The sequence below is a fragment of the Triticum dicoccoides genome, chromosome 5A, assembly GCF_002162155.2.
Source record: "Triticum dicoccoides isolate Atlit2015 ecotype Zavitan chromosome 5A, WEW_v2.0, whole genome shotgun sequence".
NCBI lineage: Eukaryota > Viridiplantae > Streptophyta > Magnoliopsida > Poales > Poaceae > Triticum > Triticum dicoccoides.
Window position 1 is genome coordinate 634,780,215 of NC_041388.1, and position 72,089 is coordinate 634,852,303.

Below are 72,089 nucleotides of genomic sequence, written 5' to 3' on the forward strand. Positions count from 1 at the left end.
AGACCCTACGGGTTCGGGAGACAAGCAGACATGACCGAGACGACTCTCCGATCAATAACCAACAGCGGGATCTAGATACCCATGTTGGCTCCCACATGCTCCACGATGATCTCATCGGATGAACCACGATGTCGAGGATTCAATCAACCCCGTACGCAATTCCCTTTGTCTATCGATATGTTACTTGCCTGAGATTCGATCGTTGGTATCCCAATACCTCGTTCAATCTCGTTACCGGCAAGTCACTTTACTCGTACCGTAATGCATGATCCCGTGAACAGACACTTGGTCACTTTGAGCTCATTATGATGATGCATTACCGAGTGGGCCCAGTGATACCTCTCCGTCATACGGAGTGACAAATCCCAGTCTCGATTCGTGCCAACCCAACAGACACTCTCGGAGATACCTGTAATGTACCTTTATAGTCACCCAGTTACGTTGTGACGTTTGGCACACCCAAGGCACTCCTACGGTGTCCGGGAGTTGCACAATCTAATGGTCTAAGGAAATGATACTTGACATTCGGAAAAGCTACAGCAAACGAACTACACGATCTTTGAGCTATGCTTAGGATTGGGTCTTGTCCATCACATCATTCTCCTAATGATGTGATCCCGTTATCAATGACATCCAATGTCCATAGTCAGGAAACCATGACTATCTTTTGATCAACGAGCTAGTCAACTAGAGGCTTACTAGGGACATGTTGGTGTCTGTTATTCACACATGTATTACGATTTCCGGATAACACAATTATATCATGAATAAAGACAATTATCATGAACAAGGAAATATAATAATAATGCTTTTATTATTGCCTCTAGGGCATATTTCCGACAGTCTCCCACTTGCACTAGAGTCAATAATCTAGTTACATTGTGATGAATCGAACACCCATGGAATTCTGGTGTTGATCATGTTTTGCTCTAGGGAGAGGTTTAGTCAACGGATCCTCTATATTCAGGTCCGTGTGCACTTTACAAATCTCTATGTCTCCATCTTGAACATTTTCACGAATGGAGTTGAAGCGACGCTTGATGTGCCTTGTCTTCTTGTGAAACCTGGGCTCCTTGGCAAGAGCAATGGCTCCAGTGTTGTCACAGAAGAACTTGATCGGCCCCGATGCATTGGGTATGACTCCTAGGTCGGTGATGAACTCCTTCACCCATATTGCTTCATGTGCTGCCTCCGAGGCTGCCATGTACTCCGCTTCACATGTAGATCCCGCCACGACGCTCTGCTTGCAACTGCACCAGCTTACTGCCCCACCATTCAAAATATACACGTATCCGGTTTGTGACTTAGAGTCATCCAGATCTGTGTCGAAGCTAGCGTCGACGTAACCCTTTACGACGAGCTCTTCGTCACCTCCATAAACGAGAAACATTTCCTTAGTCCTTTTCAGGTACTTCAGGATATTCTTGACCGCTGTCCAGTGTTCCTTGCCGGGATTACTTTGGTACCTTCCTACCAAACTTACGACAAGGTTTACATCAGGTCTGGTACACAGCATGGCATACATAATAGAACCTATGGCTGAGGCATAGGGGATGACACTCATCTCTTCTATTTCTTCTGCCGTGGTCGGACATTGAGTTGAGCTCAATTTCATACCTTGCATCACAGGCAAGAACCCCTTCTTAGACTGATCCATACTGAACTTCTTCAATATCTTATCAAGGTATGTGCTTTGTGAAAGACCTATGAGGCGTCTCGATATATCTCTATAGATTTTGATGCCTAATATATAAGCAGCTTCTCCAAGGTCCTTCATTGAAAAACTTTTATTCAAGTAAGCCTTGATGCTGTCCAAGAGTTCTATATCATTTCCCATCAAAAGTATGTCATCTACATATAATATGAGAAATGCTACAGAGCTCCCACTCACTTTCTTGTAAACACAGGCTTCTCCATAAGTCTGCGTGAACCCAAACGCTTTGATCATCTCATCAAAGCGAATGTTCCAACTCCGAGATGCTTGCACCAGCCCATAAATCGAGCGTTGGAGCTTGCACACCTTGTCAGCATTCTCAGGATCGACAAAACCTTCCGGCTGCATCATATACAATTCTTCCTTAAGGAAACCATTAAGGAATGCCGTTTTGACGTCCATTTGCCATATCTCATAATCGTAGAATGCGGCAATTGCTAACATGATTCGGACGGACTTCAGCTTCGCTACTGGTGAGAAAGTCTCATCGTAGTCAACCCCTTGAACTTGTCGATAACCCTTAGCGACAAGCCGAGCTTTATAGATGGTCACATTACCATCCGCGTCTGTCTTCTTCTTAAAGATCCATTTATTTTCTATGGCTCGCCGTTCAACAGGCAAGTCAGTCAAAGTCCATACTTTGTTTTCATACATGGATCCTATCTCGGATTTCATGGCTTCTAGCCATTTGTCGGAATCCGGGCCCGCCATCGCTTCTTCATAGTTCGAAGGTTCACCGTTGTCCAACAACATGATTTCCAAGACAGGGTTGCCGTACCACTCTGGTGCGGAACGTGTCCTTGTGGACCTTCGAATTTCAGTAGGAGCTTGATCAGAAGTATCTTGATCATTATCATTAACTTCCTCTCTAGTCGGTGCAGGCACCTCAGGAACATTTTCTTGAGTTGCGCCAGTTTCCGGTTCAAGAGGTAATACTTCATCAAGCTCTACTTTCCTCCCACTTACTTCTTTTGAGAGAAACTCTTTCTCTAGAAAGGACCCATTCTTGGCAACAAAGATCTTGCCTTCGGATCTTAGGTAGAAGGTATACCCAATCGTTTCTTTAGGGTATCCTATGAAGACGCATTTTTCCGACTTGGGTTCGAGCTTCTCAGGTTGAAGTTTCTTGACATAAGCATCGCATCCCCAAACTTTTAGAAACGACAGCTTAGGTTTCTTCCCAAACCATAATTCATACGGTGTCATCTCAACGGATTTCGACGGAGCCCTATTTAAAGTGAATGCGGTAGTCTCTAAAGCATAGCCCCAAAAGGATAGCGGTAAATCGGTAAGAGACATCATAGATCGCACCATATCTAATAGAGTGCGATTACGACGTTCGGACACACCGTTACGCTGAGGTGTTCCAGGTGGCGTGAGTTGTGAAACTATTCCACATTTTCTTAAGTGCATGCCAAATTCATGACTCAAATATTCCCCTCCACGATCTGATCGTAGAAACTTGATTTTCCTGTCACGTTGATTTTCAACCTCACTCTGAAATTCCTTGAACTTTTCAAAGGTTTCAGACTTGTGTTTCATTAAGTAGATATACCCATACCTACTTAAATCATCAGTGAGGGTGAGAACATAACGATAGCCACCGTGAGCCTCAACACTCATTGGACTGCACACATCAGTATGTATGATTTCCAATAAGTCGGTTGCTCGCTCCATTGTTCCTGAGAACGGAGTCTTGGTCATTTTACCCATAAGGCATGGTTCGCACGTGTCAAATGATTCATAATCAAGAGACTCTAAAAGTCCATCAGCATGGAGTTTCTTCATGCGTTTGACACCTATGTGACCAAGGCGGCAGTGCCACAAGTATGTGGGACTATCATTATCAACCTTACTTCTTTTGGTACTCACATTATGAACATGTGTAGCATCACGTTCGAGATTCATAAAGAATAAACCATACACCATAGGAGCATGACCATAAAACATATCTCTCATAAAAATGGAACAACCATTATTCTCAGATTTAAAAGAGTAGCCATCTCGAATTAAACAAGATCCCGATACAATGTTCATGCTCAAAGCTGGCACTAAATAACAATTATTAAGGTTTAAAACTAATCCCGAAGGGAGATGCAGAGGCAGCGTGCCGAAGGCGATCACATTGACCTTGGAACCATTCCCGACGCGCATCGTCACCTCGTCCTTTGCCAGTTTCCGCTTATTCCGCAGCTCCTGCTTTGAGTTACAAATGTGAGCAACTGCACCGGTATCAAATACCCAGGAGCTACTACGGGCACTAGTAAGGTACACATCAATTACATGTATATCACATATACCTTTTGTTTTGCCGGCCTTCTTATCCGCTAAGTACTTAGGGCAGTTCCGCTTCCAGTGACCGCTTCCCTTGCAATAAAAGCACTCAGTCTCGGGCTTGGGTCCATTCTTTGGCTTCTTCCCGGCAGCTTGCTTGCCGGGCGCGACAACCTCCTTGCCGTCCTTCTTGAAGTTCTTTTTACCCTTGCCTTTCTTGAACTTAGTGGTTTTATTGACCATCAACACTTGATGCTCCTTCTTGACTTCTACCTCCGCTGATTTCAGCATTGAGAACAACTCAGGAATGGTCTTTTGCATTCCCTGCATGTTGAAGTTCATCACAAAGCTCTTGTAGCTTGGTGGAAGCGACTGGAGGATTCTGTCAATGACCGCATCATCCGGGAGATTAACTCCCAGCTGAGACAAGCGGTTATGCAACCCAGACATAGTGAGTATGTGCTCACTGACAGAACTATTTTCCTCCATCTTACAACTGAAGAACTTATCGGAGACTTCATATCTCTCGATCCGGGCATGAGCTTGAAAAACCATTTTCAGCTCTTCGAACATCTCGTATGCTCCATGTCTCTCAAAACGTTTTTGGAGCCCCGGCTCTAAGCTGTAAAGCATGCCGCACTGAACGAGGGAGTAGTCGTCAACACGTGTCTGCCAAGCGTTCATAACGTCTTGGTTCTGTGGGACGGGAGGATCACCTAGCGGTGCTTGTAGGACATAATCTTTCTTGGCAGCTATGAGGATGATCCTCAGGTTCCGGACCCAGTCCGTATAGTTGCTGCCATCGTCTTTCAGCTTGGTTTTCTCTAGGAACGCGTTGAAGTTGAGGACTACGTTGGCCATTTGATCTACAAGACATATTGCAAAGATTTTATACTAAGTTCGTGATAATTAATTTCATCTAATCAAATTATTAATGAACTCCCACTTAGATTAGACATCCCTCTAGTCATCTAAGTATTACATGATCCGAGTTAACTAGACCGTGTCCGATCATCACGTGAGACAGATTAGTCAACGTCGGTGAACATCTTCATGTTGATCGTATCTTCTATACGACTCATGCTCGACCTTTCGGTGTTCTGTGTTCCGAGGCCATGTCTGTACATGCTAGGCTCGTCAAGTCAACCTAAGTGTTTGCATGTGTAAATCTGTCTTACACCCGTTGTCTGTGAATGTCTAAATAAAACACCCGATCATCACGTGGTGTTTTGAAACAGCAAACCGTCGCAACGGTGCACAGTTAGGGGGAACACTTCTTGAAATTATTTATGAGGGGTCATCTTATTTACTACCGTTGTTCTAAGTAAACAAGATGCAAAACATGATAAACATCACATGCAATCAAATAATGAACGTGACATGATATGGCCAATATCACATAGCTCCTTTGGTCTCCATCTTGGGGCTCCATGATCATCTTGTCACCGGCTTGACACCATGATCTCCATCATCATGATCTCCATCATCGTGTCTCCATGAAGTTGCTCGCCAACTATTACTTCTACTACTATGGCTAACGCGTTTAGCAATAAAGTAAAGTAATTTACATGGCGTTCCTCGATGACACGCAGGTCATATAAAAGAATAAAGACAACTCCTATGGCTCCTGCCCGTTGTCATACTCATCGACATGCAAGTCGTGATTCCTATTACAATAGCATGAACATCTCATATATCACATATAGATCATTCATCATTCATCACAACTTTGGCCATATCATATCACAAACCACTTGCTACAAAAACAAGTTAGACGTCCTCTAATTGTTGTTGCATGTTTTACGTGTCTGAATTAGGGTTCTAGCAAGAACGTCTTCTTACCTACGTTAAAGCCACAACGTGATTTGTCAACTTCTATTTACCCTTCACAAGGACCCTGTTCATCGAATCCTCTCCAACTAAAGTGGGAGAGACAGACACCCGCCAGCCACCTTATGCAACTAGTGCATGTTAGTCGGTGGAACCGGTCTCACGTAAGCGTACGTGTAAGGTTGGTCCGGGCCGCTTCATCCCACAATACCGCTGAAGCAAGAAAAGACTAGTAACGGCAAGAAAGTTGACAAATCTATGCCCACAACATATTGTGTTCTACTCGCGCAAGAAGAACTACGCATAGACCTAGCTCATGATGCCACTGTTGGGGAACGTTGCAGAAAACAAAAATTTTCCTACTCGTTTCACCAAGATCATCTAGGAGTTCATCTAGCAACGAGTCATCTAATGCATCTACATACCTTTGTAGATTGCGCACGGAAGCGTTCAAAAGAACGGTGATGATGCAGTCGTACTCGACGTGATCCAAATCACCGATGACCAGCGCCGAATGGACGGCACCTCCGCGTTCAACACACGTACGGGACGGGAGACGTCTCCTCCTTCTTGATCCAGCAAGGGGGAAGGAGAGGTTGATGAAGATCCAGCAGCACGACGGCGTGGTGGTGGATGCAGGGCGTCACAGAAGCAGGGCTTCGCCAAGACTACGAGGGAGAGACGTAACGGGGAGAGAGGGAGGCGCCAGGGGCTGGTGTGAAATCCCTCCTCTCCCCCCCACTATATATAGGGGTGCCAGGGGGGGTTGGTGCGCAGCCTAGGAGATCTGATCTCCTAGGTGCGGCGACCAGGGGAGGGTTTCCCTCCCCCCCAAGGCACCTCGGGGTGCCTTCCACCACTTGGACTCCTCCTTGGTGGAAACCCTAGGCGCATGGGCCTAGTAGGGCTGGTGCCCTTGGCCCAAGACTCCGAACAACATTCGGGTTACTGCATATACATATCTTCACAACCCTAGCATCATCGAACCTTAAGTGTGTAGACCCTACGGGTTCGGGAGACAAGCAGACATGACCGAGACGACTCTCCGGTCAATAACCAACAGCAGGATCTGGATACCCATGTTGGCTCCCACATGCTCCACGATGATCTCATCGGATGAACCACGATGTCGAGGATTCAATTAACCCCGTACGCAATTCCCTTTGTCTATCGATATGTTACTTGCCCGAGATTCGATCGTTGGTATCCCAATACCTCGTTCAATCTCGTTACCGGCAAGCACTTTACTCGTACCGTAATGCATGATCCCGTGACCAGACACTTGGTCACTTTGAGCTCATTATGATGATGCATTACCGAGTGGGCCCAGTGATACCTCTCCGTCATACAGAGTGACAAATCCCAGTCTTGATCCATGTCACCCAACAGACACTTTCGGAGATACCCGTAGTCTACCTTTATGGTCACCCAGTTACGTTGTGACGTTTGGCATACCCAAAGCACTCCCACGGTATGCGGGAGTTACACGATCTCATGGTCTAAGGAAAAGATACTTTGACATTGGAAAACTCTAGCAAACGAACTATACGATCTTGTGCTATGTTTAGGATTGGGTCTTGTCCATCACATCATTCTCCTAATGATGTGATCTCGTTACCAATGACATCCAATGTCCATAGTCAGGAAACGATGACTATCTATTGATCAACGAGCTAGTCAACTAGAGGCTTACTAGGGACATGTTGGTGTCTGTTATTCACACATGTATTATGATTTCCGGATAACACAATTATAGCATGAATAAAGACAATTATCATGAACAAGGAAATATAATAATAATGCTTTTATTATTGCCTCTAGGGCATATTTCCAACACCGGACACGGGACGTAGTCTTCAATCTTGTATCTTCATAGTCCTGGAGTCTGGCTGAAGGTATAGTCCGGCTACCCGAACACCCCCTAATCCAGGACTCACTCAGGTGGCAATCGGGGTGGTTCTGGATCACCGAGCCACGCGACGCCGAATGGGTCATGCCCCCTGAGTTCCGGTCCGGACCCCCAACGCGGCTCACGTCCTGGAAAGAGACGGGCCTGTCGTGGGGTAGCAAAAAGGAGGTGACCGGACTACAAACATGCATCCAATCCCTAGTGAACAAGCAGCTCAGGCTTGTGAATGTAGTCCAGGTTATGCTCATCCGCTTGATCCTCCCATGCCAACAACGGGCTTTTAACCTGTGGGAGTTTGATCCAGCGCGGCACCAAACTCTGAGCAGGCTCTTCGACACGACGTATGAAGATGCCTGGAAGGTGCTCTTCAAAGGCGTCGAGGCTCCCGCATCTGCCGCCGAGGATCGCGGATACGGCGCGCAGCGTCATGCTAGCGCGGTAAGTTTTTTGTACCTTTTACAGGGCACTAGTTTTTCATAGGTCAACTCTGTGTGGGATCTAAGCTCCCTTACCTTTGACAGGATTGGCAGGCGAAGTCCGGGCAGATCAACTGTCCGGCTCCTTTGCCCGAAGGCCCAGCGGACGCCTAATTGGCGAAGCTGCTGGTTCCGGCACCCTATGTGGTGCCGGAGAAGAAGGCCGCGAAAAAGGCCGTGGGGACTCGAAAGAGTGCCCGGCGCCAGGAGGCGTCGGATCCATCATCCGACGGTTCCGAGGCGCACTCCTCCCACGAAGATGAGGAGGAGGAAGAAGAGACCCCTCCCCCTCCAGCTGGGGAAGGGAAGAAAAGGAAGGCCGCCCCAACTGGGGAGGCCGAAGGGTCCAAGAAGGGGAGAATCCCTCCTCCGGACTACTCCACCAACGCTGACGACGGTGAAGAGGAGTGGCCACCCAGGGCCAAGCCCCTGGCGAAATCATAAGTATCCGGATACCGGAGTGATTTCATAGTATTCGTTTATTGCACAGCTTTCCCTTATGTCGAATATGTTTATGCAGCCCACCCAAAGACCGGATCGACGCGTCGTCGTGTGGCTCACTGGACTCGTCGGACGTGAACTTGCTGCCGACGGCTTCCTCCCCCCGCCCTACGAACGACACCGAAGTGTTGTCCCAACAGGGTCCAATCCGGGAGGAGGTGGTCCTGGAGGCGCCGCAAGGTGACCACCCGTACCCCAGGAGTAAAGGGGACGAAATCCCCTAGGGCTCCAAGTCCGGCCCTAGGCCGGACACCGCTCCGGAACCTTCAAAGGTTCCAGAGTCCGGCGGGGAACCTCCTTCCAAGAGGAGCAAGCCCACCGCGGCGGCGACCTCTGTCCAACCGGAGGCGTCGGGCAATATGTTGGAGGCGCTCTAAGGCGCCTCCATCGACGAGGGGCACCGCACTATTATGAGTGCGGTGATCCAGAAGGTTGAGTCCGCCAAGAGCGGACTGACTGAAGCTTGTACAAGCCTTTTAACAGGCTTTGAGGTAAGTAAAGAATGTGTAAATAACATTACCGCATAGATAGTAGACCCTGATGCTCTGTTTGGCGTTCGGAAAGAAAAGCCGAATAGAGGATCAAATAAAAAATCGCAGGAGTCTAAAAAGAGTCAATATGCGTGTGCAGGCTTCCCTACCAGCGTCCGTCGCACTGACTGCAGAAGTGGACGTGCTAAAGCAGAACCTCGAGCGGTCCGAGCAAGAGCTCGGACGTGCCAAGAAGCAGCTCGAGGACAATGAAGGTAATAAATACCTTATTTAAATAAAATATATGTATATATAAAAAGGTGCAATTGCAAAAAATGACAGGATTATCGTGGCTATTGTAGGGGCCACGTCTGAGGTGGTGACCCTGAAGCAAGTGCTGCTCGAGGCCAAGAAGAGATCGGCCGCGGAGCACACTGAGTGAGAAAAGTATGAGGCCGAGGTTGGCAAGGTGCGGCAAGAGCTCCAACCTCTCATGGAAAAACATGAGAGTTTGGAGCGTGACTCAAGGGCGCGAGCGTCCGAGCTCGCGGCTGCTACTGAAAGTGCCAAGTCTGCCAAGGCCGAATCCCAGAAGACCCTCCAGGAGTTGGATGAGGTGAAGAAGATAGCGGCGGGTAAGGCATTCTTTATGCAAAGTAAACACATAAGCGTGAGTTACTTGTTACTTACCCGAATCCGGAGTTCTCTAAGCGCGTTCGCAGATCTTCCCCAGAGTGTATCTGATGCCGCCGCATTCTATCGAGCCGAGGAGGGCAGCTCGACGGAGAAGGTGTTCTGGTCTCAGTACACTGAGGCCGGACATCCCGTGCCCCTGAGCGACCAGTTGAAGCAACTGTTCGAGCTCCACAAGGCAGCCGAACAGGACATGAAGGGCCTCATAGTTCGGCTGTGCCTGGAGAGGCTCAGCTTGGGAGCTATTTCGGGCTGGTGCGGCGGCTGGTGGAGGCCTGTCCGAGGCTCGAAGTCATCAAGCGCTTCATCTGCATTGAAGGTGCCCGTAGGGCCCTTGCCCATGCGAAGGTGCACTGGGGCAAGCTGGATGCTGAGAAGCTTGTGAAGGACGGGCCACCGCCGGGGAAAGAGCATAGCAAGCCCAAAAATTATTATAAGGATGTTCTGAAGGGTGCCCGCCTTGTGGCGGAGGAATGTTCTATGGATGTAATTTTTGAGTAAAACTCGCTCGTTTTATCCTGTGCGCTGAAAACTTGTTCATATGCGCTTAAGCAATGCTATTAGAATTTAAAATATTACCTTCTGTGCGGCTGTTTATCAATTCTGAGAGATGGCGAGTCGTCGGCTTCTGCCCCCGTGCCGCTAGTGCTGGGGTGTTTGGGGATAAACCTGAGGGCTCTTTTTCCCATGTTTGGGTCCTTCGAGGGAGGCGCCCAGCCCAATGAACAAGGCAATCGGACTATAATGCGTGAACACTCTCACTTAGCCATAGAATTCTATAATTTTAAATTTCGGCGAAGCCCCTAGTATTCGGAAGACCGAGTTCGGGGCGCTATCCACGCCTTGGCTGGACAGAGTTGGCTCCTCGCCCTAAGCGGCATAAGTCTTTAAGGACTCGAAAAGACCTCTTGAACAGCGACCAGCTCTCGCCTCATCATGACGGTCAGTTTTAGCTTTCTCCACTGAGGTGCTCGACCCAGCTCAACCGGGGCACAATTGCAGTGGTTCTCCTAGTGCTACCTTAGCCGATATAGCAGAACGTAAGGCACCAAAACATAGGAGCCGGGGAAACCCAACTATTGACCCAAGACATGATTCAGAGCCGATGAATATAATGCTATAAGTTCGGGGTGCCGCACTTGTTGAAGTGTTCGGACTTCTCACACCATGTTGAGGGGTACTAAAGCCCCTGGCGTATTTTGGCCGTACCAAAGTGTACGGGTGCGACATGTCGTTAAGGAACATATATAAATATAAAAAAGGGTAATGCAAAAATAGACAAAAGCTATGCATTGTTTATTAAAAAGAGTTGTGATCAAAGCAGAACGATACAAATAATGCGATAAGCAAAAGGTTGGACTATGTAGCGTGTCCGCTCCAGGGGCAAGCTGCGGAATAATATGCGAAACAGGTATACTGCTCGTGATAGAGACCACCTGGGAGTTCCGTAATGCGGCACGGCTTGTCTGCTTCCCTGGTTCTTGCATCGTTTGTGCGGCAATTGAACTGCCGAACAGGCCTTCCTAAGAGTGGAGTCCTGAAAGTAAGAGAAAATTAAAAAATCGGCTGCCCCTGGTACGGTTGAAGCCATGTTTTGGGCGTGCCGTGATGGTGCCCCTCCCCCTGTGCCCATGGTATCTCTAGAGCGTAGTTATGTACGCGAAGTACTGGCGTCGCCTTTTTGTGAGGGTTGGGGTTGGGGCCGCATTGCTACGCCTGCTCGGATCGTGCCAGGCGGTCTTGTTGTAGGTTACTCCGGGCGCGCTTGATGGTGTCCGGTCGTTTGGTGGCCGGACTGGGGAACTGCCTAAAGAGGCTGCTTTGAACTTCCACCGCAAGGGCCGCCGTGTGCTCCTCCGTTCGGAGGGAGCGTTCGGTGTTTCCATTGACCATAATTACTCCTCGAGGGCCTGGCATCTTGAGCTTAAGGTATGCATAATGCGGTACCGCATTGAACTTAGTGAATGCGGTTCGCCCGAGCAGTGCGTGGTAACCACTGCGAAACGGGACTATGTCAAAGATTAACTCCTCACTTCGGAAATTATCCGGAGATCCGAAGACCACTTCAAGTGTGATTGAGCCTGTACAGTTGGCCTCTACACCTGGTATTACGCCTTTAAAGGTCGTTTTGGTGGGCTTAATCCTCGAGGGATCTATGCCAATTTTCTGCACTGTATCCTGGTAAAGCAGGTTCAGGCTGCTGCCGCTGTCCATAAGGACTCTAGTGAGATGAAATCCGTCAATAATTGGGTCTAGAACCAATGCGGCGAAGCCGCCATGACGGGTGCTAGTGGGGTGGTCCCTTCGATCAAAGGTGATCGGGCAGGAGGACCATGGGTTGAACTTTGGGGCGACTGGCTCTATCGCGTATACGTCCCTTAACGCGCGCTTCCACTCCCGCTTGGGGACGTGGGTTGCGTATATCATGTTCACCGTCCACACTTGTGGGGGAAAACCCTTCTGTCCCCTGTTGTTCGGCGGCCGGTGCTCCTCGTCGTCATCGCTATGCAGCCCCTTGTCTTCGTTTTTGGCGTTTAGCTTGCCTGCCTGCTTGAACACCCAACAATCCCAATTGGTGTGATTGGCCGGCTTTTCAGGGGTGCCATGTATCTGGCATAAGCGGTCGAGTATTCGGTCCAAACTAGATGGTCCCCTAGGATTCCTTTTGAATGGTTTCTTCCGCTGACCGGATTTAGAGCCTCTGAATCCGGCATTAACTGCCGTATCCTCAGCATTGTCGCCGTTAATGCGGCGCTTCTGCTTGGTTCGACGCGACCTGCCACCACTATCCCCGGTGTCCGAATTACCAGGGTTTTTGGTTATATTGTTTCTACGAGTAAGCCAGCTGTCTTCTCCCGCGCAAAAGCGGGTCATGAGTGTCGTGAGTGCTGCCATAGGTTTCGGCTTTTCCTGTCCAAGGTACCGGGCTAGCCACTCGTCACGGATATTGTGCTTGAAGGCTGCTAGGGCCTCAGCGTCTGGACAGTCGACTATTTGATTTTTCTTTGTTAAGAACCGTGTCCAGAATTGCCTGGCCGATTCATCTGGGTGCTGAATTACGTGGCTTAGGTCATCGGCGTCTGGGGGTCGCACATAAGTGCCCTGGAAATTGTCGAGGAATGCGGCTTCCAGGTCCTCCCAACAACTGATTGATCCTGTTGGCAAGCTGTTAAGCCAATGCCGAGCTGGTCCTTTAAGCTTGAGTGGGAGGTATTTGATGGCGTGGAAATCGTCGCCGCGGGCCATATGGATATGAAGGAGATAATCCTCAATACATACCGCAGGATCTGTTGTGCCATCATATGATTCGATGTTTACGGGTTTGGAACCCTTGGGGATTTGATGATCCATTATTTCGTTTGTGAAGCAGAGTGGGTGTACGGCGCCTCTGTACTGGGCTATATCATGACGTAGCTCCAGTGAGCCTTGTGTTGGGGAACGTAGCAGAAATTCAAAAATTTCCTACGTGTCACCAAGATCTATCTATGGAGAGACTAGCAACGAGGGGAAGGAGAGTGCATCTACATACCCTTGTAGATCGCTGAGAGGAAGCGTTCAAGTGAACGGGGTTGATGGAGTCGTACTCGTCGTGATTCAAATCACCGATGACCAAGTGCCGAACGCACGGCACCTCCGCGTTCAACACACGTACAGCCCGGAGACGTCTCCCACGCCTTGATCCAGCAAGGAGAGAGGGAGAGGTTGAGGAAGACTCCATCCAGCAGCAGCACAACGGCGTGGTGGTGGTGGAGGAGCGTGGCAATCCTGCAGGGCTTCGCCAAGCACCACAGAAGAGGAGGGAGAGAGAGATGTAGGGCTGCACCAACGAGAGATCGAATCACGTGTGTTTTGGGGCAGCCCTAGGCCTCATATATATAGGGGAAGGGGAGGAGGCTGTGCCCCCTCTAGGGTTCCCACCCCTAGAGGGGCGGCAGCCCCAAACCCATCTGAGGGTGGCGGCCACAAGGGGGAGGAGAGGGAGGCGCAGGGTATATGGGCCTTAGGGCCCATCTGCCCTTAGGGTTTGCCCCCTCTCCCCTTCTAGGCGCATGGGCCTTAGTGGGGCTGGTGCCCTTGGCCCATTTAGGCCAAGGAACACTCCCTACAGCCCATGTGCCCCCCCGGGGCTGGTGGCCCCACTTGGTGGACCCCCGGGACCCTCCCGGTGGTCCCGGTACGTTACCGATAAACCCCGAAACTCTTCCGGTGACCAAAACAGGACTTCCCATATATAAATCTTTACCTCCGGAACATTCCGGAACTCCTCGTGACGTCCGGGATCTCATCCGGGACTCCGAACAACATTCGGTAACCACATACAAACTTCCTTTATAACCCTAGCGTCATCGAACCTTAAGTGTGTAGACCCTACGGGTTCGGGAGACATGCAGACATGACCGAGACGTTCTCCGGTCAATAACCAACAGCGGGATCTGGATACCCATGTTGGCTCCCACATGTTCCACGATGATCTCATCGGATGAACCACGATGTCAAGGACTTAATCAATCCCGTATACAATTCCCTTTGTCTAGCGGTACGATACTTGCCCGAGATTCGATCGTCGGTATCCCGATACCTTGTTCAATCTCGTTACCGGCAAGTCTCTTTACTCGTTCCGTAACACATCATCCCGTGATCAACTCCTTGATCACATTGTGCACATTATGATGATGTCCTACCGAGTGGGCCCAGAGATACCTCTCCGTCACACGGAGTGACAAATCCCAGTCTCGATTCGTGCCAACCCAACAGACACTTTCGGAGGTACCTCTAGTGTACCTTTATAGCCACCCAGTTACGTTGTGACGTTTGGCACACCCAAAGCACTCCTATGGTATCCGGGAGTTGCACAATCTCATGGTCTAAGGAAATGATACTTGACATTAGAAAAGCTTTAGCATACGAACTACATGATCTTGTGCTAGGCTTAGGATTGGGTCTTGTCCATCACATCATTCTCCTAATGATGTGATCCCGTTATCAACGACATCCAATGTCCATGGTCAGGAAACCGTAACCATCTATTGATCAACGAGCTAGTCAACTAGAGGCTTACTAGGGACATGGTGTTGTCTATGTATCCACACATGTATCTGAGTTTCCTATCAATACAATTATAGCATGGATAATAAACGACTATCATGAACAAGGAAATATAATAATAACTAATTTATTATTGCCTCTAGGGCATATTTCCAACAGTCTCCCACTTGCACTAGAGTCAATAATCTAGTTCACATCGATATGTGATTAACACTCAAGGTCACATCGCCATGTGACTAACACCCAAAGAGTTTACTAGAGTCAATAATCTAGTTCACATCACTATGTGATTAACACTCAATGAGTTCTAGGTTTGATCATGTTGCTTGTGAGAGAGGTTTTAGTCAACGGGTCTGAACCTTTCAGATCCGTGTGTGCTTCACAAATCTCTATGTCATCTCCTAGATGCAGCTACCACGTTCTATTTGGAGCTATTCCAAATAACTGTTCTACTATACGAATCCAGTTTACTACTCAGAATAATCTGGATTAGTGTCAAAGTTTGCATCGGCGTAACCCTTTACGACGAACTCTTTTACCACCTCCATAATCGAGAAAATTCCTTAGTCCACTAGTTACTAAGGATAACTTTGACCACTGTCCTGTGATCCGTTCTTGGATCACTCTTGTACCCCTTGACTGACTCATGGCAAGGCACACTTCAGGTGCGGCACACAGCATAGCATACTATAGAGCCTATGTCTTAAGAATAGGGGACGACCTTCGTCCTTTCTCTCTATTCTGCCGTGGTCGAGCTTTAAGTCTTAACTTCATACCTTAGAACTCAGGCAAGAACTCCTTCTTTGACTGATCCATCTTGAACAACTTCAAGATCATGTCAAGGTATGTGCTCATTTGAAAGTACCATTAAGCGTTTTGATCTATCCTTATAGATCTTGATGCTCAATGCTCAAGTAGCTTAATCCAGGTTTTCCATTGAAAACACTTTCCAAATAACCCTATATGCTTTCCAGAAATTCTACGTCATTTCCGATCAACAATATGTTAAAACATATACTCATCAGAAATTCTATAGTGCTCCCACTCACTTCTTTGGAAATACAAGTTTCTCATAAACTTTGTATAAACCCAAAATCTTTGATCATCTCATCAAAGTGTACATTCCAACTCCGAGATGCTCACTCCAGTCCTCAGAAGGATTGCTAGAGCTTTGCATCCTTATTAGCATCTTTTCAGGATTGACAAAACCTTTCGGTTGTATCATATACAACCTTTCCTCAAAAATCATCGAGGAAACAATGTTTTTGATATCCTATCTGCAAGATTTCATAAATGATGCAGTAATCGCTAATATAATTCCAATAGACTCTTAGCATCGCTACGAGTGAGAAAGTCTCATCGCAGTCAACTCCTTGAACTTGCCGGAAAACATCTTAACGACAAGTCGAGCTTTCTTTAATGCTGACATTTACCATCATTGTCCGTCTTCCTTTTAAAATCCATCTACACTCAACAGCCTTACGACCATCAAGTAGTTCTTCCAAAGTCTACACTTTGTTTTCATACATGGATTCTCTCTCGGATTATATGGCCTCAAGCCATTTATCGGAATCCAGGCCCACCATCGCTTCTCCATAGCTCGTAGGTTCATTGTTGTCTAGCAACATGACTTCCAAGACAGGATTACGTACCACTCTGAAGTAGTACGCATCCTTGTCATCCTACGAGGTTTGGGAGTGACTTGATCCGAAGTCTCATGATCAATATCATAAGCTTCCACTTCAATTGGTGTAGGTGCCACAGGAATAACTCTTTGTGCCCTGCTATACACTAGTTGAAATAACGGTTTAATAACCTCATCAAGTCTCCACCATCCTCCCACTCAATTCTTTCGAGAGAAACTTTTCCTCGAGAAAGGACCCGATTCTAGAAACAATCCCTTATTGCTTTCGGATCTGAGACAGGAGGTATACCCAACTGATTTGGGTGTCCTATGAAGATGCATTTATCCGCTTTGGGTTTGAGCTTATCAGCCTGAAACTTTTTCACATAAGCGTCGCAGCCCCAAACTTTTAAGAAATGACAGCTTAGGTTTCTCTAAACCATAGTTCATACGGTGTCATCTCATCGGAATTACGTGGTGCCCTATTTAAAGTGAATGTGGTTGTCTCTAATGCTTAACCCATAAACTATTGTGGTAATTCGATAAGAGACATCATGGTATGCATCATATCCAATAGGGTGCAACTATGATGTTCGGACACACCATCACACTATGGTGTTCCAGGCTGTATTAGTTGTGAAACGATTTCCACAACGTCTTAATTTTGTGCCAAACTCGTAATTCAGATATTCATCTCTATGATCATATCATAGATATTTTATCCTCTTGTCACGACGATCTTTCAACTTCACACTGAAATTACTTGAACCTTTCAATAATTCAGACTCGTGATTCATCAAGTAAATGTACTCAACATCTACTCAAATCATCTGTGAAGTATGAACATAACGATATCCACTACATGCCTCAGCACTCATTGGACTGCACACATCAAAATGTATTACTTCCAACAATTTGCTTTCTAGTTCCATTTTACTGAAACCGAGGCTTTCAGTCATCTTGCCCATGTGGTATGATTTGCATGCCTCAAGTGATTCAAAATCAAGTGAGTCCAAACGGTCCATTTGCATGGAGTTTCTTCATGCATACACACCAATAGACATGGTTCGCATGTCTCAAACTTTTCAAAAATGAGTGAGTCCAAAGATCCATCAACATGGAGCTTCTTCATGTGTTTTATACCGATATGACTTACGTGGCTGTGCCACAAGTAGGTGGTACTATCATTACTATCTTTTGGCATGAACATGTGTATCACTACGCTCGAGATTCAATAAACCATTCATTTTAGGTGTAAGACCATTGAAGGTATTATTCAAATAAACAGAGTAATCATTATTCTCCTTAAATGAATAACCGTATTGCGATAGACATAATCCAGTCATGCCTATGCTCAACGCAAACACCAAATAACAATTATTTAGGTTTTAATACCAATCTCGATGGTAGAGGGAGCGTACGATATTTGATCATATCAACATTGGAAACACTTCCAACACATATCGTCAGCTCACCTTTAGCTAGTCTCCGTTTATTCCGTAGCTTTTATTTCGAGTTACTAACACTTAGCAACCGAACCGGTATCTAATACCCTGGTGCTACTAGGAGTACTAGTAAAGTATACATCAACGTAATGTATATCCAATATACTTCTATCGACAGCCTTCTCATCTACCAAGTATCTAGGGTAATACTGCTCTAGTGGCTGTTCCCCTTATTACAGAAGCACTTAGTCTCGGGTTTGGGTTCAACCTTGGGTTTCTTCACTAGAGCAGCAGCTGAATTGCCGTTTCATGAAGTATCCCTTCTTGCCCTTACCCTTCTTGAAACTAGTGGTTTCACTAACCATCAACAATTGATGCTCCTTCTTGATTTCTACTTTCGCGGTGTCAAACATCGCGAATATCTCAAGGATCATCATATATGTCCCTGATATATTATAGTTCATCACGAAGCTCTAGCAGCTTGGTGGTAATGACTTCGGAGAAACATCACTATCTCATCTGGAAGATCAACTCCCACTTGATTCAAGTGATTGTTGTACTCAGACAATCTGAGCACAAGCTCAACAATTGAGCTTCTCTCCTTAGTTTGTAGGCTAAGAAAATTGTCGGAGGTCTCATACCTCTTGACGTGGGCACGAGCCTGAAATCCCAATTTCAGCCCTCAAAACATCTCATATGTTTCGTGACGTTTCAAAAACCGTCTTCGGTGCCTCAATTCTAAACCGTTTAACTGAACTATTACGTAGTTATCAAATATGTCAGATGTTCGCAACATCCATAGATGACGTTCGAGGTTCAGCACACTAAGCGGTGCATTAAGGACATAAGCCTTCTATGAAGCAATGAGGACAATCCTCAGTTTACGAACCTAGTCCGCACAATTGCTACTATCAACTTTCAACTAATTTTTCTCTAGGAACATATCTAAACAGTAGAACTAAAGCGCGAGCTACGACATAATTTGCAAAATCCTTTTGACTATGTTCAGGATAATTAAGTTCATCTTATGAACTCCCACTCAGATAGACATCCCTCTAGTAATCTAAGTGATTACATGATCCGAGTCAACTAGGCCATGTCCGATCATCACGTGAGACGGACTAGTCAACATCGGTGAACATCTTCATGTTGATCGTATCTTCTATACGACTCATGCTCGACCTTTCGGTCTTCTGTGTTCCGAGGCCATGTCTGTACATGCTAGGCTCGTCAAGTCAACCCTAAGTGTTTCGCGTGTGTAAATCTGTCTTACACCCGTTGTATGTGAACATTAGAATCTAACACCCGATCATCACATGGTGCTTCGAAACACGAACTGTCGCAACGGTGCACAGTTAGGGGAGAACACTTCTTGAAATTGTTGTAAGGGATCATCTTATTTACTACCGTCGTTCTAAGCAAATAAGATGTATAAACATGATAAACATCACATGCAATCAAATAGTAGTGACATGATATGGCCAATATCATATAGCTCCTTTGATCTCCATCTTGGGGCTCCATGATCATCTCGTCACCGGCATGACACCATGATCTCCATCATCATGATCTCCATCATCGTGTTTTATTGAAGTTGTCACGTCATCTATTACTTCTACTACTACAGCTAACGGTTAGCAATAAAGTAAAGTAATTACATGACGTTTATGTTGACACGCAGGTCATAAATAAATTAAGACAACTCCTATGGCTCCTGCCGGTTGTCATATTCATCGACATGCAAGTCGTGATTCCTATTACAAGAACATGATCAATCTCATACATCACATATATCATTCATCACATCCTTTTGGCCATATCACATCACATAGCATACCCTGCAAAAACAAGTTAGACGTCCTCTAATTATTGTTTGCATGTTTTACGTGGCTGCTAAGGGTTTCTAGCAAGAACGTTTCTTACCTACGCAAAGACCACAATGTGATATGCCAATTGCTATTTACCCTTCATAAGGACCCTGTTCATCGAATCCGATCCGACTAAAGTGGGAGAGATAGACACCCGCCAGCCACCTTATGCAACTAGTGCATGTTTGTCGGTGGAACCGGTCTCACGTAAGAGTACGTGTAAGGTTGGTCCGGGCCGCTTCATCCCACGATGCCGCCAAATCAAGATAAGACTAGTAACGGCAAGCATATTGAACAAAATCAACGCCCACAACTACTTTGTGTTCTACTCGTGCATAGAAACTACACATAGACCTAGCTCTGAAACCACTGTTGGGGAACGTAGCAGAAATTCAAAATTTTCCTACGTGTCACCAAGATCTATCTATGGAGAGACTAGCAACGAGGGGAAGGAGAGTGCATCTACATACCCTTGTAGATTGCTGAGCGGAAGCGTTCAAGTGAACGGGGTTGATGGAGTCGTACTCGTCGTGATTCAAATCACCGATGACCAAGTGCCGAACGCACGGCACCTACGCGTTCAACACACGTACAGCCCGGAGACATCTCCCACGCCTTGATCCAGCAAGGAGAGAGGGAGAGGTTGAGGAAGACTCCATCCAGCAGCAGCACAACGACGTGGTGGTGGTGGAGGAGCGTGGCAATCCTGCAGGGCTTCGCCAAGCACCACAGAAGAGGAGGGAGAGAGAGATGCAGGGCTGCACCAACGAGAGATCGAATCACGTGTGTTTTGGGGCAGCCCTAGGCCTCATATATATAGGGGAAGGGGAGGAGGCTGCGCCCCCTCTAGGGTTCCCACCCCTAGAGGGGCGGCAGCCCCAAACCCATCTGAGGGTGGCGGCCACAAGGGGGAGGAGAGGGAGGCGCAGGGTATATGGGCCTTAGGGCCCATCTGCCCTTAGGGTTTGCCCCCTCTCCCCTTCTAGGCGCATGGGCCTTAGTGGGGCTGGTGCCCTTGGCCCATGTAGGCCAAGGAACACTCCCTACAGCCCATGTGGCCCCCCGGGGCTGGTGGCCCCACTTGGTGGACCCCCGGGACCCTCCCGGTGGTCCCGGTACGTTACCGATAAACCCCGAAACTCTTCCGGTGACCAAAACAGGACTTCCCATATATAAATCTTTACCTCCGGACCATTCCGGAACTCCTCGTGACGTCCGGGATCTCATCCGGGACTCCGAACAACATTCGGTAACCACATACAAACTTCCTTTATAACCCTAGCGTCATCGAACCTTAAGTGTGTAGACCCTACGGGTTCGGGAGACATGCAGACATGACCGAGACGTTCTCCGGTCAATAACCAACAGCGGGATCTGGATACCCATGTTGGCTCCCACATGTTCCACGATGATCTCATCAGATGAACCACGATGTCAAGGACTTAATCAATCCCGTATACAATTCCCTTTGTCTAGCGGTACGATACTTGCCCGAGATTCGATCATCGGTATCCCGATACCTTGTTCAATCTTGTTACCGGCAAGTCTCTTTACTCGTTCCGTAACACATCATCCCGTGATCAACTCCTTGATCACATTGTGCACATTATGATGATGTCCTACCGAGTGGGCCCAGAGATACCTCTCCGTCACACGGAGTGACAAATCCCAGTCTCGATTCGTGCCAACCCAACAGACACTTTCGGAGATACCTGTAGTGTACCTTTATAGCCACCCAGTTACGTTGTGACGTTTGGCACACCCAAAGCACTCCTACGGTATCCGGGAGTTGCACAATCTCATGGTCTAAGGAAATGATACTTGACATTAGAAAAGCTTTAGCATACGAACTACATGATCTTGTGCTAGGCTTAGGATTGGGTCTTGTCCATCACATCATTCTCCTAATGATGTGATCCCGTTATCAACGACATCCAATGTCCATGGTCAGGAAACCGTAACCATCTATTGATCAACGAGCTAGTCAACTAGAGGCTTACTAGGGACATGGTGTTGTCTATGTATCCACACATGTATCTGAGTTTCCTATCAATACAATAGCATGGATAATAAACGATTATCATGAACAAGGAAATATAATAATAACTAATTTATTATTGCCTCTAGGGCATATTTCCAACACCTTGTCTACTGTGTTCGGCCCTGCCAAATTTGTGGCCGGCGTGACGGACGCCGTCTCGAGCCGTGGGGCGCCCACGCGATCCGTAGATCGATCTTGTTTGTTTAGCCTTATCCTCCAACATATCTCGTGCCTTGGTACGGGGTGTGGCTTGAGTGGAGGGCTGAGAGGCCTCTCTGTCGTGGCCACGAGGTGGCCGGTCGGCTGCATCGAGTGCTTCCTCCTCTAATTGGGGTAGCAACCTGCGCTTTGGGTATCTCTTGGAGGGGCGTTCGAGTTTATGCTCTTCCGCCGCAAGGACTTTAGTCCATCTGTCAAGTAGCAAATCTTGATCAGCTCTGAGTTGTTGCTGATTTTTCTTGAGGCTTCTTTCCGTGGCCATAAGCCTGCGTTGAAAACGCTCTTGCTCGACGGGATCCTCTGGCACGACGAATTCGTCGTCGTCGAGGCTTGCCTCGTCTTCGGAGGGAGGCGTATAATTATCGTCCTCGACCTCTCTGTCTGCCGCTCTCTCATGAGGGCTGGTTTCTCCATCCTCCTGTGCTAAATCTTGCTGGAGGGGGTTTTCTTTGGCGCTTTCCAGAGTATTATTATCTCCCGTGCTGGAATCACCGTGTTTGTTTTGGCGGGATTTTTAGCGGCGCCGCAGACGTCGACGCTTAGGCTGTTTCTTGGAGGGGTCATCCTCCGCTGTTCCATCGCCATCTCCCTCTTTTGGGGTGTCCACCATGTATATGTCATATGACGAGGTGGCTTTCCAGGGCCTAGTAGGCGCTGGTTCTTCATTATCTCCTTCATTGGCGTCCATACCGTCGATGTCTTCGTAGTCGAAGTCGAGCATGTCGGTTAAGTCGTCGACAGTGGCTACAAAGTGGGTGGTGGGTGGGCTTTGAATTTCTTCATCGTCCGAATCCCAACCTCGCTGGCCGCAGTCCGGCCAGGGCTCTCCTGATAAAGAGAGAGACTTCAGTGACTTCAGAATATCGCCAATAGGCGAGTGCTGAAAGATGTCCGCGGCAGTGAACTCCATGATCGACGCCCAATCGGATTCGATAGGCCGGGGCGCGGAGGGTTCGGAGTCCGGCTCCTTGGAGTCATGAGTCTCGCGGAGTGCGGGGCTGGTGTTTGGCTCAATCGCGTTGGGATCGTAGCCTCCGAGGTGGCGTCCAACCGCCCATCCTCGATCGGCATAGTTGGCTCCGAATTAGGGACCGGAGCCGATGCGGGTGCGGCCTCCAGGGCACTCTTCGGCGGCAGAGCTAGATCATGCTCGTCGGGACAGTGCGGTGCGCTCGGCAGTGGCTCGAATCCGTCGAAGATCAAGTCCCCGCGGATGTCACCGTGTAGTTAAAACTTCTGAATCTGACCTGACGACCAGGGGCGTAGCTTTCGATCTGCTCCAGATGGCCAAGTGAATTGGCCCGCAGTGCGAAGCCGCCGAAGACGAAGATCTGTCCGAGGAGGAAGGTCTCACCCTGGAATGCATCGCTGTTGAAGATCGTAGGAGCCATCGGGCCTGATGGCGACGGCACAGAGGAACTCTAAATGAAAGCAACAATGTTGGTGTCAAAACCGGCGGATCTCGAGTAGGGGGTCCCGAACTGTGCGTCTAGGCCGGATGGTAACAGGAGGCAGGGGACACGATGTTTTACCCAGGTTCGGGCCCTCTTGATGGAGGTAAAACCCTACGTCCTGCTTGATTAATGTTGATGATATGGGTATTACAAGAGTTGATCTACCATGAGATCAGAGAGGCTAAACCCTAGAAGCTAGCCTATGGTATGATTGTTGATGTGTATGTTGTCCTACGGACTAAAACCCTCCAGTTTATATAGACACCAGATAGGGTTAGGGTTACATAGAGTCGGTTACCATGGTAGGAGATCTGAATATCCGTATCGCCAAGCTTGCCTTCCACGCCAAGGAAAGTCCCTTCCGGACACGGGACGAGGTCTTCAATCTTTTATCTTCATAGTCCTGGAGTCTGGCTGAAGGTATAGTCCAGCCATCCGGACACCCCCTAATCCAGGACTCCCTCAATCATCACACTTTTATTTACTTACAACTCAGGAATTACAACTCGATACTTAGAACAAAATATGACTCTATATTAATGCCTCCGGCGGTGTACCAGGATGTGTAATGATGCATGAGTGACATGTATGAAAGAATTATGAACGGCGGCTTTGCCACAAATACAATGTCAACTACATGATCATGCAAAGCAATATGACAATGATGGAGCATGTCATAGTAAACGGAACGGTGGAAAGTTGCATGGTAATATATCTCGGAATGGCTATGGAAATGCCATAATAGGTAGGTATGGTGGCTGTTTTGAGGAAGGTAAATGGTGGGTTTATGGTACCGACGAAAGTTGCGCGGTACTAGAGAGGCTAGCAATGGTGGAAGGGTGAGAGTGCGTATAATCCATGTACTCAACATTAGTCATAAAGAACTCACATACTTATTGCAAAAATCTATTAGTTATCAAAACAAAGTACTACACGCATGCTCCTAGGGGGATATATTGGTAGGAAAAGACCATTGCTCGTCCCCGACCGCCACTCATAAGGAATACAATCAATAAATAAATCATGCTCCGACTTCATCACATAACGGTTCACCATACGTGCATGCTACGGGAATCACAAACTTCAACACAAGTATTTCTCAAATTCACAACTACTTAACTATCATAACTCTAATATCACCATCTCCATATCTCAAAACAATTATCAAGTATCAAACTTCTCTTAGTATTCAATGCACTCTATATGAAAGTTTTTTATTATATCCCTCTTGGATGCCCATCATATTAGGACTAGTTTCATAACCAAAGAAAACTACCATGCTGTTCTAAAGGACCCTCAGAATAGTATAAGTTAAGCATGAGAGATCAATTATTTCTATAAAATAAAACCACCGTCGTGCTCTAAAAAGATATAAGTGAAGCACTAGAGCAACAACAAACTACTCCGAAAGATATAAGTGAAGATCAATGAGTAGTCGAATAATTATGCAACCATATGAAGACTCTCTAACATTTAAGAATTTCAGATATTGGTATTTTATTCAAACAGCAAGCAAATCATAACAAAATAAATTGACGCTCCAAGCAAAACACGTATCATGTGGTGAATAGAAATATAGCTCCAAGTAAAGTTACCGATGAACGAAGACGAAAGAGGGGATGCCTTCCGGGGCATCCCCAAGCTTAGGCTTTTGGTTGTCCTTGAATTTTACCTTGTGGTGCCTTGGGCATCCCCAAGCTTAGCTCTTGCCACTCCTTATTCCATAGTCCATCGAATCTTTACCCAAAACTTGAAAACTTCACAACACAAAACTTAACAGAAAACTTGTAAGCTCCGTTAGTATAAGAAAATAAATCACCACTTCAAGGTACTGTAATGAACTCATTATTTATTTATATTGGTGTTAAACCTACTGTATTCCAACTTTTATATGGTTTATAAACTCTTTTACTAGCCATAGATTCATCGAAATAAGCAAACAACACATAGAAAACAGAATCTGTCAAAAACAGAACAGTCTGTAGTAATCTGGATCAAACGTAAACTTATGGAACCCCAAAAATTCTAAAATAAATTGCTGGACCTGAGTAATTTATCTATTAATCATCTTAAAAAATAATTAAATAAATAGAACTTTTTAAATAAAAATGGCAGCAATTCTCGTGAGCGCTAAAGTTTCTGTTTTTTACAGCATGATCAACAAGACTTTCCCCAAGTCTTCCCAACGGTTCTACTTGGCACAAACACTAATTAAAAGCATAAAACCACATCTAAACATAGACTAGATGAATTATTTATTACTAAACTGGAACAAAAAGCAAGGAACAAAAATAAAATTGGGTTGCCTCCCAACAAGCGCTATCGTTTAACGCCCCTAGCTAGGCATGATGATTTCAATGATGCTCACATAAAAGATAAGAATTGAAACATAAAGAGAGCATCATGAAGAATATGACTAGCACATTTAAGTCTAAGCCACTTCCTATTCATAGGGATTTTGTGAGCAAACAACTTGTGGGAACAAGAATCAACTTGCATAGGAAAGCAAAACAAACATAAGTTCAAGATTTTAAGTACATATAGAGGAAACTTGATATTATTGCAATTCCTACAAGCATATGTTCCTCCCTCATAATAATTTTCAGCAGCATCATGAATGAATTCAACAATATAACCAGCACCTAAAGCATTCTTTTCATGATCTACAAGCATAGAAATTTTATTACTCTCCACACAAGCAAAATTCTTCTCATGAATAATAGTGGGAGCAAACTCAACAAAATAATTATCTTGTGAGGCATAATCTAATTGAAAACTAAAATCATGATGACAAGTTTCATGGATATCATTATTCTTTATAGCATACAAGTCATCACAATAATCATCATAGATAGCAACTTTGTTCTCATAATCAATTGGAACCTCTTCCAGAATTGTGGATTCATCACAAAATAAAGTCATGACCTCTCCAAATCCACTTTCATCAATATAATCATCATAAATAGGAGGCATGCTTTCATCATAATAAATTTGCTCATCAAAACTTGGGGGATAAAAAATATCATCTTCATCAAACATAGCTTCCCCAAGCTTGAGGCTTTGCATATCATTAGCATTATGGATATTGAAGGAATTCATACTAAGAACATTGCAATCATGCTCATCATTCAAATATTTAGTGCCAAAATTTTTAATGCATTCTTCTTCTAACACTTTGGCACAATTTTCCTTTCCATCATACTCACGAAAGATATTAAAAAGATGAAGCATATGAGGCAAACTCAATTCCATATTTTTTTGTAATTTTCTTTTATAAACTAAACTAGTGATAAAACAAGAAACTAAAAGACTCGATTGCAAGATCTAAAGATATACCTTCAAGCATTAACCTCCCCGTCAACGGCGCCAGAAAAGAGCTTGATGTCTACTACACAACCTTCTTCTTGTAGACATTGTTGGGCCTCCAAGTGCAGAGGTTTGTAGGATAGTAGCAAATTTCCCTCAAGTGGATGACCTAAGGTTTATCAATCCGTAGGAGGCGTAGGATGAAGATGGTCTCTCTCAAGCAACTCTGCAACCAAATAACAAAGAGTCTCTTGTGTCCCCAACACACCCAATACAATGGTAAATTGTATAGGTGCACTAGTTCGGTGAAGAGATGGTGATACAAGTGGTATATGTATGGTAGATAAAGGTTTTTGTAATCTGAAAATATAAAAACAGCAAGGTAACTAATGATAAAAGTGAGCGTAAACGGTATTGCGATGCTAGGAAACAAGGCCTAGGTTTCATACTTTCACTAGTGCAAGTCCTCTCAACAATAATGACATAATTGGATCACATAACTATCCCTCAACATGCAACAAAGAGTCACTCCAAAGTCACTAATAGCGGAGAACAAACGAAGAGATTATGGTAGGGTACGAAACCACCTCAAGGTTATTCTTTCCAATCAATCCGTTGGGCTATTCCTATAAGTGTCACAAACAACCCTAGAGTTCGTACTAGAATAACACCTTAAGACACAAATCAACCAAAACCCTAATGTCACCTAGATACTCCAATGTCACCTCAAGTATCCGTGGGTATGATTATACAATATGCATCACACAATCTCAGATTCATCTATTCAACCAACACATAGAACCTCAAAGAGCGCCCCAAAGTTTCTATTGGAGAATCATGACGAAAACATGTGCCAACACCTATGCATAGGTTCATGGGCGGAACCCACAAGTTGATCACCAAAACATACATCAAGTGAATCACGTGATATCCCAATGTCACCATAGATACGCACGGCAAGACATACATCAAGTGTTCTCAAATCTATAAAGACTCAATCTGATAAGATAACTTCAAAGGGGAAACTCAATCCATTACAAGAGATTAGAGGGGGGGGGGAGAAAACATCATATGATCCAACTATAATAGCAAAGCTCGCGATACATCAAGATCGTACCACCTCAAGAACATGAGAGAGAGAGAGAGATCAAACACATAGCTACTGGTACATACCCACAGCCCCGAGGGTGGACTACTCCCTCCTCGTCATTGGAGAGCGCCGGGATGATGAAGATAGCCACCGGAGAGGGATTCCCCCTCTGGCAGGGTGCCGGATCGGGTCTAGATTGGTTTTCGGTGTCTACGGAGGCTTCTGGCGGCGGAACTCCCGATCTATTGTGCTCCTCGATCGTTTTAGGGTATATGGAGATATATAGGAGGAAGAAGTGCGTCAGGGGGGCCAGAGGGGCCCATGAGGGTGGAGGGCGCGCCCCCCTGCCTTGTGGCTTCCTCGTTGATCCCCTGACATGCACTCCAAGTCTTTTGGGCTTCTTCTGATCCAAAAATAAGTTCCGTGAAGTTTCAGGTCAATTGGACTCCGTTTGATTTTCCTTTTGTGCCATATTCTAAAACAAGGAAAAAACAGAAACTGGCACTGGGCTCTGGGTTAATAGGTTAGTCCCAAAAATAATATAAAAGTTCATAATAAATCCCATAAACATCCAAAGTTGATAATATAATAGCATGGAATAATCAATTTTTGTGATTTTTCGGGGTTCGTTTGGACATTTTTATGCATTAACTGAGTTTTCAATGCATTCATGTGCATAATTCAAATTTGAACTACATGCACATGCTCTAATGCATATAAATTGGTTGAAAATTCAAATTTATGTCCTTGGTTGCATGCTTAGGTCCTATGCAAGAGAGAATGAATGTCAAACACCATGCCACCGTCACTCGGCCACAAACATTGAGATACCTTGTTTTTAAATTCTAGTAAATCCAAAACTCGTCTGAAATTCATGAAACTTGGCATGCTATCATGGAGCGACATCAACATGACGTGGTAAATTTTTGGTCCCATTTGGGGCAGGTTTGGGTATATGCTTCTCACAAACCAGAGCTTCTCACAACAAGCATGATGATTTCGGTAGGGAACGTCCCACCTTTGGGACGAAACGATATCCATTGCCTCTTATTACTTCCAATTTTTTTCTCGTGTCAACATAGAACAACAGGAGTGTTGTCTCAATTTTTGTGATTTTTCGGGGTTCGTTTGTACATTTTTATGCATTAACTGAGTTTTCAATGCATTTATGTGCATAATTCAAATTTGAACTACATGCACATGCTCGAGTGCATATAAATTGGTTGAAAAATCAAATCTTTGTCCTTGGGTGCATGCTTAGGTCCAATGCAAGAAATGAGAATGAATTTCAAACACCAGGGCACCGTTGATTGCCGGCAAAACATTGAGATACTTTGTTTTTAAATTCTAGTAAATCCAAAACTCGTCTGAAATTCATGAAACTTGGCATGCTATCATGGAATGGCACCCGACATGCTGTGGTATTTTCCGTGTCCATTTGAGAGAAGGCGCACTCGAATAACAGCCAACAAAGGCATTTTGAAAAAATAGCTTCCACTTTAATATCTCAAACGTTTTTATAATTCAAATAGTGTGCATTCTGTTAACCATTCACGTGATGCCACATGTCTTGGTTTTAAAGGCTATAGGAGGTGCTGTGCGGACACCTGCTTGACCTTGACTGAACGGGAGGTGTGCGAACGAATTTTGGTGCGCAGGCTGACCAAGAGGCATGTAGGCTGTCCTACAATGCACAGGCTCACCGGGAAGCGTTCGAGGTGTACGTTGCGTAGGCTCACTGGGAAGCGAGCCCTTTGAATTCCATGGCCGCCCACCTTCGTCTCCATTAATGGCGCCTGAGCCGCTGCTTAATACAGGTGGCGTTACTGTTCGCCTCCCATTCCCCTCCCTCCTGCAGACCTCCAGCAACGCCATGGCGCAGACGGATCATTTGCCACTACTGTTCAAGTTTGGTGAAGTCGACTCCGAGCCGGATGAGATAGAAAATAAGGAGGAATGGGGCCTCATGGACATGGCCCAGAACGAGCTGGCCGCGGTGGTTGCTGCCCCCGCTCCCGTCCCAGCTCCCATCCCCGCACCCGCACCAGTGACCATCCTCGTAGCATTGACGAGCTGGTTGCCGAGTACTATCGCAGAGCTGGAAGCCATGGGCATCAGCGAGGTCTCCGCGGACCCGCGTGAGCTCATGTACATGACAGCACCAGCGCTCGTGCCCGTGCTCGTGCGCACCCCTCCACCCACCGTGGCGCCGGTCCTCGTGCGTTTGGCTGCACCCGCCTCGCCGTGCCCTGATGACCCACAAGTATAGGGGATCTATCATAGTCCTTTCGATAAGTAAGAGTGTCGAACCCAACGAGGAGCAAAAGGAAATGATAAGCAGTTTTCAGTAAGGTATTCTCTGCAAGCACTGAAATTATTGGTAAGAGATAGTTTTGTATTGAGTAATTTGTAACGGGTAACATGTAATAAAAGTAAATAAGGTGCAGCAAGATGGCCCAATCCTTTTTGTAGCAAAGGATAAGCCTGGACAAACTCTTATATAAAGGAAAGCGCTCCCAAGGACACATGGGAATTATCGCCAAGCTAGTTTTCATCACGCTCATATGATTCACGCTCGGTACTTTGATAATCTGATATGTGGGTGGACCGGTGCTTGGGTACTGTCCTTACTTGGACAAGCATCCCACTTATGATTAACCCCTATTGCAAGCATCCACAACTACAACAGAAGTATTAAGGTAAACCTAACCATAGCCTGAAACATATGGATCCAAATCATCCCCTTACGAAGCAACGCATAAACTAGGGTTTAAGCTTCTGTCACTCTAGCAACCCATCATCTACTTATTACTTCCCAATGCCTCCCTCTAGGCTCAAACAATGGTGAAGTGTCATGTAGTCGACGTTCACATGACACTATTGGAAATATGCCCTAGAGGCAATAATAAAATGGTTATTATTATATTTCTTTGTTCATGATAATTGTCTATTGTTCATGCTATAATTGTGTTATCCGGAAATCATAATGCATGTGTGAATACATAGACCACAACACGTCCCTAGTGAGCCTCTAGTTGACTAGCTCATTGATCGAAAGATAGTCATGGTTTCCTGACTATGGACATTGGATGTCATTGATAACGGGATCATATCATTAGGAGAATGATGTGATGGACAAGGCCCAATCCTAAGCATAGCTCAAAGATCGTGTAGTTCGTTTGCTATAGCTTTTCCGAATGTCAAGTATCATTTCCTTAGACCATGAGATTGTGCAACTCCCTGATACCGTAGGAGTGCTTTGGGTGTGCCAAACGTCACAACGTAACTAGGTGACTATAAAGGTACACTACAGGTATCTCCGAAAGTGTCTGTTGGGTTGGCACGAATCGAGACTGGGATTTGTCACTCCGTATGATGGAGAGGTATCTCTGGGCCCACTCGGTAATGCATCATCATAATGAGCTCAATGAGACCAAGTGGTTGATCACGGGATCATGCATTACGGTACGAGTAAAGTGACTTGCCGGTAACGAGATTGAACGAGGTATTGGGATACCGACGATCGAGTCTCGGGCAAGTAACGTACCGATTGACAAAGGGAATTGTATACGGGATTGATCAAATCCTCGACATCGTGGTTCATCCGATGAGATCATCGAGGAGCATGTGGGAGCCAACATGGGTATCCAGATCCCGCTGTTGGTTATTGAACGGAGAGTCGTCTCGGTCATGTCTGCGTGTCTCCCAAACCCGTAGGGTCTACACACTTAAGGTTCAGTGACGCTAGGGTTGTTGAGATATTAGTATACGGTAACCCGAAAGTTGTTCGGAGTCCCGGATGAGATCCCGGACTTCACGAGGGGCTCTGGATTGGTCCGGAGGTGAAGATTTATATATAGGAAGTCAAGTTTTGGCCATCGGGAAGGTTTTCGGGGTAATCGGTATTGTACCGGGACCACCTGAAGGGTCCCGGGGGTCCACCAAGTGGGGCCACCTATCCCGGAGGGCCCCATGGGCTGAAGTGGGAGGGGAACTAGTCCCAGATGGGATGGTGTGCCCCCCATGGGCCTCCCCTGCGCCTAGGGTTGGAAACCCTAGGGGTGGGGGCGCCCCACTTGGCTTGGGGGGTACTCCACCCCCCTTGGCCGCCGCCCCCTTGGAAATTCAATATCCTAGGGCCGGCGCCCCCTAGGGGTCCTATAAATAGTGGGGGGAGGGAGGGCAGACACACCCTAGCCCCTGGCGCCTCCCTCTCCCTCCCGTGACACTCCCTCTCCCTGAGCTTGGCGAAGCCCTACCGAGATCACCGTTGCTTCCACCACCACGCCGTGGTGTTGCTGCATCTTCATCAACCTCTCCTTCCCCCTTGCTGGATCAAGTTGGAGGAGACGTCTTCCCAACCGTACGTGTGTTGAACGCGGAGGTGCCGTCCGTTCGGCGCTAGGTCATCGGTGATTTGAATCACGACGAGTACGACTCCATCAACCCCATTCTCTTGAATGCTTCCGCGCGCGATGTACAAGGGTATGTAGATGCACTCCCCTCTCCCTCGTTGCTAGATGACTCCATAGATTGATCTTGGTGATGCGTAGAAAATTTTAAAATTCTGCTACGTTCCCCAACAGACACCACTAGAGGGATGCCAACATACATCTCATCAAAATATCGAACGAATACGAAATTCACATGACTACTTATAGCAAGACTTCTCCCATGTCCTCAGGAACAAAAGTAACTACTCACAAAGCATATTCATGTTCATAATCAGAGGGGTATTAATATGCATAATGGATCTGAACATATGATCTTCCACCAAGTAAACCAACTAGCATCAACTACAAGGAGTAATCAACAGTACTAGCAACCCACATGTACCAATCTGAGGTTTGGATACAAAGATTGGATACAAGAGATGAACTAGGGTTTGAGATGAGATGGTGCTGGTGAATATGTTGATGGAGATTGACCCCCTCCCGATGAGAGGATCATTGGTGATGATTTCCCCCTCCCAAAGGGAAGTTTCCCCAGAAGAATAGCTCCACCGGAGCCCTAGATTGGTTCCACCAAGGTTCCGCCTCATGGCGGCGGAGTTTCGTCCCATGAGCTTGCTTATGATTTTCGATGAAAGACTCCATATAGCCAAAGATGGGCATCGGAGGGCCACCAGGGGGCCCACAAGGCAGGGGGCGCGCCCCCACCCTCGTGGACGGTGGGTGCCCCCCTCTGGTATTTCTTTCGCCCAATATTTTTTCTATATTCTAAAAATAATTCCCGTGGAGTTTCAGGACTTTTGGAGATGTGCAGAATAAGTCTCTAATATTTGCTCCTTTTCCAGCCCAGAATTCTAGCTGCCAACATTCCCCCTCTTCATGTAAGCCTTGTAAAATAAGAGAGAATAGGCATAAGTATTGTGATATAGTGTGTAATAACAAGCCATAATGCAATAAATATTGATATAGAAGCATGATGCAAAATGGACTTATCATGCCCGTGCGCGCGCCCCCCTCAGCAGCATGGGACACCACCGTCGACTGCAACCTCTCAGTGCCGCCAGCTGCCATCCTCCCGCGCCCCGCCCGTCGATCGCGCGACGACATGATGTTTGATTTACAAGTGAAGAACATTCCATGCTGCATTGAAGACTTCAACAACGGCATCCTAGAGGATGACAACGACAATGATGACGCGGCACGCCGCCTCCGCCGCCGCCGGAAATAGTTTTTTCTTGGGTTTAATACTGTATCTAGATCATATGATTATAAATTCGCCGTATGACTGAATGAAAGATATGGTTTGAGCGAACTTGCGTTTTTCTCTCTTAATGTACATACTTATCAAACGATTTTCTTTTGAAAAAATGTCAATGGTTTTTAAATATAAAACACTCATCGCAAATGTTTTAGTTAGAACACCCGTATGCGAACCGACAGCTTCCCCAGGAAGCTAAGGGAAAATGTGCCAAGCAGGATTTGTGCAGCACTTGATCGCAAACGTTTTAGATAGAACACCCGTATGCAAAGTGAGAGCAGGATTTGTGCATCTCTTCAACGCAAATGATTCTTTTGGATGAACCATGTGCAACCACTTACAAACAATTTGGGTATGTTGCCATTTGTCAAACTGGAAAGATTGACGTTTGTTGATCTAGTAACATTGCCATTTGTCAACCTTGTAACACTGCGATTTGTTAAAATATGAAGCTAAAATCACCAGCGGTATCTAATTTTTGCAACTAAAATTCAGTAATTAAGCATAGATTTCATTCATAGAGATTAAGTAGTCGTTCTTAATTTATACAAACAATTCAACTCGACAGCTGAACCGACCAAACTTTTTCCCAATTGTTGCCAACCACGTACTGAAATAGCTAGTTCAACTATATATACTAGCTAATTTTAAGTACGTTGTATAGTTCCGCCACATCTATAGTCAGATGAACTGAACAAAATAGCCCCTAAATACTACTACTACGGAGGGGCTTTGTGCTACTTCCGGCTGCCTCTCCTCTGCCGAGCGCACTCAGTAAGAGGCAGACAAGGAAGAGCCTACCGACGAGCTGTACAACTGCAATACGGTGCCTGCTGCTGTTGCTGCTACAGCTTCAGCGACGCTCACCTCGAACGCCCTCTGCCGCTCCAGATGACCCCTCTCGAAGCGGTGGTTCTCCTCGTAGATCTCCTAATTCCTCGCCTCTGAGGTGATGTGTGCTGCGGCCACGATGGTGGTAAGGCTCTTTGCGTGCTCGACGAGGAGCTCCTCCTCCTCCTGCAGGAACTTGGTGTAGCACGCAAGGTCGCTGATGCATGTGCGGGCATCCACCTCCGCCTCCCGCCTTCGGGCGGAGGTGGCGGGGAGGGTGATGACCTCGGCGGTCGACAATGGGCTGGTGGCCATGGCGGCCGATGATGGGTTGGCGGCCACGACCACCACCTCCTGCCTTCGAGCCGCGGTGGCAGAGCAGGTGATGGCCACGGTGACCGGCAGTGGGGTAGCAGCTACGACGACCACCTCCCGCCTTCGGGCCGCGGCGGCGGAGTGGGCGATGGCCCTGGCTTTCGACGGTGTTGTGATGGCAACGGCGGCCGGCAACAGCTGCCGACGGGCAGCGGCGGCGGAGCGTGTGGTGGGTGTTCCGCACACACCCAACAGGGACGCCACGTGTCAGTGTCAAAACCGGCAGATCTTGGGTAGGGGGTCCCAAACTGTGCGTCTAGGCCGGATGGTAACAGGAGGCAGGGAACACGAAGTTTTACCTAGGTTCGGGCCCTCTCGCTGGAGGTAAAACCCTACGTCCTGCTTGATTAATATTGATGGTATGGGTATTACAAGAGTTGATCTACCACGAGATCAGAGAGGCTAAACCCTAGAAGCTAGCCTATGGTATGATTGTTGATGTGTATGTCGTCCTACGGACTAAAACCCTCCGGTTTATATAGACACCGGATAGGGTTAGGGTTACATAGAGTCGGTTACAATGGTAGGAGATCTGAATATCCGTATCGCCAAGCTTGCCTTCCACGCCAAGGAAAGTCCCTTCCGGACATGGGACGAAGTCTTCAATCTGGTATCTTCATAGTCCAGGAGTCCGGCTGAAGGTATAGTTCGGCTATCCGAACACCCCCTAATCCAGGACTCCCTCAGTAGCCCCTGAACCAGGCTTCAATGACGACGAGTTCGGCGCGCAGATTGTCTTCGGCATTGCAAGGCGGGTTCCTCCTCCAAGTACTTCATAGAAGATTTTGAACACAAAGATAGTGTCCAGCTCTACAAAATAAGTTTCCACATATTGCCATAGAGAGAATAATATTTACACAAATCTAATCTGCTGACGTATTCCGTAATGTGTCACACCACGACCAAGCCTTTATCCGAGTCGTTTTATTACCCCACCTCAGCACGTCATGCGAGGCGGTTTCCATGGCACGTCTTGTTAAAGCAGAGATCGTGTCCCCTTATTCCGGGATTCTCATCAATACGGGCGTGGGTAACCCAACCGCTTCTAGGACTCCTAGATTATAGGCAAGTACAAACGGACACGGAGAGGACTCTTGATATTCACCCTCTTTATAAAGGGGACAAGGCTTTTATTTTTCCCTCCCATGCTCAATCAAATCCTTCCCCCACCTCGAGCTCAAACGCCCAAAGTTCAGGTCAGGTGCTCCGAACCTTCAGTCATGTCCGGATCTAGCTTTCAAGGCCAATGGGTGCCTTCCTCCGTCACGGAAGAGGACATCAAAAAGTAGAGGGAGGCCAGATATCTGACCGCCGAGATTTTGCATCGGCTGCCTCCTTGAGGGCAGGCCGTTCCCACCCCCGAACCCGACGAGAACGTCGTGTTCGCCTCCCACTTCCTCCGAGGTCTAGGCCTTGCTCTGGATCCTTTTGTCAGGGGTTTGATGTTTTATTACGGGCTAGACTTCCATGATCTAGCTCCGGACTACTTTCTTCATATCACGACATTTATCGTCGTGTGCGAGGCCTTCCTCCGGGTTACCCCTCACTTTGGCCTCTGGCTCAAGACCTTTGAAGTGAAGCCGAAGATGATCGAGGGGCAACATGCAGCGTGTGGAGGTGCCTCAATACGCAGGATGATGGGAGCCCCGTGGCCCAAAGGTTCCATCCCAGAGGTGTCTGAATTGTGGCAACGGGAGTGGTTCTACATCATGGCTCCTAGAAGTGCCAAGTGGGCAGCCGCCCCTATTTTCCGCTCAGGCCCTCCACCACAACTGATGTCATGGATCCGTAGAGGTCTGAGCTGGGGGCCAGCCGCCCCTAAGCCGCATTCGAGATCTCTTCAATGGAGATTTCAGTTTGGTTGCGGTAATACAAGTTATGCTGGTTCGTCAAGTCCAGCCTTGCAAACGCCAGCCTCTTCGCCTATGGGAGTTCAATCCCGAGGGACCGCGTGTCATTCAAGATTTTCTCGGCCTAACGCACGAGGAGATGTACAAGTCATTCTTCGGACCTCAGGTGGAGTGTCCGGAAATCACCGAGGATGTGGGCCTGAGTAGTAACCGCGCCACCGAACAGGTAAGGTATCTTCCAGCCGAACATACTATCTCTCTCGTTACGAAGTTATTTTTTTGAGAGTTCGCTTTTTGACCAGGACTGGCTAACAAAGGCGAAGTTGATTCGGTGTTCGGCCCCCCTCCCCGAGGGTTTGGAAAACCCGGTATTGGAAAAGATGCTCCAGACCACACCTTGCCCGGAGCCCTTGAAGGAAGATACTATGGAGGATAATGCGGGCGGACGCGGGCCCCCAACGCTGCCCATTCTAACCGAGGGAGCGAGCGTCTCCATGAAGGAGGACGACCTGAAGAGGAAAAGGACTGCACCCGGGGATTCGGACGCCGAAGCTTCCAAATGGGAGAAAAAGTCTCCCACAAAGGGTCCTGCCTTGGGGGGTGCTGTTGCCGCACAAAGTCCGCGGGGGGATCAATTCTCCCGCGAGTCGTAAGTGACTCGTAATACTTTAATAGTACATATATGCCATCTTTTTCTTCTGAGAAGATAACCACCGCATATATTTTTGCAGTTCGGGCCTTAGCCCCTCTCAAATGAGCTCGTCTTCGGGGGATCTTCTTCCAGAGATGATGGAGAGCGAAACGCCTCCTCCGGACTCCTCCGCTCCGGAAGCGGGCGACCTTGAAGTGTCGTCGCGGAGGGCCTCTCCGAGTCCGGTGAGGCCAGAAGATAATCCCATTGACCCCCGAAGCTCCCAGTGTCCGGCTCCCGAAGAGAGCAGACAAAAGAGTCTGGCACCATCTAGTGTGTGATCAGATGTTCTGAGGGAGTTGGTGGGGAGAGCGGCCATCTCAGATGAACACTGTGTGCTGATGAATACGGTGATGGAGAGAATATCGTCCGCCGAAAGCGGATTGCATGAAGCTTTTATGAGTCTACTGATAGGCTTTGAGGTACGTAAAAGAATGTATGATAGTCCTGCACATACTAGGTGTGCCCTGTGTAGATAGTAGCCCCTGAGACTCTGGTTGTCGTTGGAAACGACGATGAATAGAGGATCATATTCCCAGGTAATAACCATACTGCCTCTATGTGCAGGTGATGGAAACTTCGGTGGCTAGCCGGAATAGCGAGTTTGCCCATTTAGAACGGCAGTTGGATGCGGCAGACGCCGACATCGAGGTTGTTAACAAAAGGCTTGACGGGGCACAGGCTAAGTGTCATTATCTGATAAATGCCACAATAGGAAGAGCAGTATGATGCCCGCATCTGTAATATGTTGTGACTGCAGATGGAGCTGCCACTGTTGAAGCCTTGCGGGCAGAACTTGCCCGAGCCAAGGAACACGCGAGGTTGGGTAATGCGGCTGCTTTGAAGGCGGCCGAAGAGTTGCAAGCCGAGAAGGCCGCACATGGCGAGAGCCGAGACAAGATGGCCAAGATGGCCAAAGAATTAAAAGCCGCCACCGACCATTGTCGGGTTCTTGAAAAGGAAAACCAGGCGTAGGCATTGAACCTTGAGAAGGCTGCTGCGACGAGAAAAGACCACCGCTCTGCTATGAGGGAAAAGAAGGAGGAGTTGCGGGAAGCCGGGGATATTGTAGCTAGGAAATCCTTTATGTTGCAGAGGAGGTTCGGAGATCCACGGTATGCCCCTTTGGATCGGCTGTGGAGTTCGGAGGATGTGTATATGGACTTGGCGGCGAGCGCTGCCGATGCCGCCAAGTACTTCCAGGGTCAGACGGATCGTGAAGTAGATCAGCTGTTTTGGAGACAATTCCATTCTCCCGAGCGTCCGCTGTCATTGACTGACCAATTAGCCGAATGGGCCGAACTAAATAGGTTGTCCGGACTCTCCATGAGGTCTGTTGTGGATCAATTATGGCCGGAAGGGTCAAAACCGAACAACTATTTCAGCTTGGTGCATCAGTTACTTGATGTGGTGCCGCGCATTGATGCGATGAAGAGGTCGGCGTGCATAGAGGGCGCACGGATGGCCTTTGCCCGTGTCAAGGCATACTGGGCCGAGATGGATGCTACCAATGTTGCAGCGCGGGATTCGGCCATAGGCCGGAAGGCTGCTGAGCACTACTTTGAAGAAGTTCTTGAGGGTGCCCGTTTGGTAGAGGCCCAGTGCTCAAAAATATTATGTTTGAGTGATATGTAATCTCATTGTAAGCGAGATGCTTTTATAAATGTTTATAAGGCTATTTTTATACTTTTTCCTGAAAGTAATATGATGCCTCCTGGCGGCCGTTTTTGTATACATGTGTATAACCTGAAAGATTGCAGTCGTCGGCTTCAACCCCCACGCATATAATGCGGAGGTGCTCGCAAAAACACGCGTTCACACTTAACCCAACATCTTGGTCCTATTAAGGAGGTGATAGCGGAGCGAGCGAGGCAACCAGACTATAATGCTTTAACACTTTCACTTAGCCATAGGAGTTTGACAGTGGGGCTACTAGATAGCCCCTGGTGGCTCCGCGCTCTCCCGATCTCGGGGTGCGGACATGCCTGGCCGGAAAATGGCCCTTCGTTAAGGCGGAGGAATTCTAACATTCCCACAGGTCATCGAGTGGTTGACCAGTCTCATGCTACATCATGACAGTCAGTTTTCGGCTTTCTCTACTGAGGTGCTCGTCCGGATGAACCAGGGCACAATCACAGTAGTTCTCCTGGTGCTACCTTAGCCGGTAAAGCAGAACGTAAGGCACCAAAACACAGGAGCCGGGCAAACCCAATATTTGACCAAAGACAATGATTCGGAGCTGATGCATATAGGGCCAAACTCGCAACGCCGAACACTCCCTAAGGTATTCGGTCTTTGTGGTATAAACCGGGCCTAAATAATGGCCTTTGTAAGAAGCCCCTTGTGTCCAGGTACGCGCATTGTTCTGGCGTGGCCACATGCCAAGACGTCAGCATCCTTCTCAACGGTGGATATGTATCAACAAGAGACAGTAAAAAAGGTTTACGCAGGGTCTTAATCTAAAAAGAATCCTTGGAGCGGGTCCCAGCTGCACGTCTGCGCATGTGTCTCCGTTGTGCCGTATCCTGGACGGGTGTAGCACGGTGATCGTCTGTAAAAGAGAGGAACTTAGGTGAAAAAGTTGTCGTACAAAAAGATAGTTTGTTAAAGAAACCATGTATAATTCAAGATGAGAAGAAATTGCCACTTGTCTGCGCGTGTTGAGCCCCTTGTATTGACAAATAGGGGTGTAACCATTTATTCGGTATAAGTAGCGGCGCTGGACTTGATTGGTTGCGTCTGAGGTCTTGACCACCTATTGGATGCTTTCGCTAGTCCGGGCGCCTTTAATGTGCGGCTGCCAAGGCAGCCTCACTCTCTTTGGCGCGCAGAGATCGCTTGATATTTCCGTACACTGTAATGACGCCACGTGGGCCGGGCATCTTGAGTGTAAGGGAGGCGTAGTGTGGTATTGCATTAAAGCGAGCGAAAGCTTCGCGTCCGAGCAGTGCTTGATAGCCACTTTGAAACGGAGCGATGTGGAAATTAGTTAAATGCTTGCGACGGAAGTTATCGGGGGAGCCGAATATAACTTGTAGTAAGAGGGAGCCCATACAACGAGCCCCTGGGCCTGGTGTTACTCCTTTAAAGGTAGTATTGCTGTGGTGAATTTGTGTTGGGTCTAACCCCATCCCGCGGATTGTATCCTGATATATTAGGTTTAGGCTACTGCCGCCGTCCATCAAGACTCGTGTGAAGTGATATCCGCCAATTACTGGGTCTAATACTAGGGCAGCCCATCCTGCGTGCCGGATACTTGATGAGTAATCGTGATGGTCGAAAGTGATCGGTTGAGATGACCAGTGGCAGGACTCCGCGGTGACAGGCACTTGGGTATATTTTCCTGGGAGTGCCGTGTTGTGTTTTCCCTTGATCACATGTAACACGTTTACCGTTTTGACTTCGGGTGGAAATTTCTTTTGTTCCCCCGTGTCTTTCTTGGGGGGCTCGTCCTCATCTTCACTTGGTGTATCCTCCCCCTTGTTTACGGCGTTGAGCTTGCCGGACTGGTTGAAGACCCAACATTCTCTGTGGGTATGATTAGCAGGTTTACCAGGGGTACTATGAATCTGACATATTTGGTCCAGAATTTTGTTGAGGCTGGACGGTTCATCCCTGGTGCCTTTAGGGGGCGGCTTTTGACTTGACAGAGAGCTTTTGAATCCGGCATTTACTGCCGTGCCCTTCGTGCTATCTTCTTTAATCCGACGCTTGTTATTGCTGTTGCACCGTGATTTCCCGTTTCCATCTCTAACTTTAGATGTACTGGGGTCGCTGGTGCTACATCTGGCTAGCCAGCTGTCCTCACCCGCGCAAAAGCGGGTCATGAGGTTTGTTAATGCGGCCATCATTCTCGGATTATTTTGGCCGAGGTGTCTGGCGAGCCATTCGTCACGGACGCTATGCTTGAAAGCTGCCAAGGCTTCGGCGTCCGGACAGTCGAAAATCTGGTTCTTTTTAGTAAGAAACCTGTTCCAAAGCTTTCGAGCGGACTCTCCGGGCTGTTGAGTTATATGACTCAAATCGTCCGCATCCGGAGGTCGGACATAAGTCCCTTGAAAATTTGCCCGAAAGGTGTCTTCGAGCTCTTCCCAACTTCCAATGGAGCTTTCGGGGAGGCCTTTGAGCCAGTGACGAGCTGGCCCTTTGAGCTTGAGGGGTAGGTACTAGATGGCGTGGAGATCATCTCCTCGAGCCATATGGATATGAAGGATGTAGTCCTCAATCCAGACCCCAGGGTCTGTTGTTCCGTCGTATGCCTCTATGTTTACGGGCTTGAATCCCTCTGGAAATTCATGGTCCAGCACCTCATTGGTGAAACATAGGGGGTGTGCGGCACCCCTGTAGCTGGGTGTACCACGTTGTTCGAGTGTTTGTTGTGTTGCATTGTATGCTGGGGTGCGCTTGCGTGGTCCATAGATGGATCTTGTTGCGCCGTCCTTTGGGTGTGAGCCCTCGTATGGGTCGCGTATTGTATTGTGAGCGGCGTTGTATGCCGCTCTATGTTGGTATAGGGGTTGTCTATCCGACCAGGTGGCTGCTTTGATATTTGGTTGTGGGGGGTCTGAGGCCTCCTCATCGAATTCGGGTAGCAGCTTCCGCTTTGGGTAGCTCTTGGAGGGGCGATTGTCTCCATACCTCGCTGCTGTATTGAGTATTTTGCTCCATCTAATGTGGAGTGTGTCTTGCGTAGCCTTGAGCCTTTGCTTCTGCTTTTTCAGACTCCTCGCGGTGGCAACAAGCCTTTTACGGGAAGTCTGCTGCTCCGGGTGTCTGTCCGGCGTTATGTCGTCCGGACCATTATCCTTGATAGGATTTGTTTGTTCGGTTTGATTATCCGGATTACCGTTGTCCGGCAGTGGTTTGCCCTGCTCCAGTGCTGGGTCTGTGTGATAGCTATTTCTGTCAAGGCGGGATTTGGGGCGGCGCTTGCGTCGCTGCTTTGACTGCTTTTCGAGGGAACAAGCCTTCAGTGCGTCCTTCCGCTCCTCTTCGTCATCTTTTGGCGCGTCCACCATTCATACGTCATATGACGAAGTGGCATTCCAGGGCCCAATAGGTGCTGGTTCTTCCTCGTCTCCTTCATCGGCGTCCATACCGTCGATGTCTTCGGAGTCGAAGTCGAGCATGTCAGTTAAATCGTCGACAGTGGCAACAAAGTGGGTGGTGGGTGGGCTTTGAATTTCTTCATCGTCCGCATCCCAATTTTGCTGACCGTAGTCCGGCCAAGGCACTCCTGATAAAGAGAGAGACTTCAGTGTCTTCAGAATATCGCCAAAAGGCGAGTGCTGAAAGATGTCCGCGGCAGTAAACTCCATGATCGGCGCCCATTCGGATTCGATTGGTAGGGGCGCGGAGGGTTCGGAGTCCGGAGAGGAGTCCGGCTCCTTGGAGTCACGAGTCTCGCGGAGTGCAGGGCTGGTGTTCGGCTCAATCACCGTGGGGATCGCAACCCCCGAGGCGGCGTCCGACCGCCCATCCTTGATCAGCGCAGTTGGCTCCGAATTAAGGATCGGAGCCGATGCGGGTGCGGCCTCCAGGGCACTGTTCGGCGGCAGAGCTAGATCATGCTCGTCGGGACAGTGCGGCGCGCTCGGCAGTGGCTCGAATCCATCGAAGATCAAGTCCCCGCGGATGTCAGCCGTGTAGTTTAAACTTCCAAATCTGACCTGACGGCCAGGGGCGTAGCTTTCGATCTGCTCTAGATGGCCAGGTGAATCGGCCCGCAATGCGAAGCCGCCGAAGACGAAGATCTGTCCGGGGAGGAAGGTCTCGCCCTGGACTGCATCGCCATTGATGATCGTTGGAGACATCGAGCCTGACAGCGACGACACAAAGGAACTCTCAATGAAAGCACCAATGTCGGTGTCAAAACCGGCGGATCTTGGGTAGGGGGTCCCGAACTGTGCGTCTAGGTCGGATGGTAACAGGAGGCAGGGGACATGAAGTTTTACCCATGTTCGGGCCCTCTCGATGGAGGTAAAACCCTACGTCCTGCTTGATTAATATTGATGGTATGTGTATTACAAGAGTTCTACCACGAGATCAGAGAGGCTAAACCCTAGAAGCTAGCCTATGGTATGATTGTTGATGTGTATGTCATCCTACGGACTAAAACCCTCCAGTTTATATAGACACCGGATAGGGTTAGGGTTACATAGAGTCGGTTACAATGGTAGGAGATCTGAATATCCGTATTGCCAAGCTTGCCTTCCACGCCAAGCAAAGTCCCTTCCGGACACGGGACGAAGTCTTCAATCTGGTATCTTCATAGTCCAGGAGTCCGACTGAAGGTATAGTTCGGCTATCCGAACACCCCCTAATCCAGGACTCCCTCACCACGCGCACTACACTATGTCGAGGACTACGCCGCCGCTGTGGTGTAGCCTCCCAGCTGGAGCTTTCATCTGATGACGGCGGAGTGGCTGAGCGACGACGACAGACCCATGCCATTGGCGATTGTGGGAGAAGCAGACAAGATAAGCTACAGGGAGGGAGGGGAAATGCGACCCAAGACTCGCCGGCCGTGGGGGTTTATATACAAGGCCGGTAAGCATTGGGATTTTGGGGGGATTTCACCGAGTCGGGCGGGAAGTGATACGTCTCCAACGTATCTATAATTTTTGATTGCTCCATGCTATATTATCTACTGTTTTGGACATTTTTGGGACTAACCTATTAACCGGAGGCCCAGCCTAGAATTGCTGTTTTTTTCCTGTTTTAGGGTTTCGAATAAAAGGAATATCAAACGGAGTCCAAACGGAATGAAACCTTCGGGAACGTGATTTTCTCAACAAACAAGACCCGGGAGACTTGGACCCTATGTCAAGACACAAAAGAGGAGGCCACGAGGTAGGGGGCGCACCTACCCCCTAGGCGCACCCTCCACCCTCGTGGGCCCCCTGTTGCTCCACCGATGCACTCCTTCCTCCTATATATACCTACGTACCCCCAAACAATCAGATACGGAGCCAAAAACCTAATTCCACCGCCGCAACTTTCTGTATCCACGAGATCCCATCTTGGGGCCTGTTCCGGAGCTCCGCCGGAGGGGGCATCGATGACGGAGGGCTTCTACATCAACACCATAGCCTCTCCGATGAAGTATGAGTAGTTTACCTCAGACCTACGGGTCCATAGTTATTAGCTAGATGACTTCTTCTCTCTTTTTGGATCTCAATACAATGTTCTCCCCCTCTCTTGTGGAGAACTATTCGATGTAATCTTCTTTTTGCGGTGTGTTTGTTGAGACCGATGAATTGTGGGTTTATGATCAAGTCTATCTATGAATAATATTTGAATCTTCTCTGAATTCTTTTATGTATGATTGGTTATCTTTGCAAGTCTCTTTGAATTATCAGTTTGATTTGGCCTACTAGATTGATCTTTCTTGCAATGGGAGAAGTGCTTAGCTTTGGGTTCAATCTTGCGGTGTCCTTTCCCAGTGACAGTAGGGGCAGCAAGGCACGTATTGTATTGTTGCCATCAAGGATAACAAGATGGGGTTTTCATCATATGGCATGAGTCTATCCCTCTAAATCATGTCATCTTGCTTAAGGCGTTACTCTGTTTTTAACTTAATACTCTAGATGCATGCTGGATAGCGGTCGATGAGTGGTGTAATAGTAGTAGATGCAAGCAGGAGTCGGTCTACTTGTCTCGGACGTGATCCCTATATAAATGATCAGACCTAGATATTCTCATAACTATGTTCAATTCTGTCAATTGCTCAACAATAATTTGTTCACCCACCGTAGAAAACTTATGCTCTCGAGAGAAGCCACTAGTGAAACCTATGGCCCCTGGGTCTATCTTTATCATATTAATCTCCTACTACTTAGTTATTTCCTTTGCTTTTTAATTTGCCTTTATTTTACTTTGCATCTTTATCACAAAAATACCAAAAATATTATCTTATCATATCTATCAGATCTCACTCTCGTAAGTGGACATGTAGGGATTGACAACCCCTATTCACGTTGGTTGTGAGGTTTTATTTGTTTTGTGCAGGTACGAGGGACTCGCACATAGCCTCCTACTGGATTGATACCTTGGTTCTCAAAAACCGAGGGAAATACTTACGCTACTTTGCTGCATCATCCCTTCCTCTTCGGGGAAAACCAATGGGGTGCTCAAGAGGTAGCAAGAAGGATTTCTGGCGCCGTTGCCGGGGAGGTCTACGCAAAAGTCAATATACCAAGTACCCATCACATACCCTTATCTCCCGCATTACATTATTTGCCATTTGCCTCTCCTTTTCCTCTCCCCCACTTCACCCTTGCCGTTTTATTCACCCTCTCTCTCTATCCTCCCTCCCTTTTCCAGTTTGCCTCTTTTTGCCCGCTTGCTTTTTGTTTGCTTGTGTGTTAGTTGCTTGCTTGTCACGATTGGTCAAGATAATACTAAATTATTAGACTTCACCAATACCAACAACAATGATTTTATTAGCACTCCGATTGCTCCTCTTACCGATGCTGAATCTTGTGAAATTAATACTGCTTTGCTGAATCTTGTCATGAAAGATCCATTTTCCGGCCTTCCTAGTGAAGATGCCGCTACCCATCTATATAGCTTCGTTGATTTGTGTGACATGCAAAAGAAGAAAGATGTGGATAATGATATTGTTAAATTGAAGCTATTTCCTTTTTCGCTTAGAGATCGTGCTAAAGCTTGGTTTTCGTCTTTGCCTAAAAATAGTATTGATTCATGGAATAAGTGCAAAGATGCTTTTATCTCTAAGTATTTTCCTCCCGCTAAGATCATCTCTCTTAGAATGATATTATGAACTTTAAGCAACTTGATCATGAACATGTTGCACGAGCTTGGGACAGAATGAAACTATTGATACGTAATTGTCCTACTCATGGTTTGAATTTGTGGATGATTATACAATTTTTTTATGCGGGATTGAATTTTGCTTCTAGAAATGTTTTAGATTCGGCCGCGGGAGGCACTTTTATGGAAATCACTTTAGGAGAAGCTACTAAACTCCTAGATAATATTATGGTTCATTATTCTCAATGGAATACTGAAAGATCTACTAATAAAAAGGTGCATGCGATAGAAGAAATTAATGTTTTGAGTGGAAAGATGGATGAACTTATGAAATTATTTTCTAATTAGAGTGTTTCTTCTGATCCTAATGATATTCCCTTGTCTACTTTGATTGAGAATAATAATGAATCTATGGATGTGAATTTTGTTGGTAGGAACAATTTTGGTAACAACGCGTATAGAGGAAATTTCAACCCTAGGCCTTATCCTAGTAATCCCTCTAATAATTATGGTAATTCCTACAACAATTCTTATGGAAATTATAATAAGATGCCCTCTGATTTTGAATCTAATATTAAAGAATTTATTACTTTGCAAAAGAATTTCAATGCTTTAACTGAAGAAAAATTGCTTAAGATTGATGATTTGGCTAGGAACGTTGATAGAATTACTCTTGATGTTGATTCTTTGAAACTTAGATCTATTCCACCTAAGCATTATGTCAATGAGTCTCTCAAAGCCATGAGAATTTTCATTGATGAGTGCAAAGAAAGAATCGCTAGGATGCGTGCTAAGAAAGACGCCTTTATAAGAGCGTGTTCTTCTAGTTCCTATGAAAATAAAGATGAAGATCTAAAAGTTATTGATGTGTCCCCTATTAAATCTTTGTTTTGCAATATGAATCTTGATAATTATGGGACTGAATATTATCCACCTTTACCTAGAAGGCGTTCCAAGAATTCGGAATTTTTTGATCTTGATGCTAAAATTGATAAAAGTGGGATTGAAGAACTTAAAACCCTAGATGTTGCTAAACCCACCATTATGGATTTCAAGGAATTTAACTATGAAAATTGCTCTTTGATTGATTGTATTTCCTTGTTACAATCCGTGCTAAATTCTCCACATGCTTATAGTCAAAATAAAGCGTTTACTAAACATATCGTTGATGCCTTGATGCAATCTTATGAAGAAAAACTTGAACTGGAAGTTTCTATCCCTAGAAATCTTTATGATCAGTGGGAACCAACTATTAAAATTAAAATTAAAGATCACGAATGCTATGCTTTATGTGATTTGGGTGCTAGTGTTTCCATGATTCCAAAGACTTTGTGTGATTTGTTAGGTTTCCGTGATTTTGATGATTGCTCTTTAAACTTGCACCTTGCGGATTCCACTATTAAGAAACCTATGGGAAGAATTAATGATGTTCTTATTGTTGCAAATAGGAATTATTTACCCGTAGATTTTATTGTTCTTGACATAGATTGCAATCCTTCATGTCCTATTATTCTTGGTAGACCTTTCGTTAGAACGATTGGTGCAATTATTGATATGAAGGACGGAAATATTATATTCCAATTTCCATTAAGGAAAGGCATGGAACACTTTCCTAGAAATAAAATTAAATTACCTTATGAATCTATTATGAGAGCCACTTATGGATTGCCTACCAAAGATGGCAATACCTAGATCTATCCTTGCTTGTTATGCCTAGCTAGGGGCGTTAAATGATAGCGCTTGTTGGGAGGCAATTCAATTTTATTTTTATTCCTTGATTTTTGCTCATGTTTAGTAATAAATAATTTATCTAGACTCTGTTTTGGTTGTGTTTTTTTGTGTTTAATTAGTGTTTGTGCCAAGTAGAACCGTTGGGAAGACTTGGGGAAAGTCTTGTTACACTTGCTGTAAAAAACAGAAACTTTAGCGCTCATAATAACTACTGCCATTTTTATTTGAAAAGTGATATTTAGTTAATTATTTTTGCATATGATTAATAAATAAATACCTCACGTCCAGCAATTTATTTTAGAATTTTTGGGGTTCCAGATCTTGCGCTAGCTACAGATTACTACAGACTGTTATGTTTTTGACAGATTCTGTTTTTCGTGTGTTGTTTGCTTATTTTGATGAATCTATGGCTAGTAAAATAGTTTATAAACCATAGATAAGTTGTAATACAGTAGGTATAACACCAATATAAATAAAGAATGAGTTCATTACAGTACCTTGAAGGGGTCTTTTATTTTCTTTCGCTAACGGAGCTCACGAGATTTTCTACTTTAAGTTTTGTGTTGTGAAGTTTCCAAGTTTTGGGTAAAGATTTGATGGATTATGGAACAAGGAGTGGCAAGAGACTAAGCTTGGGGATTCCCATGGCACCCCCAAGATAATCTAAGGACACCTAAAAGCCAAAGCATGGGATGCCCCGGAAGGCATCCCCTCTTTCGTCTACTTCTATCGGTAACTTTACTTGGAGCTATATTTTTATTCGCCACATGATATGTGTTTTGCTTGGAGCGTCTTGTATGATTTGAGTCTTTATTTGTTAGTTTACCACAATCATCCTTGCTTTACACACCTTTTGATAGAGGCATACATCATTTGAATTTTTTTAGAATACTCTATGTGCTTCGCTTATATCTTTTGAGTTATATAGTTTTGCTCTAGTGCTTCACTTATATATTTTAGAGCACGGTGGTGGATTTGTTTTATAGAAACTATTGATCTCTCAAGCTTCACTTAGATTATTTTGAGAGTCTTAAATAGCATGGTAATTTTCTTGAAATCCTAATATGCTTGGTATACAAGATTAATAATAAAACTTTCTTATTAGTGTGTTGAATACTATGAGAAGTTCGATGCTTGATAATTGTTTTGAGATATGAAGATGGTGATATTAAAGTTGTGCTAGTTGAGTAGTTGTGAATTTGAGAAATACTTGTGTTAAAGTTTGTGATTCCCGTAGCATGCACGTATGGTGAACCGTTATGTGATGAAGTCGGAGCATGATTTTATTTTTGATTGTCTTCCTTATGAGTGGCGGTCGGGGACGAGCGATGGTCTTTTCCTACCAATCTATCCCCCTAGGAGCATGCGTGTAATACTTTGATTTGATAACTTGTAGATTTTTGCAATAAGTATATGAGTTCTTTATGACTAATGTTGAGTCCATGGATTATATGCACTCTCACCCTTCCACCATTGCTAGCCTCTCTAATACCGCGCACCTTTCGCCGGTATCATACACCCACCATATACCTTCCTCAAAACAGCCACCATACCTACCTATTATGGCATTTCCATAGCCATTCCGAGATATATTGCCATGCAACTTTACACCGTTCCGTTTATCATGACACACTCCATCATTGTCATATTGCTTAGCATGATCATGTAGTTGACATCGTATTTGTGGCAAAGCCACCATTCATAATTCTCTCATACGTGCCACTCTTGATTCATTGCATATCCCGGTACACCGCCGAAGGCATTCATATAGAGTCATATTTTGTTCTAAGTATCGAGTTGTAATTCTTGAGTTGTAAGAAAAATAAAAGTGTGATGATCATCATTATTATTAGAGCATTGTCCCAGTGAGGAAAGGATGATGGAGACTATGATTCCCCCACAAGTCGGGATGAGACTCCGGACAAAAAATAAAAAAAAGAGAAAGAAAAGAGGCCATAAAAAAGAGAGAAAAGGCCCAAATAAAAAAATGAGAGAAAAAGAGAGAAGGGACAATGTTACTATCCTTTTACCACACTTGTGCTTCAAAGTAGCACCATGATATTCATAGTAGAGAGTCTCTCATGTTATCACTTTCATATACTAGTGGGAATTTTTCATTGTAGAACTTGGCTTGTATATTCCAATGATGGGCTTTCTCAAATCTCCCTAGGTCTTCATGAGCAAGAAAGTTGGATGCACACCCACTTAGTTTCTTTTTGAGCTTTCATATACTTATAGCTCTAGTGCATCCGTTGCATGGCAATCCCTACTCACTCACATTGATATCTATTGATGGACATCTCCATAGCCCGCTGATATGCCTAGTTGATGTGAGACTATCTTCCCCTTTTTGTCTTCTCCACGACCACCGTTCTATTACACCTATAGTGCTATGTCCATGGCTCACGCTCATGTATTGCGTGAAAATTGAAAAAGTTTTGAGAATGTCAAAAGTATGAAACAATTGCTTGGCTTGTCATCGGGGTTGTGCATGATTTAAATATTTTGTGTGGTGAAGATGGAGCATAGCCAGACTATATGATTTTGTAGGGATAACTTTCTTTGGCCATGTTATTTTGAGAAGACATAATTGCTTTGTTAGTATGCTCGAAGTATTATTATTTTTATGTCAATATTAAACTTTTGTCTTGAATCTTTCAGATCTGAATATTCATACCACAATTAAGAAGAATTACATTAAAAATTATGCCAAGTAGCACTTCGCATTAAAAATTCTGTTTTTATCATTTACCTACTCGAGGACGAGCAGGAATTAAGCTTGGGGATGCTTGATATGTCTCCAACGTATCTATAATTTTTGATTGCTCCATGCTATATTATCTACTGTTTTGGACATTATTGGGCTTTATTATCCACTTTTATATTATTTTTGGGACTAACCTATTAACCAAAGGCCTAGCCCAGAATTGCTGTTTTTTGCCTGTTTTAGGGTTTCGAAGAAAAGGAATATCAAACGGAGTCCAAACGGAATGAAACCTTCGGGAACATGATTTTCTCAACAAACAAGACCCGGGAGACTTAGACCCTACGTCAAGACACAAAAGAGGAGGCCACGCGGTAGGGGGCGCGCCTACCCCCCAGGCGCACCCTCCACCCTCGTGGGCCCCCTGTTGCTCCACCGACGTACTCCTTCCTCCTATATATACCTACGTACCCCGAAACGATCAGATACGGAGCTAGAAACCTAATTCCACTGTAGCAACTTTCTGTATCCACGAGATCCCATCTTCGGGCCTGTTCCGGAGCTCCGCCGGAGGGGGCATTGATCACGGAGGCCTTCTACATCAACACCATAGCCTCTCCGATGAAGTGTGAGTAGTTTACCTCAGACCTACGGGTCCATAGTTATTAGCTAGATGGCTTCTTCTCTCTTTTTGGATCTCAATACAATGTTCTCCCCCTCTCTTGTGGAGAACTATTCGATGTAATCTTCTTTTTGCGGTGTGTTTGTTGAGACCGATGAATTGTGGGTTTATGATCAAGTCTATCTATGAATGATATTTGAATCTTCTCTGAATTCTTTTATGTATGATTGGTTATCTTTGCAAGTCTCTTCGAATTATCAGTTTGGTTTGGCCTACTAGATTGATCTTTCTTGCAATGGGAGAAGTGCTTAGCTTTGGGTTCAATTTTGCGGTGTCCTTTCCCAGTGATAGTAGGGGCAGCAAGGCACGTATTGTATTGTTGCCATCGAGGATAACAAGATGGGGTTTTCATCATATTGCATGAGTCTATCCCTCTACATCATGTCATCTTGCTTAAGGTGTTACTCTGTTTTTAACTTAAAACTCTAGATGCATGCTGGATAGCGGTCGATGAGTGGAGTAATAGTAGTAGATGCAAGCAGGAGTCGGTCTACTTGTCTCGGACGTGATCCCTATATAAATGATCATACCTAGATATTCTCATAACTATGCTCAATTCTGTCAATTGCTTAACAGTAATTTGTTCACCCACCGTAGAATACTTATGCTCTCGAGAGAAGCCACTAGTGAAACCTATGGCCCCTGGGTCTATCTTTATCATATTAATCTCCTACTGCCTAGTTATTTCCTTTGATTTTTTACTTTGCCTTTATTTTACTTTGCATCTTTATCACAAAAATACCAAAAATATTATCTTATCATATCTATCAGATCTCACTCTCGTAAGTGGCCGTGTAGGGATTGACAACCCCTATTTGTGTTGGTTGCGAGGATTTATTTGTTTTGTGTAGGTACGAGGGACTCGCGCGTAGCCTCCCACTAGATTGATACCTTGGTTCTCAAAAACCGAGGGAAATACTTACGCTACTTTGCTGCATCATCCCACCAACACAATGCTCAAGAGGTAGCAGGAAGCTTGCGCGGGAACCTGCGAGGTTGCGCGGGAACGGGCTATAACAGCCTGGTTTTTGGCCCTTTCCTTTTTCTTTTAATTTAATTGGTCTTTGCTCTGTTTTTCTTTTTGGAGTGGTTCTGTGGCCTTGTCACCTGGGAAATCATCCTTATTCCCCCTCCCAAGTGGCTCATCATTCTCAAAACCTTGCCAAGATCATGTCACTCCAATGCTTAACCAAACCCTAATTTCTTTTTCTCAGGAATATTCCTTTTTCTATAAAAGGAATAACCTCAAGTGCCCTAGGTTGTGAAGCAACCTATATTTCTGTCCATCCAAAAATCCCCAAATAATTATCATAATTTCTTTGGGTCATATATTGCTCAAATATGCCCAAACTTTCCTATCCTAGCCCAAGAATAATTCCTCAATAATTATTCTTCCTTTCTGTCCAGAGTGGCACTTTGTGAAGGGAGTGTCATTCATATTATCTTGTTTGATCCCAAACTTGTGGGGAATTCTTTTATGTCCAAATAATTACCACATGCCAAAATTCAACTTTATTTGCCTAGCCAATCTTCCTCAGTGATTTTTCAAAGTTTCTGTCAAACAGAAGCCACTGTGAAGGAAGTACTAGCTAGGAGAATCCAAATGAGTTGAAATTTTGCATGCCTCTTCTTGTGCTCATATTATCTCGCTGCTACAAATTTCAGCCCCATCCAATCATCCATGTGAGCACAGGGCCAAATCTTTACTTCTGGTAAAAGTTTTAGGTTGTGAAGCAAGTGAATTTTATATTGCTTCAAAAATCCTGATAAATTACCAAACTATTCTCCTACCCAAATAACTGCTCTCCACAAAATTTGGCACCACTTCACCTAGCCAATATTTCTGTAGAATTATTGCAAGATTCTGGTTAGTGAAGATAGCTGTGAAGGAAGTACCATTTTGGTGAATCCAATTGGTATGAGATTTTTACAGCTTCTTACTATGACCAAATCACTAAGCCTTGACAAATTTGAGCTCAATTTGAAACTCCATGTGAGTGCACCTTCCTGATCTTAATTCTGGACTAAATATGCACTTGTGAAGCAACTATGGTGCATCTTGGTCCTAATCTTCTCAAAGTTACCAGGGTGTAAGTCCTTCTTTACCTCAACCTCGCAGACAACTCCATTGCTCCCAATCATCTTCTTGTTGATCACCAGTGCTCACCCAAGTTTACTGCAGTTAACGTCAGACGGTGATTACCATTTAACCATAGCAGTTTTCATCGAACTACCACCGTAGTTGAGACCTACCCTGGAAGAACTTACTGATATGTCTCTGTCGTATCTACTTTTCCAAACACTTTTGCCCTTGTTTTGGACTCTAAGTTGCATGATTTGAATGGAACTAACCGGGACTGACGCTGTTTTCAGCAAAATTGTCATGGTGTTATTTTTATGCAGAAATAAAAGTTCTCAGAATGACCTGAAAATCAATGGAGAATTATTTTGGAATATATAAAAAATATTGGAAGGAAGATCCACCTCAGGGGGGCCTCCACCTGTCCACAAGGGTGGGGGTGTGCCCCTTGCCTCGTGGGCCCCCTGACGCTCCACCGACCTCAACCTTGACTCCATATATTCACTTTCGGGGAGAAAAAAACCAGGGAGAAGGATTCATCACGTTTTATGATACGGAGCCGCCGCCAAGCCCTAAACTCTCTTGGGAGGGCTGATCTGGAGTCCGTTCGGGGCTCCGGAGAGGGGAATCCATCGCCATCATCATCATCAACCATCCTCCATCACCAAGTTCATGTTGTTCACCGCCGTGCGTAAGTAATTCCATCATAGGCTTGCTGGACGGTGATGGGTTGGATGAGATTTATCATGCAATCGAGTTAGTTTTGTTAGGGTTTGATCCCTAGTATCCACTATGTTCTGGCATTGATGTTGCTATGACTTTGCTATGCTTAATGCTTGTCACTAGGGGCCGAGTGCCATGATTTCAGATCTGAACCTATTATGTTTTCATCAATATATGAGAGTTCTTGATCCTATCTTGCAAGTCTATAGTCACCTACTATGTGTTATGATTCGGCAACCCCGAAGTGACAATAATCGGGTCGACCACTCCCGGTGATGACCGTAGTTTGAGGAGTTCATGTATTCATTATGTGTTAATGCTTTGTTCTGGTACTTTATTAAAAGGAGGCCTTAATATCCCTTAGTTTCCAATAGGACCCCGCTGCCACGGGAGGGTAGGACAAAAGATGTCATGCAAGTTCTTTTCCATAAGCACGTATGAATCTATTCGGAATACATGCCTACATTACATTGATGAATTGGAGCTAGTTGTGTGTCACCCTATGTTATGTTGTTACATGATGAAACGCATCCGGCATAATTCTCTATCACCGATCCATTGCCTACGAGATTTCCATATATTGTTCTTCGCTTATTTACTTTTTCGTTGCTATTGTTACAATCACTATAGAACACCAAAAATATTACTTTTGCTACCGTTACCTTTTACTACCATTACCACTACTATCATATTACTTTGCTACTAAATACCTTGCTATAGATATTAAGTTTCCAGGTGTGGTTGAATTGACATATCAGCTGCTAATACTTGAGAATATTCTTTGGCTCCCCTTGTGTCGAATCAATAAATTTGGGTTGAATACTCTACCCTCGAAAACTATTGCATCCCCTATACTTGTGGGTTATCAAGACTATTTTCTGGCGCCGTTGCCGGGGAGCATAGATCTATTCTTTGAGTCACTTGGGATTTATATCTACTTATCATTATGAAGAACTCGAAAGATCCAAGAACCAAGATTTATCCCTCAACTACGAGGGGAGGTAAGGAACTGCCATCTAGCTCTTCACTTGATTCACCTTCTGTTTTGAGTAAGCTTGCGACACCTAAACCTGCTTCTGCTATTAATTCTGATATGTCAGATGTTATAGATGATGCCACTTCTGCTATGCATGATACTTATGATGAAACTACTTCTATGCTTGATACTACTGTGCCACTTGGTGAATTTCTTGATTAACAACTTGCTAGGGCTAGAGAGAATGAAATTATTGAAACTGATAATATTGTTGAAAGTGATGATGAAGATTCTCCCCTTAGATATGAATTACCTGTTGTGCCTGAGGGTTATGTTATGGATGAAGAAACTGCTAGAGAATTTCTTGCTTGCAATGATAGGAGTGATCTTAAGAAATTATTGGCTAAGCTGAAACAAAAAACTCTGAATGCTAGAATGAAATATGATCCTGCTTATGCTACTTCACCTATCTTTGTTATTGATAAGGATTATGATTTCTCCGTTGATCCTGAGATAATTACTTTAGTTGAATCCGATCCTTTCTATGGCTATGAATCTGAAACTGCTGTGGCACATCTTACTAAATTGAATGATATAGCCACCCTATTCACTAATGATGAGAAAACTCGCTACTATTATATCCTTAAATTATTTCCGTTGATATGGTTTAATTCTCTTGATCCTGGTTGTGTGCGTATTCCCCAGGATATGAGTTATTACTTCTCTGCTAAATATTTCCCCGCTCATAAGAAACACGTTGCTTTAAGGGAAATATATAATTTTGTGCAAATTGAAGAAGAGAGTCTCCCACAAGCTTGGGGGAGGCTTCTCCAATTACTTAATGCTTTGCCTGATCATCCTCTTAAGAAAAATGAAATACTTGATATCTTTTATAATGGACTAACCGATGCTTCCAGAGACCACCTGGATAGTTGTGCTGGTTGTGTTTTCAGGGAAAGAACACCAGATGAAGCTGAAATTCTATTGAATAATATGTTGACTAATGAAAATAATTGGACACCTCCTGATCCAATCCCTGATCCAATTCCTGAACCAACTCCGAAGAAAAGGGGTATTCTATTTCTCGGTCCTGAAGATATGCAAGAGGCAAAGAAATCTATGAAAGAAAAAGGTATTAAAGCTGAAGATGTTAAGAATTTACCTCCTATTGAAGAAATACATGGTCTTAATTTACCGCATGTTGAAGAAGTACATGGTCTTGATAACCCGACATAGGTAGTAAAGGTAAATTCTCTCTCTCTATATATATATGATAAAGCTGAAATCCCTCCTACTAAGTTTGCTAGCCAATGCTTAGATGAGTTTGATAACTTAAAGGTTAAGCAAGAAGATTTTAATGCTTATGTTGGTAGACAATTGAAACATGATGCTTACATGATTGAACACCTGAGTGATTATATGGCTAATGTTAAAGGTGAACTAAAACTTATTAGTAAACATGCTTCTATGGTTACCACTCAAGTAGAACAAGTACTTAAAGCTCAGAATGATTTTCTCAATGAATTAAATAGTAAGAAAAATGAAAATGTTGTTAGAGTTAGGACTAGAGGTGGTAAAATGACTGAGGAACCTTTGTATCCTGAAGGCCATCCTAAGAGAATTGAGCAGGATTCTTAGAGAAATAATGTAGATGCACCTAGTCCTTCTAATAAGAAGAAAAAGAAAAATGATAGGACTTTGCATGCTTCTAGTGAACCTGTTTTAGACACACCTGAGAATCCCAACGATATTTCTATTTCTGATGCTGAAACCCAATCTGGTAATGAACATGAACCTAGTGATAATATTAATAATGATGTTCGTGTTGATGCTCATCCTAGTAATGACAATGAAGTAGAGGTTGAACCTGCTGTTGATCTTGATAACCCACAATCAAAGAATCGATGTTAAGATAAGAGAGACTTTGTTGCTAGGAAGCACGGTAAAGAAAGAGAACCATGGGTTCAGAAACCCATGCCTTTTCCCCCTAAACCATCCAAGAAAAAGGACGATGAGGATTTTGAGCGCTTTGCTAAAATGATTAGACCTATCTTCTTGCGTATGCGATTAACTGATATGCTCAAAATGAATCCTTATGCTAAGTATATGAAAGAAATTGTTACTAATAAAAGAAAGATACCGGAAGCTGAAATTTCCACCATGCTTGCTAATTGTACTTTTAAGGGTGGAATACCAAAGAAACTTGGAGATCCAGGAGTACCAACTATACCATGCTCCATTAAAAGAAACTATGTTAAAACTGCTTTATGTGATCTTGGAGCCGGTGTTAGTGTTATGCCTCTCTCTTTATATCGTAGACTTGATTTGAATAAATTGACACCTACTGAAATATCTTTGCAAATGGCTGATAAATCAACTGCTATACCTGTCGGTATTTGTGAGGTTGTGCCTGTTGTGGTTGCAAATGTTACTATTTTAACGGACTTTGTTATTCTTGATATTCCCGAGGACGATAGTATGTCTATTATTCTTGAAGACCCTTTTTGAATATTGGAGGGGCTATTATTGATTGCACCAAAGGCAATGTCACTTTTCATGTTAATGGCAATGAGCATACGGTACACTTTCCGAGGAAACAACCTCAGGTTCATAGTATAAACTCTATTGGAAAAATTCCATCGATTATTTTTGGAGGTTTTGAATTTCCTCTTCCTACTGTCAAGAAGAAATATGATGTTCTTATTGTTGGGGATGTGCATATCCCCATTGAGGTAACCTAGTGTTATTAAAAAATTCTTCGGTTCCATGTTACTCGGAATGAGTTTGTTAACAAGACCTGATCAACCTTGTTAGTGGATTCCTTTTGATGAGCATGAGATGGATGAAGTTAGAAAACACAACTCTTTGTACCCTCTTTTTACTTTCTGTTATTTAAATAAAGCAAAATAGCGTTTTTCTGTCTATTTTCTGAATTATCAATGCAATAAAAAATGCCCCAAAAATAAAAGTTCTCAAATGCCCTAAAAATTAAATATGATCTTTTTCTAGAATATTTGAGAATATCTGGCACTGAGAACACAGCAGGGGGAGCAAGCACCTGGCCACGAGGGTGGAGGGTGCGCCCACCCCCCTGGGCGCGCCCCCTGCCTCGTGGGCCCACGGTGGCTCCCCTCCACTTATTCCAGCTACCACACACTCCTTCTTCCTCCCACAAAAATCACCAACCAGGTCAGACCCAAGTCCAAGCTCATTTTGCTGCCATTTTCGATCTCCTTGCTCAAAGCTCCATTCAAAAAACTGCTTTGGGGGATTGTTCCTTGGTATGTGACTCCTCCAATTGTCCAATTAGTTTTTGTTCTAGTGATTTATTCATTGCATGTTTTTTCTGCTTAGGTGACCCTGTTCTTGAGCTTGCATGTCAAATTTATGTGGTCAGAAGTAGTTTTGATGCATGATATTGTCTCTAGGCACTTGTAGGAGTAGTTGCTATCAATTTTGTTGAGTTTGGTTCACTTTTATTTTGAAGTTACTAGCAAAAGGGCCCGTGCGTTGCAACGGGAGATTAAACGTTATCCTTGAGATCGAGTATTTTTTATGATAGAATCACTCATGCTCAATGCTTTAATAGTGTAAAAGAGAGGTCAGTGGTAGTAATTTGAAATACAAAAAATAACTTTTATTTTAGGATTTGTTTTGTGTTCCCAGGAATTAGAAGTATATGAAACATATGAATATGTCTATAAATATCTCCAAAAACATTAATATATCACATCTGAGATAAAATATGATCAGTGTTGACAAAAATGCTTGGAAATAAAAAAACAAATTCTAGTCATGCATAATTGCATAGTTGAGATGGATGAATCTACACATAACTATGTTTATCAATTATCACTTACATGTTAATAAGTTGTAAACATTTTTGCATATACCAAACTCAAAATATATTTGAACATTGTAAATGGTATAGTTGAATTTGAACCGATACCATAAACAAATAATTATATTAGCATGCATGTATGTATGTATTCACTGAGAAAATAACAAAAAAGAATATAAGGGTAATAGTTTAGTCCAGATATGTATGTTGATTCATGCAAACTTGTGGGGAAACATACTTGTCACATCGCTTGCCTAACAAAACGAGTTTATTACTAATTTGGGTCCGTACTAACATTCAGAATGCCTGGAAACTGAATAGCAACTAAAATTAGGCCACAAATATGAAGTAATTCGTAGGACCAGCATTCAGTAATTATAAACATCTACAATGATTATTTCATTGTGTTTGATCTATAAAGAGTAGTGATATGCTTACGTTGAGAAAGACCAAGAGACATATAGTATGTCATATCATGGGAATGTGGACACAAAGATAAGGCAATTTTGGCATAACAAATGTGGCTACTAAAACCGATAGCTTGATCCCTACTGAGCTAATCTCGTGATGTCGTGGAGGTCATTTATCATTTCTCCCATGTGGTGGTTCATGCTTGACAATAATCAAACAAATATTTCTAAGGGGGTAGCTCAAGTGATCATGGGGAAAGGAGGGTACGGTAGTGATTAGAGCAAAGCTGAGGATGCTGGTCAATGTAGGCGACCCTGCAATCTCCATGATAGGAATCTGAGCAGCCATGGAGGAGACCATAGGGAAGCACAAGCTGCTTCTCCACCATGCGCAAGGATAACGTCAATTAATCTCAGGCGGTCACTCGAAGTCAATCTTCTGCTGCTTCTTGCAAGGTAGATGAAGTGTGGGTATTCTGTTGTGGTCACAAAATATGTTGAGCTTCTCTTGCAGCGAGCCATCCCCGGTAAGTCTGCTTCAGCCGCTTCACAAGCACCAGCTTGTCGAGAGGCCGTGACCATGCAATGACGTGGATCTTGTCCACCATCTCAAGATGTTGCACCATCGGCATGACCAGAGCTCATGGCCAATAATTACTAAGCCGCTCAGGGCCCCCGCCCCCATGTCGTTGATCACCTCCTCAAGCCTTTTCCGCTTCTCAACGCAAGCTTCTGGTGGCTCGTCCGCCTAAGCTGACGGGCCAACCTCTCTGCACAAGCGCTACCCCATGGTGTCTCTATCTCGATAGGATCTCTTTCTCTCTTCATTTGAGTAAAGAAACTGGAATACATGGAAAGAAAGCAGGAGACAAATGAAAAAAGGAAGATGAAACGTTCGTGCCTTGTTGTTGGTTTTTGAAGTCCAGATCAAATCACCATAGGAGTTATACACGCACGTACAAAGCTAGCAACGCAAGCACACAAACAAGCAGCTTAATTGATTCTGGCTGTACGTGCTCGTCTCGCGGCAAACATACGTTGAAAGTGCAACTATTCCTAGGTGGTTTTGGTAATTCATAACAACATATAGCTCATTGAGCTAATGCTATTCCAAGATGATCATTTCAGGAAAGCTCAATGATTGGCATGGCATGGATGGTGAAAGTGGAACCCTCAAAATGCTAAGGACAAAGGATTGGCTCTAGCTCATATGCTCAAGACTCTTCATTTTACATTTTAGTGGTCCAAGATCACATTGAGTCCATAGGAAAAGCCAATACTATCAAGGAGGGATGAGGTGTCGCTTAATGAGCCTCTTGCTTCATGTGCTTAATGATATGCTCCAAAATCCTCAGCTACTTTCCCATATCCACATTTGACCTAAACCCAAAGCCAAACTCAGCCCTACCGATTCTTTCAACCCGGCGCCACTGAGTTTCACTTGTCATAGCCATTGCCAAACCCTAAGCAAATCGGTTCTACCGATAGGGATCTCAGTCTCACCGAGATGGGATTGCAATTTCTCTGTTTCCTTTTCGTAACTTTTTGGTCTCACCGAAAGAGTGGATCGGTCCCACCGAGATTGCAATGTAAACTCACTGTTTCCTTTTCGTAACATTTCGGTCTCACCAAGAAGAGCGAATCGGTCCCACCGAGTTTGCCTGACCAACCCTCTGGTTAGCTTATTACCAAATCGGTCTCACCGAGTTTGTGTAATCGGTCTCACCGAGATTACGTTATGCCCTAACCCTAACCATATCGGTCCTACCGAGTTGCATGTCAGTCCCACCGAAAATCTCTAACGGTCACTAGGTTTACAATTTTGGTCCGACAGAGTTTGTTGATTCGGTCCCACCGAGATTGGTAAATTGTGTGTAACGGTTGGATTTAGTGTGCAGGCTATATATACCCCTCCACCTCCTCTTCACTCATGGAGAGAGCCATCAGAACACATCTACACTTCCAACTCATATGTTCTGAGAGAGAACCACCTACTCATGTGTTGAGGCCAAGATATTCCATTCCTACCATATGAATCTTGATCTCTAGCCTTCCCCAAGTTGCTTTCCACTCAAATCTTCTTTCCACCAAATCCAAATCCTGTGAGAGAGAATTGAGTGTTGGGGAGACTATCATTTGAAGCACAAGAGCAAGGAGTTCATCATCAACACACCATTTGTTACTTCTTGGAGAGTGGTGTCTCCTAGATTGGCTAGGTGTCACTTGGGAGCCTCCGACAAGATTGTGGAGTTGAACCAAGGAGTTTGTAAGGGAAAGGAGATCGCCTACTTCGTGAAGATCTATCTCTAGTGAGGCAAGTCCTTCGTGGGCGATGGCCATGGTGGGATAGACAAGGTTGCTTCTTCGTGGACCCTTCGTGGGTGGAGCCCTCTGTGGACTCGCGCAACCATTACCCTTCGTGGGTTGAAGTCTCCATCAACGTGGATGTAGGATAGCACCACCTATCCGAACCACGGGAAAAACATCCGTGTCTCCAATTGCGTTTGAATTCTCCAAACCCTTCCCTTTACATTCTTGCAATTTGCATGCTTTACTTTCCGCTGCCAATATACTCTTTGCATGCTTGCTTGAATTGTGTGATGATTGCTTGACTTGTCCTAAAATAGCTAAAATCTGACAAGAACTAAAATTGGGAAAAGATCAAGTTTTTATTTGGTCAAGTAGTCTAATCACCCCCCTCTAGACATACTTTCGATCCTACAAGTGGTATCAGAGCTTTGGTCTCCATTTGCTTTGATTTCCATAGCTTTTGGTGGTCATAGCCTTGGTTTCACAACCTAGGAGAGTATGGCGTCTAGCGAGGGAAATTATCACCGTAGAGGTCCTTACTTTGATGGTACTAATTTTGCTAGTTGGAAGCATAAAATGAAAATGCATATTCTTGGACATAACCCCGCCGTTTGGGCTATTGTGTGTGTTGGTTTGCAAGGTGACTTCTTTGATGGGAGAGAACCAAACCGTGAAGCTATCGCGGATGAGTTGAAGATGTTGCAATACAATGCTCAAGCTTGTGATATTCTCTTCAACGGATTGTGCCCCGAATTATTCAACAAAATCAGCCGTCTTGAGAATGCAAAGGAAATTTGGGACACTTTGATTGATATGCACGAAGGTACCGACTCCGTCAAGGAATCCAAATTGGATGTGCTTCAAAGTCAACTTGACAAGTTCAAAATGAAGGATGGTGAAGGTGTCGCTGAAATGTACTCTAGGCTTGCTCTCATCACAAATGAGATTGCCGGCTTAGGGAGTGAAGAGATGACCGATAGATTCATCATCAAGAAGATTCTAAGAGCCTTGGATGGAAAATATGATACTGTGTGCACATTGATCCAAATGATGCCCAATTACAAAGATCTCAAGCCAACGGAGGTAATTGGAAGAATTGTTGCTCATGAGATGTCACTTAAGGATAAAGAGGAACTTCACAACAAATCAAGTGGTGCCTACAAAGCCTCATGTGAAGCCCCTACATCATCAAGTGAGAAACAAAACTTCAATGAAGAATTGAGCTTAATGGTGAAAAACTTCAACAAGTTCTACAAGAGTAGAAGCAAAGATAGAAGCTCCAAGTCAAGGTCCTACAATGACAAAAGATCTTCTAGTCGAGAGCGAAACTGCTACAATTGTGGAAGACCCGGACACTATTCCAATGAGTGTACGGCTCCCTACAAGAGAAGAGAAGACTCTCCAAAAAGAAGAAGAAAAAGAGAAGAATCACCACCAAGAGAGAGAAGGAGTAGAGATGATCGTTATGAACGAAGACACTCACGGAGAAGCAAGGATTCGGAAAGGAAGGAAAAATCATCAAGGAGCTACACAAAACGAAAACATCAAGCTCATGTTGGTGAATGGGTATCCGGCTCCGACTCCGACAACCACTCCGAGAGAAGTTATCACTCTGATTCCGAATATACTCAAGATGAAGGTGTTGCCGGTCTAGCACTTGTGTCAACCAACTCCTACGACATATTTGACTCACCAAATGAAGGAATTGGAAGATGCTTCATGGCCATAGGTCCTAAGGTAACACACCCCGAGTATGTTGATTTTAATAGTGATGAAGATGACTTGTTAGGTGATGATGATTTACTTGTTGACAACTCTAGTGATGAATACTATGATGAAACGTCAATTAATCATGCTAATCAAGATGAAACAAATGACAATGATAAGGAGAAGATTGAGGCTCTAACTAAAGAACTAAACACTCTTAAGTTAGCTCATGAAACTATCTTCGAAGATCATCGAGAACTTTTAAGAGCTCATGAGAAGTTACGCTTTGAAAAGCTCAATCTTGAGCAAGAGCATGAGTTTTTAAAGGCAATCAATGATGATCTCCGCAACAAAAGTTCTTCTTACATTGCCAAGCGTTTACTCTTATCCACTTACATGCCTCAAGTCAAGTCTTGTAACAAGAACAAGAAAGATTCTTCCTCTAGTAGTAACAATGATCATGCTAAATCCAATATTGTTGCTTCTAGTAGTTCTCTTGATTCCACTAATGATTCTCTTAGACAAGTTACACTTGAGCAAGAAAATAGCTTATTGAAGGGAATTATAGAGAAAGGAGTGTACAAAAGCCTTGCTGGGAGTAAGCAATTCGAGGAAATTGTACGCAAGCAAGGAAGACACTGGAAGAATCAAGGTGTTGGTTTTGAACGAAAGTTCAATGCCAATGGAGTTGAGTGGGAAGAAGACCAATACCCCAAGACAAAGTTTGTTCCTCAACAAGAGAAGTATGATCCTACTTCCTTCAAGGGGACACAAGCTCAAGATGATCTTCCACCACAAGACTACAAGCAAAAAGGCAAGGACAAGCTTCAAGAGGAAATTGATGCATTTGAAGAAGCTCCTAAGACCTTAGTCAAGTGGATTCCCAAGACCACTTCAAGTTCCACTTCATCAAGTACGACTACAACTCCAAGGATTCCCATCAAGATGGTGTGGATCCAAAAGAAGAAGAACTAGAGAGTTCTTGAGGGTGACTCTGCCAACATACTTCACTCTTATCATTTTGGCAAGAACAAGTGCAATCAACTTCCACATCTTGCACTAGTTCAAGGAGTCACAAACCCTCTTGTTGGTAAGACAAGGGACAAGGTAACCTAAAAGTTTTCATGGACATCATCTTGTGTGTGCATCACTCTATGTCTATGGATATCCTTGTTTGTTCCTTGTGGGACTAACCCATGTAGGTATTGAAAGTGCAATTCACTCAAATGGATAGCTCCAAGTGATCTACATCAACATTGAGCATCCACATCTTCAACATCTACATGAAGTCATCATCGACAAAACCCAAGGTTAGTTCATCCCTCTTAAGGGGGATATCACATCTAGGGGGAGCTTTACTCTAAGACTTGAGCTAAAGCAACTCTAAAGATGTGAACACAACAATGCTTTATGTAAAAGTGGTAACCCCACTTGAGCTTAAACGATGAGTATGACCTATGATCAAGTGTTCTCACTTGACTCCTAAGTCAATATACTCATATATAGATGACCTAGTCATCGCCAATTGCTTGATAGATGCTAGAATTGGTTGTGCATGCTTTGTCACATATTTCAATAGCCATTTTATTGTGTGAGCATGTTGGTTGCATATTTTACTCATTCGAGGACATCCACTTGTTTTTTTGATTGTTTGGTTTTATTTCCTTTTGCCAAGTGGATGGGCAAGAATGCCGAAGAACCTCCTCTAGCTATCTATGCTTTTCTCGTCTCAAACTCTATTCATGCTACATCACAAAATTTGATCAAGTCAGATTCGAACCACTCTGTGTGAGGAGCACTCGGAGTCCCCGATTCGTCATAGACTTAAACTTCCAAAACCTCTTTGTGATTCTCGGTCTGACCGATATCCTACTTTCGGTCCTACCGAGATCATTAAGTTGATCTGAATTTTCGATCTCGGTGCAACCGATTTGAACCATTCGGTCACACCGAGTTGCAATAACTGTATATAGTTTTGCATCTCGGTGCCACCGAGTTGTTCCACTCAGTCACACCGACAGGGTCGGGCTATATATAGGCACGGGCAAAAATTTGGAAATTTCTCTGAACCCCTTCGCCCGCGCGATAGCTCGCTCTGCCAATGTGGTCTCCGGATCGTCTCCTCGCCGCCAGCCGCCTCCAGTCGCTGGTCTCCATCGCCGTCAATGGAATTCAACCCCGCTGTCGGGGATATACCCCGCGGTGTAAACCGGCCGGAAGGATAATCCGGCCGGACTTGGCGATTCACCGGTGACCTGCACAGACCAGACGGTTTACAGTTCATTGGTAATCCGGCAGGCGGGCCAGAGGAGCAACAAGACCCAGCGGCCTGTCTGGCGGTTCATGAAGGCCGGTTCATATTATGGTGGGCCGGTTTAAGAGAAAAGGCGTGAGGAATATTTACTTTACAAGGAAGACCCGGACTTGTATCCGGTTTGTATTAGAGATAGATTAGTCCTTATCCTAATAGGACTCCACATGTAACCCGCCCCTTCAACATATATAAGGAGGGGCAGGGCTCCCCAAAGAGGGACAAGTTAGAAAGGACAAGCTACAAGCAAGAAGAAACAATCTTAGGGCTAGACACAAAGAGGAGAGCTGGTTTACGGCGAATCCCTCGTGATGATAATGAGACCTAGCCTCAAACAGCATGTAGGGTTTTTACCGGATGATGTTTCCCGGGGCCCGAAGCTGTCTAAATTCCTGTCTTGTGTTGCGTCTCTCGATTCCACTCAACCCCTCTCAAGCTACCACATAGATGCGTTGGCCTCGCGACTAAGTCCTGACACTAAGGACATCTGCCGTGACAAATCCACGACAGTTGGCGCCCACCATGGGGCCTGCGCACAGTGGTGTTGAGTTTTTGGAGGGATTCTTCAAGGATCGAGAAGCTTGCGACTGTCCGGTTCAAGAAGAGTCGACGCGATAAAGCCAGATGAAGGAGTGCTGGCACAACGTATTTGAGATCGAGAAAAAAGAGAGGTTAAATTATTAGGGTTTTGGCGTTCTGTTCGCCGCCAACGCAAGGCGATCTGTTCTCGTCGGATCCGCTTCGCTGTCTGATCCGCCGAGTCCCTCAAATCGCTACTATGGGGTGACAGGCTCAAGTCCCGAAGCATTTTAGTTCTGATAAACCAGCAGGAATACAAGACAAAAGCAAGCTTAGCCGGCCGTTGCGGTTTTTATGCTGCTGCTCTCGACACAGTGCAAGTCCCCAAGGGATTAAAACTGTTGTCGCCTTCTGAGAAGAAATAAAAGGCAAGCGCCGATAGCGACCGCGGATCGAGTCCGTGTACCGAAGGAATCTGCTGGAAGCAATTAGAAAGAATTAGAAAGACTAGAAACTAAAAAGACTGTCCGATTGACAGTAGTACTACTACTTGATGGGCACGAAGATGAAGACTGCATTAGTTAATACTAGCACTTTGGTGTTCAATAGGATTGCTACTTCCCGCGTGAAGCACTTTAAGTCAGATGGAACTAAGCGGCGGCTTCTGGTTAGACAGACCAGTTAATCATTATTCAAAGCAAAAAGTGAAGAGCAGGAAAACTTGCGCTCCAGTACTATAGACAAAAAAAAAGCAACCACGACCCGGATCGGATGGGGTCGTGGGCATGGACTCGTTCCACTGCCGCTGCAGGTACTGTCGCACCAGAGGCTGCCGCTTCCGCTGCCGAAGCCCGATATCGTGGTCTCATCTTGCTGGGTGTAAGTCGCCGTTGCTGATCATCCTTCGCTGATGTCCACTGCCGGGTTGAACCGGTTCTGCCGCCACCAAGTTACCTCGCCGGCGCGTCGAGCCACCCCGGCCACGCCGCCTCGCCTTGTTTCCAAATTGCTCTGCAGATGTCTACGGATGTAATCAGGTGCACTCGTCTCCGTTAAATTACTCTGTGTATTAAATGCGTATTATAAAAAATATATGTTGTCTGCTCGTGCTATTTTATGCTCGCAGATCTATTCAGCTCAAGAGTTTTTTGCTGGCGTTTTTTATTTCGTCACTACCAACAATCTTTTGAGTCGCCATGACGCGCGACTCAGATAGCAGGCACGCGATTCAAGAACCTAGGTGTTTAGGAAAAAAATAGAAGGGGGAGTTCAACATGCACGAGTGACCGACCTCCGGATCAGTCTTCATAATGGACTCACCCGTCCGCACCGGCTTATAGCGCCGCGATTATCCGGATGAGTCAGGCGACTCTCCGTCCGCACCGTTTTACAGCATGGAGGACAACTTGCTCGTCCGCACCGGTTTACAACACCGCGGCCGGATCATCCATCTGCTCGTCTGGCCGACTCGGCCGTGATTAATTTTAGCATCACTGTGGTGATCATCAACTCCATAGCGGATAATTTCTGGCCTAACACATCAGGTGATATCCATCTAGTATATATTTTATTAGTGTATATTATTTTTGTCAAAGAGCAGTTTATCTTTGCCTTGGTCTGCAATATTGTATGCAGGACAGTTATTCATTATCAACGTGGTTTATACCATGGGTACGAAGCACGCGCTGGCAACGTCCTGCCTGGTGTTTGTCCGTGCCACATTACACGGTGAATGGACGCGTGCAAGACGCCGCCCTTACGGCCCGGTTTACATCAACTTGCTGGGACCGTGCCTGCGTTTGACTCGCTCGTCCGAACCGGTTTACAATGCTGCGACCGACTCATCTTTCTGTGCGGCCTCTGATGTTGTGGTCGTATTTTCCGTCCGTCCCTCGCGGCCTGGTCTACATCAACATACCGGGCCACACCTGTCTGCATGAGCTGTTTATTGGATATGAGCAAGTCATAGCTTGGGTAGCCCGGTTTTCTTTCAAATTGGAGGCAAATTATCATCAACCGCCGTCTGCACTGGATGGCTCAATGAGCAGGCGCACAAGTCGCCACCACTACAGTTTTGGTTAACTTCAAATCGCCAGTTGGAAGGAACCATTGGCCGAGTTGCTGACACGGTTCATACGGGATAATTTTATAACCCGCCGCAGTCACCTCAACCTTCTGTGGATTCACATCATGCTATCAACACCAATGATATACAAGTTATGCTGGTTTATATGACGGTCATATATGGAGAGTCTCAAGCCAACTCCTCAAGTCACCTTTGAGACTCGGGGGCTACAATGACATGACTCAGCAAATTTAAGGACCCCGGGACAATGGAGGGAAAGATAACCCGGTCCCGGAGGCTACTATTATTTGAAGGCCGTCAGAAAATTTCCGGCTTAGAAAGTATATGACAGTTACAAAATCCCGGCTCAATGAAAAAGTTCCGGATAATCAGAAAGGATTCCGGTTTAAAATCTGGCTCAAGGGAAATATATTCTCCCACAAAGCTCTCAAGCGCTCAAATCTGGTTTAAAAATGTCCGGTTCAAAAAGGAATTAATTTCTCGCAAGTTCGAGTTGAAAGGCCGTCAGAAAGTTTCCGGCTGAAAATGAAGATTCCGGTTTGCAATCCTGTTAAAGGGACGTCTGTTCTCCCACAAAGCTTTGAAGCTCTCACTATCCGGTTCAAGAAGAATTTATCTCTTGCAAAAAAGTTAAAAATTACCGAAGAGGACCTGCTGCCATGATGCGCGGTTCAAACATGGGTATCCTGCTTTATTGGCCTAACATATTATTGATCACATGGGGGCTTCTGCTTCATAAAGCGGGGTCTCTGTCTTTCTCATCATGCGAGGTTACACGGAGTGGTTCCGTTTAAAGCGGCCTCCGGTTTACCCCTTGACATTTGTTTTTTATATATCACTGGGGGCCTTGGTCGTGTCCGAACCAACGAACACCCTTTGATAGGCGACAGCCACCAAATCATTTGGGGACATGGTCAAATCTGAACCAGTCACGCCTCTTGGTCGGCCTAGGGCCACAAAATCACTTGGGGGCATGGTCGAACCCGAACCATTGTCACGCCTCTTGATCTGGCATATATGCCACGAGTCATTTGGGGACCTGGCTGACTTGAATCATTGTCACTCCTGTTGGGGGCCTTGATCCTGTCCGACCATGGTAATACCATCTGAACAGCTCAGTATAGCATATTTTTGCAAATGGTTTTTATCATTGCCTTTGCCTCCATGTTGTTTTCATGGTTTGTTTATTCTTTGCTTTTGTCGGATTTCTTTTATGTCGACAAACACCTTTTTTCCGATTCAGCCGATGGGTTTGATTCCCCTTTAATCCGGAGGCCATCTGCCCGGTTTGATTTTCTGTTACCATCCTATTATGGAGTAAACCGGTGTTTATCAACCCGGCTTGACTTTCAATTACAAGTTGTCAATACAGGATCAAGTTACAATCTGGAGACTATCAGCCCGGTCTGGTTTGACTACGAGTCGCCAGTATTATATATGGTTAAACCGGTGTTTATCACAACCCGGTACGGTTTATCATCAACCGGCATAGTATGAAAGGAGTTATCATTACTCAAGATTGGGGTTATTACTCTTACTACAAAAAATTGGTAAGCCAATGATGTGATTCAATATCACAGGTATGATATATTTCATTGATTATTCTTAAGTGCAGCCTTGGTTATAAACCTGGGTTATATGTTGGGCATTATGACCCGTCCGGCGGTAAACCGCCAGGACACTTTAAACTTGTTGTATGCAGAGACGGGTTGAATAAGGCATGATGATAAATTATCCGGTGTTTATTAAACCGGCCTGGCTTTGGACTATACGTCGCCAGTATATATTTGGATTGCGCCATTGGAATCATGCGCTTATAAATGATTGGGTTATATTATTCAAATAGCCAAATTTGGCTGAATTTTCATTATGATATTAGATGAATTTTTCATACCGGATTATATTATATTGAATAACCAACATGGCTGGATTTTTATGGTTATTAGTAACTGGTATTATTGAGGTTTTCAAAGTCGCTTTAGCGCAATGGATATTATGTTATCAACGGATATATTCTACAATTGAAGGAATAGTCCCGAGTTGCTGCAGGCTTACAACCCGGCACTTGGGGGCTACATTATTGAAGTTGAGATTACATCAAATATGCAAGTCTCATGTCGCTGCAAGCATGCACCATGACACTTGGGGGCTAATGCAAAGTCATTCTTTGTTCATCTTATTGAAGACCCGACTCATCACATTATAATGAGCCGGCCCTTGGGGGCTACCAATTGCTCCTGTTAAACAATTCAAGGTACAAAGCTTTTTATTCATTATATTGAAGGGTCCACTGCTCAGTTGATAAAGCAAAAGGCTCTTAAACTTGTGGACGTGAGTTCAAGCCCCATGACGGGGGTTACATCATATGATGTTATTTTTATTGAAGTATCTATCAAAGTTCATGCTCATTATTGCATAATGACCCGGCCCTTGGGGGCTACACTGGTTGAAGTTTTTATGAGCATCAGGAAATTACAAGTCCCAGGTTGCTGCAAGCATAACAACCCGGCACTTGGGGGCTACATAATATGGAATGTTCAGTTTTACTAAGTGACTGGGATGAACAACATGGATTTCTTCAAAGTGGCAGTAATTATATGGAAACAAGTCTCAAATCATCACTTTGTTCTATTCAAGACTTGGGGGCTACAGGTAATATGGATATAAGGGAGAAAAAATCTACAAATGCTCAGTTTTGAGCAATAATTATGACCTGGAGTTGGTGACAATTATGACTTGGTGCCATCCATATTTACAATCCGGCAATTTTGGTAATATTAATCCGGCAAATTTTACATCTTCAAACCGGCTGAATATCAGATAAGTATGTCAAGACCAATATTTCTTAAAACCGGCACCTTGGAAGCCGATTCAAGTGGATTATTCTTCACATTATTTTTTCTATAAGAAGCCAACATCAGCAATTTGAGTATGAAGCTGGTTATTAACCCGGATTTTCTAGAAGGAGGTGACAAGGATTTAAGGATGGTCAAGTGCCGGTTTACAAGAGTATTTAAACCGGAGCACAACCCGACGAATTTGTTCTTGTGTTGCGGATCAGTTTAACATGGATGAATCCAAATTAAACTGGGGGCTAATGTCGGGGATATACCCCGCGGTGTAAACCGGCCGGAAGGATAATCCGGCCGGACTTGGCGATTCACCGGCGACCTGCACAGACCAGACGGTTTACAGTTCATTGGTAATCCGGCAGGCGGGCAAGAGGAGCAACAAGACCCGGCGGCCTGTCTGGCGGTTCATGAAGGCCGTTTCATATTATGGTGGGCCGGTTTAAGAGAAAAGGCGTGAGGAATATTTACTTTACAAGGAAGACCCGGACTTGTATCCGGTTTGTATTAGAGATAGATTAGTCCTTATCCTAATAGGACTCCACATGTAACCCGCCCCTTCAACATATATAAGGAGGGGCAGGGCTCCCCAAAGAGGGACAAGTTAGAAAGGACAAGCTACAAGCAAGAAGAAACAATCTTAGGGCTAGACACAAAGAGGAGAGCCGGTTTACGGCGAATCCCTCGTGATGATAATGAGACCTAGCCTCAAACAGCATGTAGGGTTTTTACCGGATGATGTTTCCCGGGGCCCGAAGCTGTCTAAATTCCTGTCTTGTGTTGCGTCTCTCGATTCCACTCAACCCCTCTCAAGCTACCAGATAGATGCGTTGGCCTCGCGACTAAGTCCTGACACTAAGGACATCTGCCGTGACAAATCCACGACACCCGCCATTGCCGCCGTAGCGAGTCTCCACCGAACTAGGGTATGGACTCGATCTTTGTGCTATCCCCAATCTGATTCCTAGC